Source organism: Protopterus annectens, chromosome 5.part1 (genome assembly GCF_019279795.1).
Source record: "Protopterus annectens isolate FY-2018-M chromosome 5.part1, PAN1.0, whole genome shotgun sequence".
Taxonomy (NCBI): domain Eukaryota; kingdom Metazoa; phylum Chordata; order Ceratodontiformes; family Protopteridae; genus Protopterus; species Protopterus annectens.
Genome location: NC_056736.1, coordinates 586319667 through 586391755, shown reverse-complemented (window position 1 = coordinate 586391755; position 72089 = coordinate 586319667). Strand labels below are relative to the sequence as shown.

The following is a 72089-nucleotide window of genomic DNA, read 5'->3' as shown; positions in this document are numbered from 1 at the left end:
TATAAAGGACAGTAATACATACCAGTGTAGTATATCCTCCAGTACAGCTGCATTGTCATCAGGATGGATATAAAGCACAGTAATACATACCAGTGTAGGATATCTTCCAGTACAGCTGCATTGTTACCAGGATGGATATAAAGAACAGTAATTCATATCAGTGTAGGATATCTTCCAGTATAGCTTCATTGTCACCGGGAGGGATGTGAAGGACAGTAATACATACCAGTGTAAGATATCTTCCAGTACAGCTGCATTGTCACCAGGAAGGATGTGAAGGACAGTAATACATACCAGTGTAGCATATCTCCCAGTATAGCTGCATTGTCACCATGTGGGATATAAAGGAAAGTAATACATACCAGTGTATGATATCTTTCAGTACAGTTTCATTGTCACCAGGAGGGATATAATGGACAGCAATACATAGCAGTGTAGGACATCTTCCAGTACAGCTGCATTGTCACTAGGATGGATATAAAGGACATTAATACATTCCAGTGTAGGACATCTTCCAGTACAGCTGCATTGTCATCATTAGGGATCTAAAGGACAGTAATACATACCAGTGTAGGATATCTCCCAGAACAGCTACATTGTCAGAAGGAGGGATATAAAGGACAGTAATACATTCCGGTGTAGTATATCTTCCAGTACAGCTGCATTGTCTCCAGGAGGGATACAAAGGACAGTAGTAGATATCAGTAAGGGATATCTTCCAGTATAGCTGCATTGTCACCAGGAGGGATATAAAGGACAGTAATGCATACCAGTGGTGGATATCTTCCAGTACAATTGCATTGTCACCAGGAGGGATACAAAGAACAGTAATACATACCCATGTAGGATATCTTCCAGTACAGCTGCACTGTCACCAGGAGGGATATAAAGGACAGTAATACATACCAGTGTAGGATATCTTCCAGCATACCTTCATTGTCATCAGGAGGGACATAAAGGACAGTAATACATACCAGTGTAGGATATCTTCCAGTACAGCTGCATTGTCACCAGGAGGAATATATAATGCAGTAATACATACCAGTGTAGGATATCTTCCAGTACAGCTGACTTGTCACTGGGAGGGGTATAAAGGACAGTAATACATACGAGTGTAGGATGTCTTCCAGTATAGCTGCATTGTCACCAGGAGGGATATAAAGGACAGTCATACATACTAGTGCAGGATAACTTCCATTACAGCTGCATTGTCACCAGGGGTCTATATTGCAACATCGAACCCTTAAAACAGCAAATTATGTTACATCGACATTTTCAGTGAAAGCTGAAAATGTCGAATCTGAAGAACAGCAATTTCTTTCCTAGGGAATGAAATCGCTGTTCCAACCCCTGCAAAAAAAAAAAAAAAACACATTACACACTTCCAAACACGTACACACATACCCGATCCTAATTATACCCCCCAAAAATCAGTAAACAACTAAATACACATATGCTCATAACCAAAACATACATTTAATGAAAAAAAAAAACAATAAATATTTTAAACCATATGAACTTACCTTAACCCGCACCCTAACCCTAAGGTTAGTGACTCTCGCACTTTCACATAAGCAGCTCCAAACACATACACACTTAACCGTAACTCTACCCCTTCCATAAACAAAAGTAAAGAACTAAAAACACCTACACACGGAACTCAACCATACATGTAACATAAAATATACAACAGTAAACACTTTCATACATATGCACTTACCTTGACCCGTACCCTAACTCTACGGTCAGTAACTGTTGCACAATCAAGCTTGGGTGGTATACCAGAAAAGGGACCACACTACACTTCATAACATGGGAAAACAACGAAGCGGTCAAGCGACTTGTTTGAAAGGGAAAAATTTTGCTGAACAGCTACTTCGCTGTTTTACCTGTTTGCTCTACATGCGTCGACGAAAACGCATTCGACATAATCCATTTTCATTGAACTCATAGGAACCTGTCACCAGGAGGAATATAAAGCACAGTAATATATACCAGTGTAGGATATCTTCCAGTACAGCTGCATTGTTACCAGGAGGGATATAAAGAACAGTAATTCACACCAGTGTAGGATATCTCCAAGTACAGCTGACCTGCCAACATGAGGGATATAAATAACAGCAATACATACCAGTGTAGGATATCTTCCAGTATAGCTTCATTGTGACCGGGAGGGATGTGAAGGACAGTAATACATACCAGTGTAGGATATCTTCCAGTACAGCTGCATTGTCACCAGGAGTAATGTGAAGGACAGTAATACATACCAGTGTAGCATATCTCCCAGTACAGCTGCATTGTCACCTGGAGGGTTATAAAGGAAAGTAATACATAGCAGTGTAGAATATCTCCCATTACAGCTGCATTGTCACCAGGAAGGATATAAAGGATACTAATACATACCAGTGTAGGATATCTCCCATTACAGCTGCATTGTCTTCAGGAGGGATACAAAGGACAGTAGTACATATCAGTAAAGGATATCTTCCAGTATAGCTGCATTGTCACCAGGAGGGATATAAAGGTATAAAGGACAGTAATACATACCAGTGTTGGATATCTTCCAGTACAGTTGCATTGTCACCAGGAGGGATATAAAGATCAGTAATACATACCCATGTAGGATATCTTCCAGTACCGCTGCTCTGTCACTAGGAGGGATATAAAGGGCAGTAATACATACCAGTGTAGGATATCTTCCAGCATAGATGCATTGTCACCAGGAAGGACATAAAAGACAGTAATACATACCAGTGTAGGATCTCTCCCTGTAGAGCTGCTTTGTCACCAGGAGGAATATATAAAACAGTAATACATACCAGTGTAGGATATCTTCCAGTACAGCTGCATTGTCACCGGGAGGAATATAAAAGACAGTTATACATACCAGTGTAGGATACCTTCCAGTACAGCTGAAATGTCACCAGGAGGGATATAAAGGACAGTAATACATACCAGTGTAGCATATTTCTCAGTATAGCTGCATTGTCACCGTGAGGGATATAAAGGACAGTGATACATACCAGTGTAGGATATCTTCCAGTACAGCTGTATTGTTTCCAGGAGGGATGTGAAGGACAGTAATACATACCAGTGTAGGATATCTTCCAGTAGAGTTGCATTGTCAACAGGAGGGATATAATGGACAGTAATACATACCAGTGTAGGATATCTCCCAGTACAGCTGCATTGTCACCAGGAGGGATATAAAGGACAGTAATACATACCAGTGTAGGATATCTTCCAGTACAGCTGCATTGTCACCAGGAGGGATATAAAGAACAGTAGTAATACATGTCCATGTAGGATATCTTCCAGTACAGCTGCACTGTCACCAGGAGGGATATAAAGGACAGTAATACATACCGTGTAGAATGTCTTCCAGTATAGCTGCATTGTCACCAGGAAGGATATAAAGCACAGTAATACATAGCAGTGTAGCATATCTTCCAGTACAGCTGCATTGTCGCCAGGAGGGATATAAAGGAAAGTATAACATACCAGTGTAGGATATCTTACAGTACAGCTGCATTGTCACCAGGAGGGATATAAAGGACAGTAATACATTCCAGTGTAGGATATCTTCCAGTACAGCTGCATTGTCACCAGGAGGGATATAAAGGTCAGTAATATATACCAGTGTAAGATATCTTCCAGTACAGCTGCACTGTCACCAGGAGGGATATAAAAAAACAGAAATACATACTGGTGTAGGATATCTCCCGGTACAGCTTCACTGTCAACAGGAGGGATATAAAGGACAGTAATACATATCAATGTAGGATATCTTCAATTATAGCTGCAATATCATCAGGTGGCATATAAAGGACAGTAATACATACCAGTGTAGGGTATCTTCCAGTAGAACTGGATTGTCACCAGGAGGGATGTAAAGACTGTAATGCATACCAGTGTAGGCTATCTTCCTGCACAGCTGCATTGTCACCAAGAGGGATATTAAGGACAATAATACATAACAGTGTAATATATCTTTCAGTACAGCTCCATTCTCACCAGGATGGATATAAAGGACAGTAATACATACCAGTGTAGGATCTCTTCCAGTACAGCTGCATTGTCACCAGGAGGGATATAAAGGACAGTAACACATACCAGTGTGGGATATCTTCCAGTATAGCTGCATTGTCACCAGGAGGGATATGAAGGACAGTAATGCATACCAGTGCAGGATATCTTCCAGTACAGCTGCATTGTCACAAGGAGGGATATAAAGCACAGTAACACATACCATTGTGGGATATCTTCCTGTATAGCTGCATTGTCACCAGGAGGGATGTGAAGGACAGTAATACTTACCAGTGTAGCATATCTCCCAGTATAGCTGCATTGTCACCATGAGGGATATAAAGGACGGTAATTCATACCAGTGTAGGATATCTTCTAGTACATCTGAATTGTCATCAAGAGGGATATAAAGGACAGTAATACATACCAGTGTAGCATATCTCCAGGTACAGCTGCATTGTCACGGGAGGGATATAAAGGACAGTAATACATACCAGTGTTGGATATCTTCCAGTATAGCTGCATTGTCACCAGGAGGGATGTGAAGGACTTTAATACATGCCAGTGTAGGATATATTCCAGTATGGCTGTATTGTCACCAGGGGGAATATAAAGGACTGTAATACATACCAGTGTAGGATATCTTCAAGTACAGCTGCATTGTCTGCAGGAGTGATATAGAAAGGCAGTAATACATACCAGAGTAGGATATCTTCCAGTATAGCTGCATTGTCACCAGGAGGGATATATAAGACAGTAATACATACCAGTGTAGGATATCTTTCAGTATGGCTGCATTGTCACCAGGAGGGATATATAAGACAGTAATACATACCAGTGTAGGATATCTTTCAGTAGAGCTGCATTGTCACCAGGAGGGTATAAAGCCTAGTAGTACAGACCAGTGTAGGATATCTTCCAGTGTAGCTGCATTGTCACCAGGAGGGATATAAAGCACAGTGATACATACCAGTGTAGGATACCTTCCAGTACAGCTTCATTGTTACCAGGAGGGATATTAAGGACAGCAATTCGTACCAGTTTAGGATATCTCCCAGTACAGCTGCATTGCTACCATGAGAGATATAAAGGACAGTAATACATACCTGTATAGGATATCTTCCAGTATAGCTGCATTGTAACCAGGAGGATATAAAAGACAGTAATACAGACCAGTGCAAGATATCTTCCAGTGTAGCTGCATTGTCACCAGAAGGGATATAAAGGACAGTAACACATACCAGTTTAGGATATCTTCCAGTAAAGCTGCATTGTCACCAAGAGAGATATAAAGGCCAGTAATATATGCCAGTGTTGGATATCTCCCAGTACAGGTGCATTGTTACCAGGAGATATATAAAGCACAGTAATACATACCAGTGTAGAATATCTTCCAGTACTGCTGCAGTGTCACCAGGAGGGATATAAAGGACAGTAATACATACCAGAGTAGGATATCTTCCAGTACAGCTGCATTGTCACCAGGAGGGATATAAAGGACAGTAATACATGCCAGTGTAGAATATCTTCCAGCACAGCTGCATTGTCACCAGGAGGGATATATAAGACAGTAATACATACCAGTGTAGGATATCCTCCAGTATAGCTGCATTGTCACCAGGAGGGATATAAAGGTATAAAGGACAGTAATACATACCAGTGTTGGATATCTTCCAGTACAGTTGCATTGTCACCAGGAGGGATATAAAGATCAGTAATACATACCCATGTAGGATATCTTCCAGTACCGCTGCTCTGTCACTAGGAGGGATATAAAGGGCAGTAATACATACCAGTGTAGGATATCTTCCAGCATAGATGCATTGTCACCAGGAAGGACATAAAAGACAGTAATACATACCAGTGTAGGATCTCTCCCTGTAGAGCTGCTTTGTCACCAGGAGGAATATATAAAACAGTAATACATACCAGTGTAGGATATCTTCCAGTACAGCTGCATTGTCACCGGGAGGAATATAAAAGACAGTTATACATACCAGTGTAGGATACCTTCCAGTACAGCTGAAATGTCACCAGGAGGGATATAAAGGACAGTAATACATACCAGTGTAGCATATTTCTCAGTATAGCTGCATTGTCACCGTGAGGGATATAAAGGACAGTGATACATACCAGTGTAGGATATCTTCCAGTACAGCTGTATTGTTTCCAGGAGGGATGTGAAGGACAGTAATACATACCAGTGTAGGATATCTTCCAGTAGAGTTGCATTGTCAACAGGAGGGATATAATGGACAGTAATACATACCAGTGTAGGATATCTCCCAGTACAGCTGCATTGTCACCAGGAGGGATATAAAGGACAGTAATACATACCAGTGTAGGATATCTTCCAGTACAGCTGCATTGTCACCAGGAGGGATATAAAGAACAGTAGTAATACATGTCCATGTAGGATATCTTCCAGTACAGCTGCACTGTCACCAGGAGGGATATAAAGGACAGTAATACATACCGGTGTAGAATGTCTTCCAGTATAGCTGCATTGTCACCAGGAAGGATATAAAGCACAGTAATACATAGCAGTGTAGCATATCTTCCAGTACAGCTGCATTGTCGCCAGGAGGGATATAAAGGAAAGTATAACATACCAGTGTAGGATATCTTACAGTACAGCTGCATTGTCACCAGGAGGGATATAAAGGACAGTAATACATTCCAGTGTAGGATATCTTCCAGTACAGCTGCATTGTCACCAGGAGGGATATAAAGGTCAGTAATATATACCAGTGTAAGATATCTTCCAGTACAGCTGCACTGTCACCAGGAGGGATATAAAAAAACAGAAATACATACTGGTGTAGGATATCTCCCGGTACAGCTTCACTGTCAACAGGAGGGATATAAAGGACAGTAATACATATCAATGTAGGATATCTTCAATTATAGCTGCAATATCATCAGGTGGCATATAAAGGACAGTAATACATACCAGTGTAGGGTATCTTCCAGTAGAACTGGATTGTCACCAGGAGGGATGTAAAGACTGTAATGCATACCAGTGTAGGCTATCTTCCTGCACAGCTGCATTGTCACCAAGAGGATATTAAGGACAATAATACATAACAGTGTAATATATCTTTCAGTACAGCTCCATTCTCACCAGGATGGATATAAAGGACAGTAATACATACCAGTGTAGGATCTCTTCCAGTACAGCTGCATTGTCACCAGGAGGGATATAAAGGACAGTAACACATACCAGTGTGGGATATCTTCCAGTATAGCTGCATTGTCACCAGGAGGGATATGAAGGACAGTAATGCATACCAGTGCAGGATATCTTCCAGTACAGCTGCATTGTCACAAGGAGGGATATAAAGCACAGTAACACATACCATTGTGGGATATCTTCCTGTATAGCTGCATTGTCACCAGGAGGGATGTGAAGGACAGTAATACTTACCAGTGTAGCATATCTCCCAGTATAGCTGCATTGTCACCATGAGGGATATAAAGGACGGTAATTCATACCAGTGTAGGATATCTTCTAGTACATCTGAATTGTCATCAAGAGGGATATAAAGGACAGTAATACATACCAGTGTAGCATATCTCCAGGTACAGCTGCATTGTCACGGGGAGGGATATAAAGGACAGTAATACATACCAGTGTTGGATATCTTCCAGTATAGCTGCATTGTCACCAGGAGGGATGTGAAGGACTTTAATACATGCCAGTGTAGGATATATTCCAGTATGGCTGTATTGTCACCAGGGGGAATATAAAGGACTGTAATACATACCAGTGTAGGATATCTTCAAGTACAGCTGCATTGTCTGCAGGAGTGATATAGAAAGGCAGTAATACATACCAGAGTAGGATATCTTCCAGTATAGCTGCATTGTCACCAGGAGGGATATATAAGACAGTAATACATACCAGTGTAGGATATCTTTCAGTATGGCTGCATTGTCACCAGGAGGGATATATAAGACAGTAATACATACCAGTGTAGGATATCTTTCAGTAGAGCTGCATTGTCACCAGGAGGGGTATAAAGCCTAGTAGTACAGACCAGTGTAGGATATCTTCCAGTGTAGCTGCATTGTCACCAGGAGGGATATAAAGCACAGTGATACATACCAGTGTAGGATACCTTCCAGTACAGCTTCATTGTTACCAGGAGGGATATTAAGGACAGCAATTCGTACCAGTTTAGGATATCTCCCAGTACAGCTGCATTGCTACCATGAGAGATATAAAGGACAGTAATACATACCTGTGTAGGATATCTTCCAGTATAGCTGCATTGTAACCAGGAGGATATAAAAGACAGTAATACAGACCAGTGCAAGATATCTTCCAGTGTAGCTGCATTGTCACCAGAAGGGATATAAAGGACAGTAACACATACCAGTTTAGGATATCTTCCAGTAAAGCTGCATTGTCACCAAGAGAGATATAAAGGCCAGTAATATATGCCAGTGTTGGATATCTCCCAGTACAGGTGCATTGTTACCAGGAGATATATAAAGCACAGTAATACATACCAGTGTAGAATATCTTCCAGTACTGCTGCAGTGTCACCAGGAGGGATATAAAGGACAGTAATACATACCAGAGTAGGATATCTTCCAGTACAGCTGCATTGTCACCAGGAGGGATATAAAGGACAGTAATACATGCCAGTGTAGAATATCTTCCAGCACAGCTGCATTGTCACCAGGAGGGATATATAAGACAGTAATACATACCAGTGTAGGATATCCTCCAGTATAGCTGCATTGTCACCAGGAGGGATATAAAGGACAGTAATACAAACTAGTGTAGGATATCTTCCAGTACAGCTGCATTGTCACCAGCAGGGATATAAAGCACAGTAATACATACCAGTGTAGGATATCTTCCAGTACAGCTGCATTGTCACCAGGAGGGATATAAAAGACAGTAATACAGACCAGTGCAGTTTATCTTCCAGTACAGCTGCATTGTTTCCATTAGGGATATAAAGGACAGTAATACTTACCAGTGTAGGATATCTTCCAGTATAGCTGCACTGTCACCAGGAGGGATATAAAGGACAGTAATACATACCAGTGTAGGATATCTTCCAGGATAGCTGCATTGTCACCACTATTGATAGGAAGGACAGTAATACATACCAGTGTGGGATATCTTCCAGTACAGCTGCATTGTCACCAGGAGGGATGTGAAAAACAGCAATACATTCCAGTGTAGGATATCCTCCAGTACAGCTGTATTGTCACCAGGAGGGATGTGAAGGACAGTAGGATGCATCTGTGTGTATATTAAATGTGCATTAATATTAGTTTCAGTAGAATGGTTATTTACTGACATGTACTTCACCTGTACAGAAGGTAAGGAGTACATGATGTCACCTGTATAGGGCGGTGCAAAGCTATTAAAATAATCAGTTTTCAGACTCCATCCTACTTAATTTTGTACTACAAGATCATTCCTGTAGATATGGATGCTGACTGACAAACTTAGGGCTAATTCTTTTCTCTTCAAAATCAGAATTTCGTTTGTTTATTTAAAAAAAAAGGTTACAGCATCTCTGTCTCTGTGCTCTAGTTGAGTGGACTGAGAACTCGTATGGATGGCGCAGTGGTGCAGTGGTACCATTGTCATCTCACAGTAAAAGGTTCTCTGGTTTGTTTCTCGGCTGGGGTGTCTTCTGTGTGTTGTCTGCTTCTCCTCCCTACGTTCATGTGGGTTTCCTCGAGGTGCTCCGGTTTCATCTCACATTACAAAGCCATGTGTCTAGAGTGTTTCTCTCCAGGCCTCCTCTGAAAATTGGCTTAGATCCAAGTCAGACTTTCCCGGCTATCAAATGTTAAATAAATAAAATAAAATATCCTGCGCCAACATACTTTGATATGCTTTAGAAAAGCAATTTCATAATGATAGCAATACCAAAGAATAAATCAGCAACATGGGTCCAGAAATAAAGTCACTTCTTAACCCCGGATTCCAAGACAAAATTAATCAGCATATGATCCCAAATACTGGCTTTCACATAATGACCAAGATAAAAGACACCACATCTGTGATACAAATGAGGCCAGAACCACTGCAGTTATTATTAGGAAAATATACACTTCAAGACAAATTATCAAACATCACGAACAGTGTCATTTTTCCCATTTTACATGAGTCAGGCTACCTTTTCATAGAATATTCATTTACTATAGAAAAACGTAGAACAGAAGCTAGAAAAAATAGAAATAACAGTCATTATTGAAAGACACCTGGTTCCACACATTAGACCACACCAGATACTACCTTGAGGGTAAGAATAATAGTAAGGCAGACATTTGTATCGAGTTGTGAGTAGCCAACAACACTATGGTATGTAAGAGACTCTTGACACCTGCTTCAGATGGCATGAATGACTGACTAGATTATGGGTGACTATGAAATGGGATTTTATTTTCATTTACTGTTTATTTTAATTACACCAAGACAGCAGGAACACTGATATATTTTATAGACATATATGTGTGATGAGACACGTAAGTCATTTGGAGTTCAGTTTGCATCAGAGATATTCTAGCATGGGGTACAGTATGTCGAACAAGGTTTTAAGGCATTAAAAATGTAAAGAACTGCAGTGATGGTATAATCATGTTTATTCAATGAAGCCTACTTAACATTCAGAAATATGCATGATGGCTGGACATAGCAATCAGCACCTCATAAATTAAAAATCATCAAGAAAATCAAAAACAAAGACAGTATCTGCAACTGTAGTCACTAAAAGGAAGCTACAGTCACCATTTTCTCCAAGCTGCTAACTGGAGAACAGCAAATCATCCCTACAAAAATAAATCAATCAATAAATAAATAATGCTGCATGCTATCACATAACACAATACTGCTCCTCAAAAAAGGACAGCAAAAAATAATTAAAAGAAAGTTAAAAAAAAATTACAGTGAACCTGGTGTGTGTGTGTGTGTGTGTGTGTGTGTGTGTGTGTGTGTGTGTGTGTGTGTGTGTGTGAGCAAAGTGCTATATGCATGGGTGCTACCCAGACCTTCAAAAAAATGACTGGCGCTAACTGCATTTGAATGATGCACCATGCATGCCACGTGCAATGTATCCACAGAATATCATTCAGATATTTCTCAGACCACTGATTACGTGGAAAAGGTATAAAGTTCATTCATGCAATGATATTATTTAAAAAAGTAAGACATTTCTTTTTTTTTAAATAATGCCATTGTAGATTGCACTGTAGCAATAACTCTTGTTCATCTGTAGATAATGCAGGATTTACCTATTTTCGACTTTATTTTAACGCTTGGGCTTCATGATTGGACTACAGCAGTAACGTATTAATCTTGCATTATAATATGCCTGAATGTGAGTTACTGGTTAAATGAAAAGAATAAAAGACTGTAAGAAAACACTGAGAAAAGTGACGAACTAAGAGAACATAGTCAAACAGAACTAAGAAAAGCGTGCTTTGATAAGTGCAAGCATTAATTTTATGGTTTCATAACTGATTGTCATCTATCCCAATTAAATTAAAAGCATTACATGAGACGTTATCCTCACCAATAAATGATAAAGAGCTAAGAAGCTTATTATGTATTATTAAATACAACTCAACATTCATAAAAGATTTTAGTACTATCACTGCACATTAAAAAAAACTTATGAAAAAATATGCCTTTTTGTGAGGTCACGAAAGCAAGTAAAATTCATAGAAGAATTAAAGGAAGGTATCTGCTTGAAGATGACTGTGTTGCACTTTGATTCACAGTGCAGAACAATAATGAATGTTTGTGCTACGTCAGTAGGCTTAAGGTCAGTTATGTGCCAGATACATGATGAAATCAAAAAGAGGTCATTAACTGATGTGGAGAAAACATGCAGCCAGATTTGAAAAGAAAACACTAGCCATAGTATGTACCTGTGAACACTCGTATAAGCATGTGTTTGCAATGTTTAGACTGACCACAGACCCTTAAGAAACAATATTTAGTAACCCGAAGTCTAATGCAGAAAATGGTCTTAGATGTTGCACCCTACCTGTTTTAAATGGAAAACAGGGAAAAGGGAAAATAAAACATGTAGTCTATATAGCCAGGCATCTTGTTAAATCATTATCAAAGGGACAAATATATAAAAAAGTAGCAGAGGACCATATTTGTATGACTTGAGAATATGCAGTCCCATGATCTCAGACGGTGAAGAAAATAAAGGTATAAAAAAGAAAAAAAGATGCCACATTTTAGCAAATTAGAGTTTTTGTTAAGCATACATGACTTGCAAAATAAAGATAGCAGTGTTGCTGAAATAGCAAATAAATAAATAAATTCATAAAAGATAAAAACTGCAAAGATGAGACAATTTATACAAATGGGATGCACTTCGTAAAGGGGAAAATATGAACTATATTCAGAGAGCAAAGGTAACCAACACTCCCCTGGCAACATATATATATATATATATATATATATATATATATATATATATATATATATATATATATATATATATATATACACACACACACACACACACACATATATATATATATATATACACACACACACATATATATATATATATATATATATATATATATATATATATATATATATATATATATATATATATATATATATATATATATATATATATATATATCTGGCTCATTCACATGGCAAAGTGGATTGTCCCTTGCGGTTATCTAACACTTCATCAGAGTGCTGTAGGCCACTCTTCTGAGAACAGGTCCTAACAGGTACTGGGTAGGATGGGACATGGATGAGTCTGGTCAAACTAGTGTAGTATCCTTTGAGAAGATTGTTAAGGAATGCGCATGCCTCCTTATAAGGGGCATAGGTGATCCTCTCCAAGGTGACCTGGAGCGGACTTCACAATCACAGGGTGGGACTAGACTGTGTCAATAAATTCCAGGATGATGGCTCAATGATCAGCTTTCATCTCATGAGGAAAAATGGACTGGAAAAAGCTCTCACCCCATGAGGAAGGAATGGCCCAGTAGATTTTGGGGAGGTGATGGTTGGCAGGCAGTGGGAAGCAACTGCCTTCAAACAAATCACATGACCTAACACTTTCTTCATCTTCAGTCAGTATCACCTTCATCTTACTAGTTTCTATCACAGAGTAGAATTTTTCTATTAGCTTTTCAATTTCCTACAACTCCCTTCACTTCCATACCACTTGCTTTCTCTTTTCTAACTGTATATACTGTAAATGTATTATTGACGTTAGTCAATGCATTATACATCATCTTTAATGCTTTGTTTAATTGCATCTCACTGTCTGCTGTTAAGTATTAACTTTGTGTAATAGTATGCTCATCTTATTACAGTGTCCTTATATGGTCTGTATTTCTGTATTGTTTAGTCTGACTGAGTCTGAAATCAGTCTATTTTGAGAAAGGCTCTACCCTATCAATAAATTCAGATAAATAAAATAAATAAACAAAAATGATAGAGCCATTTATGGCCAATATACTTAATGCCCAAAGAATTGGCAAAATAAAACAAATAGCTTAACTAGCACGCTGAGATGATATTAAAGTGCCATGTACCTTGGAACAGGGAACACACCTGACATACTAATGATTAAACATGAATACAGGAGCCAAATACCATCAAAGAGTGGATGCATAGTTTATTGGAGCAAATAAATAAATAAATAAAAATAAATGAATAAATAGAAATGAAGAGACATGTTGATTTTAACCAACAGGTGGGGAACACTTTCTGGAAAAATCAAACTGTCCTAGTGAAAAGTGGGATGCAGAACAAACATGAATCTCTTTTTAACTCAGAATGTTACTTTGTCTATGAAATCAGAAGTCCATCAAAAACTGCGAGCAACAGAAACACATTGCTGGATAAGACACTGCCCCTATCTGATGCACTATACTAGTGAGCTTTCAGACTGTGATTGTGGTCCCAGTATAAATGAAACTTTGCCCACTAATGATCAAGTTGCTATGGACCACACTGATGGGCATATAACATTGCCCATAATGTCCCAAAACGTATGCTCTGGGAACTACATCAGAACAAGCTAAACCAAAATAGAGTGTTTTTTCATGGGGCAAGCCTCCCCCGCACCCCAAGTAGCTTATACCCCTTGCTAATTATATCTACTAACTCTGAAATCTCAGAATCCCTGGGGAAATTAATTATTTTTTCTACCAGAGACTGTTGGTTTTGCACATCTGTTGACCATCTGTTTCAGTTGACTAAATAGTGTTGACACATATTATACACCCATATATAAATAGACCTCTATCTATCTGTCTGTTTTTTTTTTTTTATTTCTCCATGTCTTTTGGGTTTGATCGGACTGTGGGACAATTAAAAAATCAATACATATGTGGGACTTATAAATGGTTGTAGATTATATATATTATTGTAAAACATTTCACTGCATTGTTAAAATGGTTTGAGTTTTGAAAAAAATGCAGGATAATATATTTCATGCAAAATTATTTTTCAGATTTAGAGAATAACCTAAAATGTTGAAATGGATTATACTTAATCCAATACTGATCTGAGAATACAGATAGTATTTAAAATGTGATAGCTTCAGGAGTTCTCAAGTGACATTGTAAAGCTAACATACATGTTGGAATTTACAGACTATGACAGGAATGGACCCCATTCCTAAGTCAAAGTATGATTAAAGTTTATGAAATTAGTATTGTTTCAGTCTTTGATGTTAGCTAGAATTGGTCTTTGCAATACCAACAATGTGTCTGGTAATGACTCCTTCTACAATTAATACGGAGTTACATGCATTGATAACATTTCAAAATAAAAAAAAAATCTTTTTTTTTTTTTTATAAGATCTGTTGCTCCTACTACTGTTGGAACTGTCTGGGTATCCTTCTTCCACATTGTCCTCATTTCTGCCTGCAAGTCCTGGTATTTTATGACTTCATGCCTCTCTGTACGTAAGACACTATACACACTGGCAGCAGAAATTTCAATAACTTTTGTCTTCTTTTCTTCTTCCTAAATAGATAGATAGATACACACACATATATATATATATATATATATATATATATATATATATATATATATATATACATAGAGCTATATCTATCTGGGTCTGTCTCTGAGATTCTGAAATATTACCATCAGTGTTAGACCTTATTTACACTGACAGTAGCCATTTCTATTTCAGAGGCAATCCTACTGCAGTGCTTGTGTGCAATGAGGTGCAGAATCGCAATGGACAGTCCCTCTGGCTTACTGCAAATGTAAACGAGACATTCCAGGAGAGAGGTATATGATAATGGTCATGTGCACCTGCCTCATTTTGCAGGAAGTGATTTGTGCAGCTGGGTGTGGAAATCACCACCATTTGCAGCATTAATTAACATGGCATAGAATTTTTTTACCCATTACGTTCAATGGGAGTGACCACAATAGAGATTAAGTTCCAGGGAGTTTAGTGGATAGGTAGTTGTTGGAATATGTGCACATATATGAACGTGTATGGCTGTGTGTGTGAGTATATATACAGCAGATGTATGAGTGGACTCAGCAGAGAGAGAGAATGAATGTGTGTGTGTGTGTGTGTGTGTGTGTGTGTGTGTGTGTGTGTGTGTGTGTGTGTGTGTGTGTGTGTGTGTGTTAGCGGTCAGTAGTGTGTGTGTGTGTGTGTGTGTGTGTCTGAATGTTACGCGCCCTAATACTATTGGTCAGCGCTATCATCTCATGTGACACTCGCGGTACATAGTGGAGGCCAAGATGGTAGCTTAGCTAATAGAGAATAAGTGATATCCTGTTGAACAAAATGTTCTGTGATGATTCCTGATTGGCGCATCTTTGTCTTTCTGAACTGCGTATAGTCTTTTGCTGGCTGCAATGATGTTGGTCTTCAGGCAGGAGAATGTGGAGAACTGTATGTAATGGGAGAAGAGCTTGGGAGTGGGCAGTTTGCCATGGTGAAAAGATGCAGAGAGAAGAGCACATGAGATGATTATGCTGCAAACGCCGTCTCTCCTCCAGTCGTGGTGGTGTGAGCATAAAGGAGACTGAGTGGGAGGTTAGCATCCTGCAGGTGATCAAACACTCAAATATCGTTACCTTGCATGACATCTATGAGAATAAGACCAATGTGATTCTTATCCTGGAGCTTGTGTCTGGGGGTGAACTTTTTGACTTCTTGGCAGAAAAAGAGTCACTTACTGAAGAAGAGGCAACACAGTTCTTGAAGCAGATTCTGGAAGGTGTTCATTATCCACATTCCAAAAAGACAGTGCACTTTGACCTCAGACCCGAAAACATCATGCTTTTAGACAAAAATGTCCCTAATCCATGCATTAAGCTGATTGACTTTGGAATTGCACACAAAATAAATGAAGGGACAGAGTTCAAAAATATTTTTGGCACACCAGAGTTTGTGGCTCCAGAAATTGTCAATAATGAACCATTGGGTCTGGAGGCAAACATGTGGAGCATTGGTGTTATCACATACATTCTCTTGAGTGGAGCTTCACCTTTCCTGGGTGAAACAAAACAGGAAACCCTAACCAACATCTCAGCAGTTAACTACAATTTTGATGATGAATATTTCAGCAACACCAGTGAACTTGCTAAGGACTTCATTCGAAGATTGTTGGTTAAGGATCCCAAAAAAAGAATGACTATTGAGGACAGCCTGCAACATCCATAGATTAAAGTGATCAAGAGGAAAAACGTTCGACAAGAGGACAAAGACAAGAGATCTGATAGACAATGGCTGAAAACAACACGACTGAAGGAGAACTCTCACTCCAGCATGACACCTAATAACACTTAATGTCAACTTTGAGAGGTACACCAAAGTCGTGGCGGAGATCATCGGTGCTGAGGAAAGCTTGAAGGAGCTGGAAAAGAATAAAAAGTCTTCCCAGGATGATATTGAAGCATTGGTATCTATCTATGAAGAAAGGAATCCTGGTACGATGAATCTTCCCAGGATGATATTGAAGCATTGCTATCTATCTATGAAGAAAGGAATCCTGGTACGATGAAGAGAATGAGAGTATTCGCCAGGACCTGCGACAGCTCCATGACGACTTAATGAAGACTCAGTTTATGAAGAAGCAGACACAGGATGACATCAAGGCTGCCCATTCATTGAAACATTGTTTTGGGAAAATGGAGGACCGCTACGAAGTCCTGGCAAAGCAGGTTGCATCTGAGCTTAAATGGGTGGAAGAACTAGTGAAATCATTTGAGCAGGAGAGGATCGAGAGTGAAGGTTAAAATTTGGGGCTATGTTAGCTCCAGTTATTCTGAAATTGAAACAGAACCGAATACTTTTAAATGACACTTATTACTGAGATGCGCTCAGGTGCAGTCTAGAAGTCAAAATGGACTTCTTTTAATTTACTGTGGCTTTGGGATGTCATGAGAGGATGCGGTCTCATTTTTTTGCACAGAATCCATTTAGTTAGAATTCATGCATGATTTCAAACTAAGCAGCTCCTGCTTTTTGGGGTACTGTTTTTGTTGCTGTGCTTCATTTTTCTGTCATAAAATATGACAATGATTTCATTCATCATATGTAAAGTAGCAAAGGCCCTTGCTAATCGGGTTGGCCAGACTGATGAGCTTCATGCTGCTCTTGATGAACTGGGAACTAACGTCAGGTGGCACGATGCCAGGGCACTTCTATGGGCTAGGCTTGTAAAGGCTCAAGGGCCATTAGTCTAGTACACATCTATGAACCTATGACCCTATGTATGTGTGTGGGGGAGTAAATGAGGGGTGCCTGTGCCAACAAAATACATTGACTGCATTGGTGATTATTTATTGTATTTATTTATTTATTATTTGTTTACCGGGAAAGTCCAACTTGGAACAAGCCAATTTTCAGCGGAGACCTGGGGAGAAACACTCCAGATGCATGTCTTTGTAACGTGGGAGGAAACCGGAGCACCTGGAGGAAACCCACACGAATGCAGGGAGGACATGAAGTTAGATTAGTGCAAATGTAACACAGTGTGATTCAGAGACATGCAAATTAATGGATAATGAGATCTTTCCTCATTGTGGCTAAATTGTCTCTGATTCGCTGGTGTTCATGATCATATTAAAGTACCCATTCAGTTGCAGCCAGTCGAGAATGGTCTCTTTTTGAATCTAGCCCTACAGCAATAATTCCACATCTTTCTTTTACTGATTGATTGGTATGTGGGACAATTAAAAATGCATACATATGTACATATGTGTGATTTGTAAATGGTTGTAGATTATATATATTATTGTAAAACATTTCACTGTGTTGTTAAACTGGTTTGAGTTTTGAAAAAAAATGCAGGATAATATATTTCATGTAAAGTTATTTTTCACCTTTAGAGAATAACCTAAAATGTTGAAGTGGATTATACTTAATCCAATACTGATCTGAAAATACAGATAGCGTTTAAAATGTGATAGCGTCAGGAGTTTACAAGTACCATTTCAAAGCTAACATGCAAGTTGGAATTTACAAAATCTGTATATGTTCTTTATGGTCAATATTTGTTTTCTGCGAATAAAAAACAAAACAACAAAAACAGAATGATGTGGTAATGACATGCCAACGAACTCAAGTCCTCTAAATAATATTGATCGCAATTCATTTAAAAAACAGCTACTGTAGCCAGATTTAGTGATCTTGAAATGATCTGGTGTGAACAAGGTTAATATGATACAGATAGGGAGCTCAAATTCCCAAATAAACACACAGAATGATGGGTAATTCACAAATACTGCTATGAGTCTAATTTAATGAATGAATTGAATGGCCAAGCTATCAATGGTTAAAAGCATCTGACATTGTAAGCCACTGATAGATCAAACTGAAGACACCAGGAAGCAAATTCTAGAAGAGGTCTCTATAACTGAATGTAGAAATGAGTTTGAAATAAAGTGTTCTGTTTTAAACACTTCTTTTTTCTTTTGCTGTGGTGTCTTGCTCAATAAACTTGTATCTGTAGGGAAAAAAGTAGCAGACACTACACTTACTGTTTACAGAGAGTATATATATATATATATATATATATATATATATATATATATATATATATATATATATATGGACTATGAAACAGTGTACCTTTTTAATGCTGTTCACACGGTCTGTGAATACGAAATGCTCAATAAATGACAACATGTATTTTAATAATTTTAGATACTGCTAATTTCATTATTTTCAATGCTGGCTTTCTTCTGAGACTAAAAAAAATATTGTATTTATTGGCTTGACAGAGAACCCACGAAGGTGATTATATTTTATTATACCATGACCCCCCATTAATATTCCAAAACGTGCACGCTGATTGGCCAGCGTGCACGTTGTAAATCGACTTATACTAATGGAAAAAGGTCCGGTCACCCGGACTTTTTCCATTAGTATAAGTCTCTTTTAAAACATTGTCTCGCTATGTTAAAAGAGTTTAACATAGCGACACAGGTTTAAAAAAACAACGGAGATCTCCGTTGCTTTTTTTAAAGCTGTCTCGCTATGTTAAACTCCTTTAACATGGTGACACAGTGTGTAAAAAGCAACGGAGATCTTGCTTTCTCCATTGCTTTTTTTTTAAACCTGTCTCGCTATGTTAAATGGGTTTAACATAGTGAGACACCTTTAAAATAAGCAACGGAGATCTCCGTTGCTTATTTTAAAGCTGTCTCGCAATGTTAAACCCATTTAACATAGTGAAACAGTAAAAAAGCAACGGAGATCTTGCTTTCTCCGTTGCTTTTGGCCACAGCTCTGATGTACTGCGTAGGCATGCGCAGTACATCAGAACTACCGTGGATACCAGACAGCTGCGGAAGGGCAGCAAATAGGCATTATACAATGCCATTATTTAAGAAAAGTAATTATTTATTTTCTTAAATAATGTCATAGTATAATAGCAATAACCCACTTCTGGGTGTGGGTAATGCGGGATTTACCCACGGTTGTCTTTGTTTGGTCCCGAGGGTGAAGGGTAAATCCTGCATTACCCACACCCAGGCGTGGGTTACTGCTATATTATGAAATGTGTGTTCAGACATGTTCCTCTACTCCTGAAGGTGAGCGACACGTTTGTGCCTGCATTATACCGTAATATTAAAGCAGATCTGTTTATTGTGAAGTCACCTGTGAAGATATGTTGTGTAGCTAACAATACTTTTATCTGTGTCTTTTGTGGCTGTTGTTATCAGTAATAGTTCTAATTAGCAAGAGTGATTCCTCACTTTGAAATAACAGCTCTTAAAAGAAGAAATAAATAAATAAAAATAAAGAATAGTGAACTAACCACGGAAAGAATCTCTTAACGCCAGAGATATTTCCACCATGTAAAGCAGCCGTCATGAAATGGATCTAGCATGAATGCCTCCTAGACATTTCTTTTTACTAAACATATACGTGAATTGGAATGCTTTAGTGAGTGACACCACGTGGGATTTGTAATGTATGGCCTGGCCAGCAACAGCTTTCAATTCAATAATTCATTTTTGTGCGTCAAATTAGTATAGCCGAAAAATAATAATAAGAAAATTATAAGTACAATCAGCTGTTTAGGATAGGAAATATGTCATACATCAGGTGAAATAATATCAAACCTGTCAAATATAGGAAATCATAGCTAATTTAATATACATTTGAAAAGACAACATTTTCCAATGGTATGTTCTAAGTTTCGCTTGTCACAGCAGTGACACACATGCACAGGGAAGGTTAGCAGCTCAGTGTATTTAACATACTATTTTATTAAGACTCACTTTGGATAGATTTTGTACAACAACACAGACATGACGATGCAGGCAAAGTTAAACATTGAGATAATGAAAAGATTTACTTATATAATACTTATATAATATCCATATAATAAGCCAAGAAAAGATTTACTTATATAATACTTATATAATATCCATATAATAAGCCAAGAAAAGATGTACTTATATAATACTTATATAATATCCGTATAATAAGTCAAAAAAAGATTTACTTATATAATACTTATATAATATCCATATAATAAGCCAAGAAAAGATTTACTTATATAATACTTATATAATATCCATATAATAAGCCAAGAAAAGATTTACTTATATAATACTTATATAATATCCATATAATAAGCCAAGAAAAGATTTACTTATATAAAACTTATATAATATCCATATAATAAGCCAAGAAAAGATTTACTTATATAATACTTATATAATATCCATATAATAAGCCAAAAAAAGATTTACTTATATAATACTTATATAATATCCATATAATAAGCCAAGAAAAGATTTACTTATATAATACTTATATAATATCCATATAATAAGCCAAGAAAAGATTTACTTATATAATACTTATATAATATCCATATAATAAGCCAAGAAAATATTTACTTATATAATACTTATATAATATCCATATAATAAGCCAAGAAAATATTTACTTATCACATAAATAATATCCATATAATAAGCCAAGAAAAGATTTACTTATATAATACTTATATAATATCCATATAATAAGCCAAGAAAAGATTTACTTATATAATACTTATATAATATCCATATAATAAGCCAAGAAAATATTTACTTATCACGTAAATAATATCCATATAATAAGCCAAGAAAAGATTTACTTATATAATACTTATATAATATCCATATAATAAGCCAAGAAAAGATTTACTTATATAATACTTATATAATATCCATATAATAAGCCAAGAAAAGATTTACTTATATAATACTTATATAATATCCATATAATAAGCCAAGAAAAGATTTACTTATATAATACTTATATAATATCCATATAATAAGCCAAGAAAAGATTTACTTATCACGTAAATAATATCCATATAATAAGCCAAGAAAAGATTTACTTATATAATATCCATATAATAAGCCAAGAAAAGATTTACTTATATAATACTTATATAATATCCATATAATAAGCCAAGAAAAGATTTACTTATATAATACTTATATAATATCCATATAATAAGCCAAGAAAAGATTTACTTATATAATACTTATATAATATCCATATAATAAGCCAAGAAAAGATTTACTTATATAATACTTATATAATATCCATATAATAAGCCAAGAAAAGATTTACTTATATAATACTTATATAATATCCATATAATAAGCCAAGAAAAGATTTACTTATATATTACTTATATAATATCCATATAATAAGCCAAGAAAAGATTTACTTATATAATACTTATATAATATCCATATAATAAGCCAAGAAAAGATTTACTTATATAATACTTATATAATATCCATATAATAAGCCAAGAAAAGATTTACTTATATAATACTTATATAATATCCATATAATAAGCCAAGAAAAAATTTACTTATCACGTAAATAATATCCATATAATAAGCCAAGAAAAGATTTACTTATCACGTAAATAATATCCATATAATAAGCCAAGAAAAGATTTACTTATCATGTAAATAATATCCATATAATAAGCCAAGAAGCAACTTGGTGCTAAGGATGAAATGGAAAATGATAACTCTGCTGGCAGGAATTGGGAATAGAATTTGCAGAGGTAGGCGGTGGCTGTTTGGAGGGTTATGTTCATGACAGTTTTATGTGCAATGATAGGATTTATTGTTTTGGGAGGAAAAAGGTGGAGTAGAGTGGAATGGGGCTCTAGAGGAAGAGAAAAATGAGGGGCTGTGCAGCAGGAAGATGAGTATGTGCCAAAGATGACACTGGGAAGAGGAAGATATCTGTCGATGCACAAGGATTTTATTAAGTAAGAAATATCTCGGGGACAAGGAAGTGATTGTTGGAGAACTTATTATGGAGTGCTGACCTCAAGGGTATGACTGTTAAGTAACAGTGAGAGTGGGACTTAAAAATATCTGGCAGGAATAAAGCAGGAAAGTGCAAATGTTACTGTAAAGCAGAAACCAGGGTTGGATTTTTCATAACGGTAACAATGAACGTATTGTTGAAAAGTGCCATAGTCAAGCTCCAATAAGCCTTGATCTAGCTGACTTCTAAAAGAAAATGTTCTTTACAGATTCTGTTTCAGACAGGAAGTGCTAGTGCAAGAAAGTGGAAACAAGACATCTCTATCTACCCATTCAAACAGGTGGGGATATAATTTAGCACACTTCTATACAACTGTGAATTTTCTCTCTGTGTTGTCTTACTTTGAGTTTCTAATGGAGGAAAAAAGTAATATTCCAGTCAATGGCCAGAATTAACATGCTATATATGATTTGCTTTAAGACGAGAACTTTATATAGTACATGGAGGTGAGTATCTGACACCCATTTTATTATTTATTTATTTATTTAACATTTGTTTACCGGGGAAGTCTGACTAGGCTAGTTGCCTATTTTCAGCAGAGGCCCAGGGAGAAAAGCTCCACATAAAAGTACACAGTATAACAGCATGTAATTATACAGGTCAGAAAATTATAAGGATCATAAAGAAAGCATACTATACAATGGAATACTTTTCAATAATGTTTCTCTGATAACATACAATCACTTTGTCAGAGGTTTTATATACATCAGAACAGTAAGTCAGAAAATTAGACAGATCATAGAGAAAAGCATACTATATAATGGAATACAATGCAATGATGTTTCTCCAATAGCATACACATAATTTTGTCAGAAGTTATATAAACATCAGAGTAGTAAGTGGGAAAAGAGTTTGAGGGTGGACTGAGGCAGGGAGATGACTAATAAGTTCAACCTGGTGAGGCGCAAGAGCATAACCAGTTGTCACATAGATGGATCTTTAGCAAGTTTTTGAACTGTGCTGGGCCTATTCATCGCCATTAAGTGATGAAGCAGTCATTTGAAACAGACATATTTTATTTTACAACATGCCACTTATGAGATAATGCAGTGCAGAACATGCCACTTATGAGATAATGTAGTGTAGCACATGCCACTTATGAGATAATGCAGTGTAGCACAGGCCACTTGTGAGATAATGCAGTGTAGCACAGGCCACTTGTGAGATAATGCAGTGTAGCACATGCCACTTATGAGATAATGCAGTGTAGCACAGGCCACTTATGAGATAATGCAGTGTAGCACATGCCACTTATGAGATAATGCAGTGCAGCATTCCCTTCCCTTGATGATGATGATGATAAGTTTCTTGGCATGAATCCCAGGATGAAGGAATCAGGAGCCTTATAAAGAGTGATGCTAAGGTGTCCTTTTGCAGACTGGTTTTAAGAGGAAGATCTGTATGACAGATGGTATGATGGAGATTATTTATATTTATTAGGGAGGTTGAAGAACAGTCCTGTCTTACTTTTCCTGTCACTGCATTTGCCAGTTTAAATACACTGAATACACTGACAGGAATAGCACTGATAAAATGCCTTAACAGACTGTGAAAATAAGAAAATGAGGCAGGATTAACTAGAATGGAGAAATGGGAGATGGGTTCAGTGAGGTAAACTTTGGAAGTTAACAATATTAATAATGTTGTTGTCTTTCGGCTTTTCCTGGTTAGGGGTCGCCACAGCGGCATTCCACTCCACATTTAATCATTATGTCTGGTTACAGTTTGACAACTCATTCAGAGATTCAATACATAATAAAAATATATAGTAATTAGTAGATGACATGGGGGGGGATACTGAGAGAGAGAGAGAGAGAGAGAAAACGAGAGAGAGAGAGAGAGAGAGAGAGAGTGTGTGTGTGGGACAGAGAGAGAGAGAGAGAATGTGAGAGGTATGAGGGACAGAGAGAGAGAGAGTGTGTGTGAGATACCCTAATAAAAGGATACAAGGCCTAAACAATTATGTCCTACATAAACTGACTCAAAGCCCTGTCACTATACTCAGTATCCTACAGACTGCTAAGAGGTGACTTGTGTCTGGCATACAAGGCATCCGCTGACTTGGTAGTGATGGATTTACTGCATATCAGCAATTCAAATGACATCAAAAATACCTGATTTAGGGATCTAAACCTTTTTTGCAACATCAACAAATGGTTTGGAAGGACAGGTATATCTCGCAGAGGATATCACTAGGCTGGGACAAACTCCCCATCCATGTAAAACAAAAATCATCCCTGTCCATATTCAAGCATAACGTGTATCTATGGATGTGTACTAGAAAATTTACCCAAGGACTGCCCCTCTGTGCTACTGATGGACAGAGGCAGCTCCTAAATGCTTTGCTCCATGCATCATGCATGGTCCCCTCAAATTATCTATGGCATGATCCCAGTTATTCTCACTAAGGGTAATTTATAGTTATCAACTATAGAATAGGTAAGGCAATCTAATACCAAACGGGATAGGTTAATTCATTCATTAAAAGAAAAATTGGCTATGCTTAAAATGGAACACTTGGGAAACTGGCCTAGCACTTATGAATCTATGAACCTATAATATATTGCATGCTGTTTCATAAAATGGATATGAAATATATTATAGTTGGAAAAAAAGTGCAGTATATGAATATATAGCTTTAAATATGCTAATATTTGACTACAGGAAATCAAATGCCACGTGACATTTTTTTACAAGCATTCTGCATAACCAGTTCATGGAAGCTATTAACCATCCACAGTGCCTGTGTTGTCTATGGAAAATTCTGACAAACTTCTAGATATTACAGCCTGATGGAGAATTAGTGACTGAAACAATATTTAATTTTTAATACTAAAGAGCATATATATTGTTTTGCCAGTGAAGACATGTATCTCATAAAAGCTAAGTATTATTTGCAAAGACTTAATGATGTTTTATAACTTTAAGTTGTCCAACGTGTCCTACTTTACTTAGCCCGTTAGGCCAGTCATTGAATATAATGCCCACTTTGGCATGCATCAGTTCAGGCACATGCAACAACTGGAATGCCCACAGAGATACCTTACTAAACAGGTTCATAGGTAAGTATTAGGCTGGCTATCCTTGTGGGACATTTTAGTACTAACCAATTTCCCTTGAAGGTGAGAATCAAACCCTGTACCTTGCATTGGTGAGGTAAACACCTTAACCATTATACTACCACTCCAAAAGGATACAATGCTTTTATAATACACCAGTTTGCATCACCATGATGTCCAGCCATGTCACTGTTGAAAATGAAGTGGACAGGACCTAAAACTAAGCTCCATGGAACTCCAAGTGCCACTACTGATGAGAGATGGCTGGTGTCATTCCATTTGAAAGGCTGCTACCTGTTTCACAGACATTTAGTAAACTGTACAAAAACAATGAATGGCAGACTACAGCTATCAGGGGTTTGTTGGAACATGCCAGAAGGAGAACATTAGATGCCTTTAATACATCCCTTAAGGTGGCCCATGTACTGTCCAGGTACCATATCTCCCTTTAGATGACAGCATATACATTCAATATCATCAAGAAAAGTGGTACACATTACATGGCCTGGTCAAACACCATGCTGAGAATTACACATGAGACTACTGTTAAGTGCTGAAGAAGTCCAGATCAGATACATTCCTCAAGGGGTTTTTGGCAATGGCGATCGGAGGCCAATGAGAAAATAATTTACCTTATCAAGAAAGTAAAGTGAATGTTTTTATTTTTTTTTCAGACTGAGGGTATAAGATTCCTGTCTCGTCGATGGATTTATTAATGAGCACTGAGTCTGGGTGTCATGGCACATGTAGAAATATTTATAAAACTGGGTGTTAGTTTCATCCAAGCATTTATTTCCAAAGCAATGTATAAGGTTTGGTTGTTTGAAAGGAAAAAAGAAGCCTAGATATTCTCATAACAATGGACCATAAAAAGCAGCATGACTCCCATCTTAGTTGAAATGTTTAAATGAGTCCTGAAAATGTATGCCAAAATGGGCAGCAGCTTTTCCATTGTTAGTTGTAAGAGCAAGAAAACTTTGGCAGCAGTTTTTCCATTGTTAGTTGTAAGAACAGGGAAACTACAGACCCATAATCTCACTAGTCTTGTATGTAAAGCCATGGAAAGAATTATCATGGAGATGATCAACAGAGATATAGTAAACCTCCAGACACCAGACCCAACCCAGTTTGGTTTTGTCAAGGGCAGATCATCCCTACTCATCCTGGTGGACTTCATTGAAAAGACCACCAAAGTAATGGATGATGGCAAAATCATTCACACTGCCTACCATGACTTGGCCAAGGCATTTGACACAATACCCCATTTGGGCATTGTTGACAAACCCAAGAGATTAGGTACAAACCCGTATGTCATGCAGTGGATGGACAACTGGCTCACAGACAGGACCCAGAAAGTTAGAAAGAGGCCAGTCACAAGTGGAGTCCCTCAGGGATCAGTCCTTTGACTGCTCCTTTTTGACATTTATTTCTCAGAAGTCAAGGCCAATATCAGTGGTCTCTGGCTGACTAAATTTGCAGATGATTTGCAAATTAGGAGCTGTCATTGAATCTCACACTGACACAAATGTTCTCCAGGAGGGGCTGACAGAGACAAACAACTGCTGTCAGAGCCATGGACTAAAGCTTAATGCCAAGAAATGCATAATAGTATCCTTTAGGAAGTCATCCATCCCTGGTAACTATCATATTGACGACACATCCCTTACAGTTGACCCATAGTCAGGGACTTAGGGACACACATAGTAATCTAGATTTTGGTCATCATGTGTCTACAGTGGTGAAGAAATCATTATATATTGCAAAACTCATAAACAAAGGTATGGCATCTAAGTCCAAGGAAGTCATTGTTCCACTGTTTGACATTCATCAGACCTATCATTGAGAATGATGCCCCTTTGGTATGTACCTAACCAGGCATATCCAACAAATGGAAGTTCCGTACGAGGTTCCTCACAAAAAGAATACAGGGCATAAGTAATATGACCTATGCAGACCACCTCAAGACCCTATCCCTGTATTCTGTCTCTTACAGGCTTTTGAGGTGAGATCTATGCCTGGCATACAGGGCATTATCAGACCCCACTCTGATGGACCTCCTGCATAACCACAAAACAAATAGCACCACAATTACCCGTTCTAAAGGCTTAAACCTTGCCTGTGATATAAATAGGAACTGCTGCAGAGATAGGTATGTATCCCAGAGACTAACCCGCCTATGAAACAGGATCCCCATCCATGTGAAGCAGAGTTCCTCCCTAACCGAATTCAAGTGCAACTTGAACAATTGAATGGGAAACCTGAAAGTCATCCCTGGCTTGGCACTTATGTCTCTAATGGACCCAGGTAACCAGTAAATGGTTCATCTCCCAGGCCCATGCTTACACTTATGAAGGGTATCAAAACTTGTCAGAGATTTAGGATGTGTGGCTAGGCTTAAAAAGGCCCTTGTTGTTGTTACTCTAGTAAACACCTATGAACCTTTGAACCTAAGAGAAGCAAATGGGCAAATTCTGAGATGTTGACTGATGCTGTCAAGAACTTCTGTAGTGACTAGCATTTATTTTGAGTTTAAGGCAGTAAATCCTTTCTCTAGTAATATTTCTCGATTTCTGCCTTTAATGAATATTGATTGATAATGTACAGGACAGCACTGATTACTTTATGCCATCAAACAGCTAATCTGAGAAGGGATCCAATGGAGCAAAAAGATATTTAAGCATTGGACCCTTGTCTTTTGGCTTTTCCCGGTTAAAGGTTGCCACAGCGGAACTCTGGTCCGCTAATGATTAGCAGTTGATTTTTACAGTGCCGAGTTGCCAACCTGACGCCCAACCTGCAAAGAAGGCACACCCATTCACACACACACCTGCCTGCATATCTTTAAATGTCACTCGACCACAGGGAAAACATGCAGAATCCACACAGAAGGCGCTCCAGCCGAGAATTGAACAGGAGAACCTCTTGTGTTGAGGCGACAATGCTAACCGCTGCACCACAGCGGCTACCAGACCCTCCTGTTCTGTAAAGGGGTCACATGTCATTTAAGATTCCTAAACAGCATTAAACTAATGTAGTCCATGGAGCATAGTGATTCTGCTCAGATATCACAAAAAAATGATGAATCAGTTAAGTGCTTCTATAGCACGAGACCTGATTTTAACAATTGTTAAGCACTCCCTGCTTCAGCCTTTAAGATCAGGTATTGTGCTAGATAATAAAACCTGCCTGTACTGGCCAGAAAATAACAGTAGCAGAACTGACAACAGATGTACCAGAAATCTATCCCTGACATTCCTTAACATAAGACAACGTTATGCTGTCTTTCTGACAGCACTCACTAAGTGCTTTACCGCTTTTTATTTTTTTTTGGATTAGTAGTACATGCAATAGTTATAGTTCCATGCACTGCAAAGAATTATGATCAGGTCTCCAATCATAACCCTTTATTATGTGTTTTTGAAATGGATACCAAGATTCACCATTTGAGCTTCACTCTCAAGGTGAATTTCTCAGCATCCATGTCTCAAAGGTTTAATAAACTAGTTATGATGGGAAACTCAATCATAATTCTCCCTATTTAATATAATCAGGTTGCAAGCTGCAGGTATGGCCTATTTTCTAGGATTAAACACACTCAGATTTCTGGAGTAGTAGAGCCTTCAGTCTTCATGGATTTCACTGTGGACATAGGCAGCAAATATGGGTAAATGATCACTGGGCAGTTGTTAGAATCCAGTCTAGTTTCCTCTCTTCACTTGAAAGTTCATTGATTATAGTAGCTAAAGTTAGTGCTTGAGGAAGTCCATAAAATTGTATATGTGTGGCTAAAGTCATATAACAAATACTTCCAGTATGGTAACCTCTGTTTTTATGTTTTATGTAATAACGAGTAGCTTCCCCAGTCACAGACGCGTAAGTATCATGTGCAACACATAGACAGGCCACTGATATAATCATTGTGCCATTGACTTTAATATGAATCGATGTGCATTCACAATACGAGACTTAATTATCTGTCATGAAATATATAAGTTTGCACAAAATAATATGGCAACACTGCCTGCACTTTTATATTTCATACCAGGTGTTAGATCAATGCAGCTATGTAGTGAAATCACAGACCATGGCATGGCATGTGTTAATAATATCTCTGGGAGAAATATAGCATCATATTATTTGCGACTCAGTTTTGCAGTGGTTTCCCAACTTTTGAGGGAATCACCCACATTCAAGACATGCATCATCAGTTTTTCATTCTCAGGAAGTTTTTTGTAAAAAGTAAAAAAATATATATATTTTACAGGAGGGGCCTGCATCACAGCCTTACACATACCACTTAAATGGTTGTACTACAGTGGAGAAAAGTAAAACAAAACATGAAAGTGCATAGCTCACTGCACAAATAACAGTAGTTATGATGAGCCACCAAAGTACACAAGAATTGCAATAAAGCCACTCAGTGCCCTTTGTAACATAAGTGAGTTATCTCTGAAACTCATTACACGAATATGTATCAATTCCAGATCTATAGCATTTTGTCCATGCAGTTTCAGTAAAATCAACAATATGGCATTATTTATGAGAGCTCCTGGTTTCAATGTACATCTCCAGAGAGTAAAGTAAGAGAAACACAGAAAGCAGATTCATGGTAACAAAGTGTTTTATAGTGCTAGACAGTCCATGTTTCTTGTAAAGGTAAAGCTCCATCTTAACTTTATAATATAGGACGTGTATCCTGGCTAAGCTATTTACTACGTTGTAGAATTTGTTTGCATAGAAAACCATGGAATGCTAATATATTGCATACAAGTTTCCTTACTAGGCATTTGCTTTTTCCAGTATGAGTGTTTGGTTTTGTTGCAAGATATTTGCCAGTATCTTAAATACTTTTTTTCATTGCAATAATGACTATTTCACTTATGCCCATTGGCATGACAACATGTGACAAAATGCCCAACGTCTTCACCAGAATGACAATATTGACAGATTGAGTCATCTTGAGCTATTATGTAATAACAACACTTATTATATCTAGTATATGCCTGACAAACATTTGAAACTGCAAAATATTTTTTTGTTTATCATCTCTTTGAAACAAAACTTAAATGCATGTTTGTTTCACTCAGTAAAAATAGTACTTCTGAAGCCTTTCAGAAATGCATTGGCCTCACCTTAAGCTGCTATTGGGTTGTTTTCTTTTAAATTTGTTATGTTTTGCTTTATTTTAATATTCTGCATAGTTGTAGGTCTGAGTCTTTAGACAGCTCTACATTTGTGTCAACTTTGTAAAGACACATCTGGTTCAGTCATACAGACAGGTCTTCCTCTGAACAGTTTGTGATGTAATAAAACAAATGTAAAATGTTTTTGAACAATTCAGGTCTTCTGACATATGAATCTAACAAATGCACAGTCTTGTTTTTGTCAGCTTCATTCTCTTCTCTTGGGTTTCATCAATGGACTTAAAACACAACAACCACACTATGCACAGAGATAGGTAATCTGTACTTAGCTTTCAGACAGCCTCATCTCAGTAATGGTTTTAAGGCTACACCACAGCAAGGATTTCACTAGCTGGGCTTCTCCCACACCACATCTTACTAAATGAGCTATTTGTCTTAAGATCTTTATCAGTTCCTTATATTCATCCCATACAGCTATAATTATTTTCCCGTTCAAGCCATTTGCCCTACATAGATAATAACAGCAAGGTTTTCCTCACTTGTGTAGGTTTGTGATCTTCAGGATTTATTCATTATCTATCCTAGATGTGGCACAATAAAGAAACCTTATCGCCTGCTCCTTTCCTCCCCTAAATCTACCTTGCTTAAAATGGAGTCCTCATATAGTTGATTTTTTTCTCTGTTACGGTCATTTATGACCATCATATGTGCCTCCAAATTAGCATTTACCAGCAATCTTCCTAATATGAACTTTGGTATGTATACATAATGTACTCTACTAAAACCCGTGTCACATGGTACAGTCTGTGGGATGTGCCACTGCTCCACCAGCCAATCCCAACCAGCACCCACTTTAGTCCTAGTGATCTTGTTCTCTGTGATTGTATGTGGCAGTAGTGATAACCTTTATTATCTTGACTTTAGAGAGGTGGTCTTCTGACTCTTAGACCAGCTCAGACCAAAGATGAGAAATATCTTTCATCCTGGAAATGTAACTGTAGAAGATGTAACCAAACATTCTTCAGAATGCCTCTAGGAGATTTACTGCTTCAGAATCACCATACCCAACCAGCATCACAATGTCTTATTTCTTGCTGCTTAAGTGCTAATTTGCTTGCTTGCATATTGGTTTCTTTTTGCAGATCTAAAATGAAACATAACTGGTCAGATGTGATGATATGAATTTAGTTCTCACAGCAAACTCTGCCCCCTTTAATAATGAATAGTAGCTGGAACAACATGTTTAACATCATTCAGAAGATTGGGAATGGAAGACTTTCAAGGAGGTCAAACATTTGTTTCAACAGAAAGAGTCATTTGAGAAGTCAGTGTTTACTGCACGTTTGCCTCACTCTGCAATGCAACTGAAAAAAAACTGTTAGCTTCAAGAAAACAGTATATTTCTCTTGTATAAAGTACAAAATGGATTATTGAACATTCATTCTACGCTAAAGCTAACAAGATTAAAGAGACAGAAAACAAGACAAAATGCATGAAAGGCAATAGTCATCTCGGCAAGATTCCTTTTTTGAATTATGGTGCAGCACTGAGAATAAAAATGTAGAAGATAAACTGATTTCAGCAAGGGCTGTCTACAACATGCTGTTTAGCAGTATATCGGATGCAAAATCTGTGATAACAGAGCTGATCTTTTCCCACTGCAGACCACCCTCTGTGTCCAATAACAAAAAATACCAGACAAGGGGACAAAGAGTGATTTGGTCACTGGCTTACCTAAATTTATCATAACTCAACATACAAGCCAGACCCTTCTGTCTTTGTAATAAGAGGTGCAGCTGTTAGCCAGATGTTAAAGTCTACAAAAGCTTTCTAGACAGTTATGCTTCTTAACGTGGTTTGATAAACTGCAAAAGGTGACCGTAATATAGAGTAACCAGTTTTCTTACAGTCCGAAAGGATTCTCATGGGGGAAATAGAAAATATACCATTAAATGTTTTGGCATGAGCAGGGATCGGACAGGCATTCTTACAAACAGATCATAATACATGTGAGCCATTTAAAAGTTTTTCTTTTTAAATAAAATTGTAAGCCTTAATGTGAATGCAAGAAAGCTGAATCTAGATGACTGGATGAAATGCATATACTTGTACTAGAAATAATCTTATTATAATTTGAATTTATCCCCACAAAGTGGAAGACCAACATGGTCACAAAATTTTGTTGACTGGGTCAATCATTTTATTTGATGTAGTCAACCAAATGTGTTTTGTGTTTTTCGTGTTCTGGATGTTCGATGTGTTTAACAATCTTCCAATGTTCATCTTTTAGACATTTTGTTCATATGTATGTAGACAGATATATGTATACACATACACACACACACTATATATATATATATATATATATATATATATATATATATATATATATATGTGTGTGTGTGTGTGTGTGTCTGTATTTACATCTATCTCTCTATCTCTCTCTCTCGCTATATATATATATATATATATATATATATATATATGTATATATATATATATAAAATATATATATATATATATATATATATATATATATATAAATATATATATATATATATATATATATATATATATATATAAATATATATATATATATCTGGATTTACTTTAGAAGCTTGAAATACTGAAATATCGAATTTCAGTATTTTGAGCCCATAAAGTGGAAACCTTAAAAGAACAAAAACTCAGAAGCGCAAAATTCAAAATCTCGCATACCGGAGATTTTGAATTAGCACTTCTGCTTTACACAAACACAAACCTTCCTCCCCACATACAAACACAAGCTCTGTCCTACATAAAAGCAGGGGGTCAAGCCCCGCTGCACCCCCATGTGAGGAGCTGCACCCCCACCCCCTACTTAAATATTCGAATTCCAAGGTCGCACTACATACAAAAACACACAAAACACCACCACACAAGCTACATTCTCCCTGCACACACACATCGCAGTAACAAAACACACTAACACACACCACAGCCCCTACCCAAAACCCTTAACACATAAACACTTACCTGAATCCTTAACCAAAGCGAAACACCAGAAGCACTAATTCAAACTTTTTGATTTTGAATTTCGCGCTTCTGAGTTTTTGTTCTTTTCAGGTTTGCACTTTATGGGTGAGAAATACTGAAATTCGATATTTCAGGATTTCGAGCTTCTAAAGTGAATCCATATATATATATATATATACATATATATATATATATATATACACACACACACACTTACATGTATGTGCGTGTGTGTGTGTGTGTGTGTCTGTATATACATCTATATATTTATATATATATATATATATATATATATATATATATATATATATATATATATGTTTCTATATATATTATATATATAATATATATTTTATATATATATATATATATATATATATATATAATATATATATAGAGAGAGAGAGATCTTTATCAATCTATATGACTTTATAATGAAAAATTGCTGGTGAGTTGGAACAAAACACAAAATATCGAACAAACTCATCGGTGATTACCATTAATTGTAAATAAAATCAATGGCAAATGTAATCACAAATATAAAATAATACATTACATTTCTGATTACCAAAAGTAAAACTAATAATTTTTTACATGGGGGGCTTTACCCACCACTCCCCCAGCACCCATGGAAATTAAATATACTAACCCCGGGGTCACACAAACTGGAACTGAGGGCAAAACCTCTTGAATTGTGTAATGATCGATATAATGAATTTCGAGTGTTACATAATTCAACAGGCTGAATCAGTGACAAAAATCACCAGAGGTTTAGCACAAGATAAAATGCATATAACGAGCGATGAAGTCAAACCAAGAAGCAAATAAACCAAAGAATCCAAAAGAAGCTCAATTCAATGGAAACCTCAATAAAGATTTATTGCCAAAATTGTCCAAATGCACAAAGAACGAACAGATAATCCAACAACATGAAAATTAAAATAAAGCCACCATAAGCGCTTTCGTCCCTCAAATCATACACTAAATGGAACTTCATCAGATGGCAAAAAGACAACCTCATATCCCTTATATAATTTTGTCATATGGCGTCACTTCCCCCCAACAAATAAAATCATTAATTACGCTCATCATTTCTAAAAGCCTATCAATTATTGTAAAATCATATTAAAATATGCATCCTACAAATAACTCGATATACCCCAACATATATAGTCCCCTTACAAAATACTTTAGCTTAAAAAGCACTCATACAAGACCAGCAAGACCAAAAGAAAAAGAAAGAAATAAATAAATGGAAACTAAGAATGTCATCTATTAAGGGCTTTTAACTTTAGTAGACTGGTGATGGATACCCTGTCATTAAGAACTGGCCAACATGTTGCATTCAGTTGAAGCTGCCACATCAATTCTGCTTTTTCTAATAAATACTGCCAAGCCCCCCCCTTCAGAACAAGATATTATATCCAAAATAACAAATTTAAATGAATGTCCAGGATGTTGTGCAATGTGCTTAGCCGGGGCATTACATTCAAATTTATCCCTGATGTTGCTTACATGCTTACCTATTCTAACTTTAAGTCTCCGTTCGGTTTTTCCAATGTAGAAACAGGGGCATGTGTTGCACATAGCACAATATACAACCCTCTCAGTATCACATGAACCCGTAAAATGTAACTTTAATTTTATATTATTTATTTTAACTTCATTGGTTTCAAAAATAAAAGGGCAACGTTTACATCTCCCACATTTGTATGTGGGACTAAACCCTGTTCTGTTCACTTTACACTCCAAGATGTTTTTTAATATTTCGTCCCTTCTTATAAACACAAATGGTATAGCCTAAATAGAACCCATAATACTGCTATCGCTCATTAGCAGATCCCAATTTTTTGTCAAAATGTTAAGGACATTTTTAGAATCGTGGGCAAAGGTAGTAAGAAAACAGACTTTAGGTGAAACCCGATTCAAATTCGGAGCCTCCTCTATGGGTATAGCATTATCAAACTCAGCAATAACGCCCAAATTGGATGTTCAAATTGGGTGATCTAATGGCAGAACACTAAAATGTGATTCCAAAATTGGTAGAAAATAACCACTCCTTCTCATTTTGACCACTTCGTCCATGATATTATCAATGAGTTCCCTAGGGTACTCCCTCTTCAAGAACATACATTATAAGTTGTTACATTCTTTTATAAAGCTACCCCATAAACTCACCATTCTGGCTGCTCTCACGAATTGACCCTTCACCACCCCTTGTTTTTGAGAAAAGGGGTGACAATTCGTGAAGTGGAGAAAACTATTAGAGTAAGTCTCCTTTTGATGTATTTTGGCCACAAAACTATTAAGCCCACTATCTTTTTTCAACAAAATATCCAAATAGGCTATCATAGTTTCATCAATGGTGTGTGTAAATTACAAAAAAGTAGTAGTAGTATTAATGTAGTCCAGAAGTGGGTTGATCAAAGCCTTGGGACCCTAACATAGAATAAAGATGTCATCAAGGAAGCGGTTGTAAATGCGGCATTATGAGAAAAAAGAAGTCTGTATCAAAAATCTCTTTTCCCATTCTAACATAACAATGTTAGCATATAACCCGCCACATGCAGCACCCATAGTCACACCTTGCGCCTGTAGATAGTATTTCTTATCATTTATTATAACAATATGAAATTATTGCACAACACCAAATTTAATAAATGTTCCAACAAGATACATCTATCATGTGGTAAGCTCACTGAAAAAAGATATTCAAGGAAACATTCTGTTCCTATGTTGTGTGGGATCACGCTGTAGAGACCCTTCACATCAACTGTAATCAGGACATATGAATTGTCAAACCTAATTTCATTTATCTTTCTCAAAAACTCCCAAGAATCTTTACATAACAGGGGTTCCCTTTTGAGTAGCTCTTTTAACTCAATGTCCAAAAATCTGGCGATAGGGTGTGTAATAGAACCCCTCGCATCTACAATGGGACGCATAGGGGGCTAACAGATATTCTTATGCATCTTCAGAATACCGAAGATGACTGGTGTAACAGGAGAATCAATGGACAATAAAATGTAGTTCGTCCATAGTAATAAGCCCCTCAATAAAAAGCTATTCCAACTCTCCCTTTATTTCCCTATAAGCTCCATTCATCTTATTTAAGGAGCTTTCTATGTAAGTAGGGGTATCCATAACTCATGCATATGAGAAAATTATATAAGGGATATGAGGTTGTCTTTTTTGCCATCTGATGAAGTTTCCATTTAATGTATGATTTGAGGGATGAAAGTGCTTGTGGTGGCTTTATTTTAATTTTCACGTTGTTGGATTATCTGTTCGTTCTTTGTGCATTTGGACAATTTTGGCAATAAATCTTTATTGAGGTGTCCGTTGGATTGAGCGTCTTTTGGATTCTTTGATATATCGATTGATAACTCATATAACACACACATACACACACACACACACACATTTACACTGAAATTTCTTTTTTTTATAGAAGGAAAGGTAAATCATAATACTAAACTAGAAAGTTCAGATGCATGCATATTCCATGCAAGTGTTAGAAGAATGAGGGAAAAAACGATTGAAAGCAGATTGCAGTTATAAGGCATACATACTTCTGCTGTTTCTGTCGCAGAGAACTTATCTCTTCATTTTAAATGGGATGTATTAACTGAAGGTTACATTGTATATTTAAATCTAACACACAACATTTTCCTGGTGATGGCAAATTAACAGTTGTGTGGCCTCAATTAAATGTGCTAAATATACTATTAACTTTTGTGCCTTTCTATCTTCCTTAAGACTGCACAGAGGGCTCTGATTTTTTTTTTGGCATTCCCACATCAATGCCATGATGCATTTATGATTATTCCAGATGATTTGAAAGATTCATCCTTGAATTTGCGTAACCTTTTAACCTCCAGCATTTGATTTGGGTTCCCACTGTCAAAAATTATAGCTTAAAGCAAACATTACAATATTATTGACATCTGATTGTATTTGTGGGTTTATAGGTTAGTACTAAGCTAACTACCCTTGTGAGCCATTTTAAACTTTGCCAATTATCCCTTGTGAGATTTAAACCCTGCACGTTGTGTTTGTAAGGCAAACACCTTAACCATTAGGCCACCCTCCCTGTATTGGTGCACTCCTCCTCATTGATAAAAGTGATCACAGAAAAAGAGACTTTCTTATTACTCCCACTTTCACGTTCTAGATTAATGTCTTTGTCACAAGTAAGAAAGAATTCAAAACTTTTAGAAAGCCATAGTGAACAACATACAGAGCATGAATTTCAGTTTATATTCTCAAAAGCACACAGTGACACTTTAACATTTGGTTTTGAAAGTATGTTTTAAGAACAATACAGAGCAAACTAAATCACCTGAATGCAGTCCCAAACTAATTAATGCATATAGTAATGATTCAGTATGTGCTTCAGGAGAACAGAAAGTAATTTTGGAAAAAAATAAATAAATAAAAAAACATAAATGAATGTAATCAGGTACAGACCCTGGGATTCAGAAACAAATCAATGTATATGGCCATGCACAGGGCGGGGGCAGTTCAGTGACACAGAGTGACCTGAACAGGCTTTGAAATATTGTGGCCTGCATACTATACAAATGACCATATAATAAGATGGAAATAGGTTCACAGATGTCTACAAGGCTAAGGACCGCAATGGCCTTTTTAATCCTACCCATGCATCCTAAATCTCTAACAAGTTCTGGTACCCTAGATAAGTATAAGCAGGGGCCTGGGAAATGAACCGGTTACAGGCTGCCGGTGTCCATTAGAGACATAGGTGCCAAACCAGGGATGAATTTCCTGTATCCATTTCAACTGTCCTGGTATAAGAAGTGAGAAACATTTTTGAAATAGTGATCATTGTGAAAGCAAATGAGGTTAAAAAATATGACAGAAAAATTAAAAAACATATAATAATTGTGTGACAAGATAGATTGCCAGAGTAGATGTTCACAGGGAAATGTTGACATTCAGAGACAGAGTTGACAAAACATGCTAGGGGTAGTATCTGGTTTAACAGATATGTATCTGTACCTATCTATCTATCTATCTATCTATCTATCTATCTATCTATCTATCTATCTATCAAGCTGATCTTGCAGACAGAAGTGATGGAGGTGAATAATGTTACCCCTGCACTGCTCAGTCATCAAACCAAGTCTAAGATTTTACCCCTCAATGACACCAAATAATCAGCCATTAATATGAGGACAGAGGCACCATGCAGGAGCTCGCAGAGATATGCCCATCTCATATACAGGCTCCTGGAGTGCATGTAGAACCATCCCTGAAGACACCAAACTGTTTAGCATTGAGAATACTTACTATAGGGACCTTCCAGTAACCAAAGGGGGGTGCACACATCTGACTCAAGGATATTATACCAGTCTCTCAATGCATCTGGAAAAGCAAATGTGGTTTCCATGCACTACAGAGGATGATGTAATGCCCTGTGGGCATTTTATGAAATAGCCTATTTCCCTGAGATAGTGGGAGCCAATGACTGCACCTCCATTGCCATCAGTCCCCACCAGCCTGGAGGACTGGCTCCATCGAGTGACAGGTGGTCTGCAATGCACAAGGTATAATATACAATGTGTCAGTACACCACACAGGTAGTAGCCACAACACTCATCTCTGGCATATTGTGTAACTTATATTCATGATTCATGCAGGGTGATTTCCTTCAGGGACCTCTGAGTAATGATATGTCCTGGAGACATGGCTAATGACACAGATAATAAACACACAGACCATGGCAGGGAATGCATACAACAATGTCCTGTCACAGGCCCAAAACAGCATCAAATGTATGTTCGGATTAACAAATGACCTCTGCTGCTATACAGATGTCAGTGCAGTACAGAAACATGTATCAAATTGTTTGCTGTGTGTGTTTGCAATATTACACCACATGTTTGTACCAAAACAAAAACACCTGATAGACATTTAGGAAGAAGTAGCCCAGATATCAGAAGTGGAGGAGATACCTGCTGAGAACCTAAGGAGGAACAAGCCACAGTGGATGATCATATGAGGTGGAGCTTGGCAGTACACTGTGGCATTGGATAAGGGGCAGCATCTGGATGACAGCTGTGGGCCAAATTAGAAATAAACATTATCAGTGATGCATGTAATACTACAACTAAGTGATGCCATACCATACATGGACTGGCCATACTTTGCTACCCTGGGAACAGATCACTGTTGTGGTAGTGGCAGTGTCTTCTGTGTATTGCACCTGTTCACAGGTGTGCAGCACTGATGAGTAGCTATGAGAGTGTATGGATGTAGCTCCAGAAAAAATGCTGCACTGTGCCTGGGTGTGACAGACAGGTCTTGGACACCCTCTGGAATTATTTCTGCCAATTACATGTGTTCCAGCCCATGTGGGCATTTCATCATGGATTATTTCAATCACAGTGCACTGGATGAGCAGAGGACTGAGTCCTCTGTGAGCATGAATGGTGGTTTGGCATGAATGCTGCATCTGTGTCTACATCCATAGTGTCCTGCAGTGCCTTCAACACTGGCTGAAGGTGTGGACATAGTGGTGATATGGGACATAGATCATGTCTTCATCCTCCCATCCTGGATTTCCACATCAGATGTGGAAGAGGACTGGCCATGTGATCATGAGAATGAAGATGGCCAGGAACACCAACTCCAACTTTCAAAAATGTTGCATAAATGGGGCAGGCCCTCTTGGAGGTTATCTCACAGACCATTTATCACCCCAGGTAGTCCTGCTATGGCTGCAGGGGTATCTGCCTAATATCACCCCAGGTAGTCCTGCTATGGCTGCAGGGGTATCTGCCTAATATCACCCCAGGTAGTCCTGCTATGGCTGCAGGGGTATCTGCCTAATATCACCCCAGGTAGTCCTGCTATGGCTGCAGGGGTATCTGCCTAATATCACCCCAGGTAGTCCTGCTATGGCTGCAGGGGTATCTGCCTATATATGTATGATGGTCCTGCACACATACAGTGTGTGGTGGCCATGAAGACACTCAGTTCAGAAAGTGGACAGCATGTGTGATATTGCTGACCAGCAGTACACCAACTTTTATTTCCCTCCCTATGCCCATGGCAGCTGCCAGCAAGCAAGGATGTCATTGCTGTATGTACAAAGGATGCATCCTGAGCAGATGCATTAATGACCCCATTCTTCTTTGGCATCCTGGGTCTGAGAGGTCAGGTGAACAGACACAGGAGCAGTGTCCAAGGAAGGGGATGGAGGAACACCAGTTCATATTATGTGTGTCTAAAATTATCACCATGACCCAGATTGTGCTGGGCAGTGGCCAGTGTCATCACAGTGCTCAGACAGTTCTCTGACATCAGATATCTCAGTATCTACAGTGGCAGATACTGACACTGAAGCACTTCTGAAAACACGTAAAGAAGCTGAAGTGTATTAAGGCATCCTTCTCAAATACCAACATTCCACTGATGACACAGCTATAAAACAGAGTGGCATACAAAATCTATAAGCAACATATCTTGTGCAAACAGACATTGGTGTTGAAGTCCAGACATGTCTGTAAGTATAAAATAACCTTGCTCATTAGCTGTATTAGGGAATGTTATACATCTTAGGTAAAGCACTTCTTGGGCATCACCAACTGACACCTGAGGTACTTGGTGATGCGCTCTACCAAGGATGGTAGTGTCCTCCAGTGGGACTGATGGACCTCTCATGCACCTCCAGATAGAGATTCCTGGAACTTCTCCATGTCAGCTAATGGTGCCAGTGGATCCTAAACCCATGGCCCTTCACTCCTGTGTCAGATGGGGTGCCTTGTTGTCCACTTAACCATTCATGTCTGTAACCCTTCGTTGCATTTTGACATGTGTTCAATTATGGCAAGCAACTGTGGTCATCTCTTCCAAAAAGTCCTTCCTAATGCGCTCTTGAAAAGACATGGTCTTTCTTACTGCTTAGGATTATTTTTGCAGAAGCTCTGCTAGAAAATGTCATTGTCTGTCTAGAACAACTTCTCCTTTCTCTTCTTTTCTTTCTCAGACGTGCCTACTTGTGGATGTTATGATATGAATATGTAAGCTGCCATGTGCTATATCCTCTGCACACAACTCTGTACAATAAAATCAAAGTCCATTGTTACCAGGGACTGTGTTACATATTGCCATGAAGAGACATGTTTCATCTGTGCAGGTACCTGACATTCAGAAGCAGTCTGACACAGAAGTATGTGTGTTCTTGATGCACATGAAGTCACAATAACCTGTAAAGAAGACCCTCCCACACTAGAGTGTGCCACTTGTTCTATGTGCCACTGGCATACAACAGCACATATACTGCCTCTGCCTCAAGTGTGGATGGATAAAGGTGTGTTCCACTGCACTCTGTCTGTCTGCATAAATGATGTAATGCTACAAAGCCCTGGAGTGCACTTGAGTGCAATCTAATATCACCTACCCATGCCATACATTGACAATGACAGACAAGCATGCCTCCTCAATGACCCTAGACCACTGGTATAAGACCCCTGCCCTCAGAATATATATACAACACAACAGTAAGCTTCAGCATAATGGTGCCCATCTGCTATCATGTCAATGACATCCACTAGTATGACCCATATTGTTCTTCTTGCACATGCATGTGGGAAGATCCCCTTACTTCTCTTAACTCAGATATGCAGCAAAATGTTGTAGAGATATTAAACATCTGTCTTTAAATGCAACTTATGATTTATGACCTACCTGTCCAAAGCAAATCCCTGAAACAGGAAATGTAAAGGTGTTTGCCTCAAAACCCCATGGAGCAACATCAGGCCTGCATGGTTAGGCATGGCATTCAATTCAGTCCCCCATACAAGAAACACCCACCCTCTCCCACAGCCACTGCTTAGCATAGGAGGTAATTAGGAAATGACAGTAGACAAAGCCATGGCAAGAGTCACATCGCAGATACCTCTGTACTACATTGTTCATTGTAATCAAACTCTCAGGAGTGGCACAGGTTAAAATGGTTTCCACCTCTCCAACCAAAAACAACATGGGGTACTGCATGAAAGGCCATCATCACACAAACATCTACCAAGCAACAGTGTTACACTGATTATTCCCTTCAGAACCTTATCCCCCATCAAGTACACTGTTTGATATTGAGATTAGTTATGCCCTAAATAATCACAGGCCTATGTGCTCTTCTTCTTACAAAACATATCTCAGACCTCCTGCTGTGAAACTTAAATTACTGTGGCAGCACAATTCAAGAGTATTAATAACTCTGCTGTATACATCTCCTAAATTAGCAGTTATTTTTGGCAGCTCAACTCCTCATACCCCACTGAAACAACGTACAAACACTGTAGGTCTGTAACCATAGTTCTCAACTGTCATGATCTTTGACTCATATTTTTGGTCCATTTCTCATAAAACTGTAGTTTTATGGCAAATCCCTGGCAAATCATTGAGGACTGAAGTTAGAAAATACTGGCAGACATTTGAATGTTAGCCTTCATATCCCTCAGAAAGTTAATGCTAATACAAAACCTGTTATTCTATCAACTGGCTAAGCTTGTAAGATCAATATTTAAAAAGTATCCCTATTTTTGGTCCTTTGCCCCCCATTATGTGTGGTTTTGTTCAGATTTTTTGGTCTAAGATGTTGAGAGGTATGTGTGTAGCTGATGTACAAATGCAGTTTCCTGCCATTGTTTAGGCAGTATCCCCAGTTCATTTACCTCAGGTGTAATGTTACTGAAAGGCTTCAGGTTCAGCCTGGATCCGAAAACTTCACTCTGTAACAGGTAATGGTAGCAACTTCTATACCGCAAGGAGCACAGCTTGACTGTAGCAGTTGTTATTGTGCATATTTTGGAGAATTTTAGCTAGGTAATTATGTTAATGAGCCCCCTTTGACTGAATGCCTCTGAATAGGGTCTATGTTAAAACAAGAAACGGAATAAATTGCGAACGCTCCGATGAGCGAAAACACATATGATCGACATCGCTATTGTGAGATCATGGTACAGTGAAGATCGGAAAATTTGCCCTTTCCTCACTGTAATGCGATCTCGGAATTGGAATATATTTTTTAGATTTCGAGCATATGAGTTTTTGCTCATCGGAGCGTTTACAATTTATTCCATTCATTGTTTTAACATAGACGCTCTGAATAATACTTTTATCATAATGTGCACATGACCAAGGATGTACTATAAGGCTCAGCACAGATTTTACACTCTCATGAGGCTCTACAAAGTGCTTTCATCATGTGTAGCATATCATTGACCCCAGCAGTTATGTCTATAAATGTACCTTTTCATAATGGGTCACAGAGGAGCTTAACTGCAAAACTGGCAGCAATTTATTTCATGGTACTGTTTGTACCATGAGACCATCCTGCCGTGTGTACATAATCTGCATTATGATTTCACTGTGATGTGTCATATTAAGTGCACAATGTGGCACATCATGTGTCTGCAGTAGCAACGTGCAGCAATATTAAGTGCACAATGTGGCACATCATGTGTCTGCAGTAGCAACGTGCAGCAATATTAAGTGCACAATGTGGCACATCATGTGTCTGCAGTAGCAACGTGCAGCAATATTAAGTGCACAATGTGGCACATCATGTGTCTGCAGTAGCAACGTGCAGCAATATTAAGTGCACAATGTGGCACATAATGTGTCTGCAGTAGCAACGTGCAGCAATAATAAGTGCACAATGTGGCACATCATGTGTCTGCAGTAGCAACGTGCAGCAATATTAAGTGCACGATGTGGCACATCATGTGTCTGCAGTAGCAACGTGCAGCAATAATAAGTGCACAATGCGGCAAATCATGTGTCTGCAGTAGCAATGTGCAGCAATATTAAGTGCACAATGTGGCACATCATGTGTCTGCAGTAGCAACGTGCAGCAATATTAAGTGCACAATGTGGCACATCATGTGTCTGCAGTAGCAACGTGCAGCAATAATAAGTGCACAATGTGGCACATCATGTGTCTGCAGTAGCAACGTGCAGCAATATTAAGTGCACAATGTGTCACATCATGTGTCTGCAGTAGCAACATGCAGCAATATTAAGTGCACGATGTGGCACATCATGTGTCTGCAGTAGCAACATGCAGCAATATTAAGTGCACGATGTGGCACATCATGTGTCTGCAGTAGCAACGTGCAGCAATATTAAGTGCACAATGTGGCACATCATGTGTCTGCAGTAGCAACGTGCAGCAATATTAAGTGCACGATGTGTCACATCATGTGTCTGCAGTAGCAACGTGCAGCAATATTAAGTGCACGATGTGGCACATCATGTGTCTGCAGTAGCAACGTGCAGCAATATTAAGTGCACAATGTGGCACATCATGTGTCTGCAGTAGCAACGTGCAGCAATATTAAGTGCACAATGTGGCACATCATGTGTCTGCAGTAGCAACGTGCAGCAATATTAAGTGCACAATGTGGCACATCATGTGTCTGCAGTAGCAACGTGCAGCAATATTAAGTGCACAATGTGGCACATCATGTGTCTGCAGTAGCAACGTGCAGCAATATGAATGTACATCGTATTCCTCTGGACAGTGACTCATTAAATGGTCAAGGCTTCAGAATGCCTTGAGGGTGAACAAGGATTTACAAATATTTCTGTACTTTATGTATAGACACCACCTGGAATGCTGCTTGGTGACTCCTTTGAGGATCCCCAGTATAAGATGGATTCATGGCAAAGCCTTGTCAGGGTGGTTATTGGTGCTACTGGTATTAATCACTCTGGTGGACAGTGCATGCACCACCTAGACCATCAGCACTAGAGGTAAGAAGAGGACAGAGACACTGTTCCTGAGATGCACAGTAAGGATTCATAACAGGTACATTTTATTGTAAGTAAAAGGGCCCCCACAGTACATATTTTCATGTGTCTTGTCATTTTCTGTACTGTATTTTACCACGTGACCAGATAAAGGAGAACAGGCTCCTATTTTAGAGATATATGGAGCGTAACTCCTCACCTAGGGGTAAGTGAGAAAACTGTAGTACTAGAGTCGGGTATTGGATGTCATGGGATATATTATCCTAGCATATAATTATGCTGTGGTAATTGTAACACCAGTGGGGAGCACCACTGCATACCTATAGCAAGGAAACTGAGCCAAATACAAGATATTTTAGTGGATTTCATGGGTTTATTGTGGCAAATTCAACTACCACAACCACGTCAAACAAAACCAAGTTTATTGCACAAACAGAGCTTTCAGGTCTACACCCTTCATCAGTGATATAAAAACTAATTAAACTCACACTTTAAATAGGAGCATCATTAATCACAAAACAACAGCCAGCCTATCAAATAAATTCTCCCACCCCTTCTCTTAAAAAAGGAAAATTTTTTACATTTTTCATATCACATGTATATACACACACACACACACACACACACACACACACACATATATATATATATATATATATATATATATATATATATATATATATATATATCTACACACACACATATATATATATGGTTCCCCTTCACAAGATCGAATGGATGGAAGCTCGAAATTCATAATCTCGAGACCAGAATCTCGAACTTCCATTCACTCGAAATTGTGAATGGGAGCCTTAGGTTTAAAAAAATAAAAAGTTAACTTACCTTATTGCAGGGGGCCAGGTCCCCTGTACCCTAGCAGTTTAAATGTGAATGTTCCATGACCACACTATAGTGGAGGAATGGAAAACATTCCGTTTTGCGCTTAGGCATATAGTGCGGAATGGGAGATTTCCCTTTCCTTCACTGTAGTGCTATCTCGGAGTAGGTATATTTAAGTAGGGGTGGAAAGGTGTTATATTTTTTTTTTTGTCCCTTTCATATGTTTGAGTTTCTCTAAATTCGAGATTCTTGTTTCAAGTTTATGACTTTCAAGTTTAGAGACATTCGATTATGTGAAGGGGAACCATATACACATATATATATATAGATTCCTGTCCCAGAGATTTCCCATACTCTGGAACAGACTACCTATCTATGTCAAACAAAGCTCCTCATTAGCACTCTTCAAGAAAATTCTTGATGATTGGATGGGAAATGGGAAATTCACTCCGGGGATCACTTCTATGGCTCTGCTCGACAGGGGCACAGGAAAATAATTTTCTTGGGTGGCGAAAGCCAGGGTACATTTTTTGGCTAGGCTTGTATGGGCCCTAGGGCCGATAGCCTAGTACCTACCTATGAACCTATGAACCTATATATATGCACACATACATACACACACATACACATACATATACACATACATACAACAATATACAAGATAATTCTCACAAAAATTACATAAAAAGCCATTCTTTTTAATAAATATTTAAGATTCCACACATAGTAATAATTAGTTACAGGTTATCTCTCTGTCTTTTTATTAAAATAGGCTTTAAACTAACTGCAGTTTTTATAACTGGTTCAAAATCTGCCCTTAATCTAACGATCCACTTGTATTCTCGTAATTCCAGAGCGTTATTCATATCCCCACCTCTAATTCCTAAAGAAACAGAGTCTATCACTCTAAATTTAAAATAATGGCTAGAATTATTTTCTTTAATATGTTTGTTTAGAGCATTAGTAGTAATATTCCTTCTAATGTCGGATTTATGCTCCACTATTCGCTCCTTAACTTTCCTTGTGGTTTTACCCACATAGAATGAAGGACAAGCTACACAAGTAGCTAAATAGACTATTTGAGTAGCGGAACTGTTAAAAATATACTCCTCATTTGTTAGTGGGTGTATGAATTTATTCTCCCCGTCTAATATATCACCAGAGCAACTACAATTAAAACATTTTACTGTACCGGTTTCATTAAACTGACTTCTTGATGTTATTTGTTTAAAATCTTTATAACATAATTTCATCTTCAAACTTTCTGAGTTCCTATATGCAAAATATGGCCTCTCACCTATTAACTTCTTTAACTCTGGCATCGCCATTAAAGTTGTCTAGTTTTTTGTATAATTTGTTTTATTTCATTTGTGTTCAAATTATATGTTGTGACATATCTAATTATGTTATTTTTTCTTTTACTAGTTCTTCTTGTTGTACCTCCTCTTTTCCCCAAAATTGGACTATACATTTTAGATCATCCTTCAATGACTTAATTATATATATCCTCAACCATCTCAGGCCTATAACTACTTTTAATGAACTCTTCCATCATTAACCTCACCTGTTCTTGAAATTTCACATCCTCAGTATTAAGCATACTTGCCCTTATCAACTGGGCTTTTATGATACCTTTAAATGTATGCGGTACATGCATGCTTTTCCTGTTCACATACCTATTAACTTGAATCGCCTTCTGATATATAGAAGTCTCCACTCTCCCATTCTTCTTATATAGCTCTACATCTAAAAATGCTATTTTACCCTTTGAAGCTGACATTTTAAATGTTAAAAAGTTAGTTTTTAGATTTAAATACTTTATGTATTCAATCAATTCATCTACTGTGCCATCCCAAATTAGGAAGCAATCATCTACAAACCTTTTTACTTAATTCATTATGTTCACTATAGACATATGGCTTTTTGGGAAAAGAGGCGGTACAAGAAGAAGAACTAGTAAAAGAAAAAATAACATAATTAGATATGTCACAACATATAATTTGAACACAAATTAAATAAAACAAATTATACAAAAAACTAGACAATTTTAATGATGATGCCAGAGTTAAACAAGTTATTAGGTGAGAGGCCATATTTTGCATATAGGAACTCAGAAAGTTTGAAGATGAAATTATGTTATAAAGATTTTAAACAAATAACATCAAGAAGTCAGTTTAATGAAACCGGTACAGTAAAATGTTTTAATTGTAGTTGCTCTGGTGATATATTAGACGGGGAGAATAAATTCATACACCCACTAACAAATGAGGAGTATATTTTTAACAGTTCCGCTACTCAAATAGTCTATTTAGCTACTTGTGTAGCTTGTCCTTCATTCTATGTGGGTAAAACCACAAGGAAAGTTAAGGAGCGAATAGTGGAGCATAAATCCGACATTAGAAGGAATATTACTACTAATGCTCTAAACAAACATATTAAAGAAAATAATTCTAGCCATTATTTTAAATTTAGAGTGATAGACTCTGTTTCTTTAGGAATTAGAGGTGGGGATATGAATAACGCTCTGGAATTAAGAGAATACAAGTGGATCGTTAGATTAAGGGCAGATTTTGAACCAGGTATAAAAACTGCAGTTAGTTTAAAGCATATTTTAGTAAAAAGACAGAGAGATAACCTGTGACTAATTATTACTATGTGTGGAATTTTATATATTTTTTTAAAAAGAATGGCTTTTTATGTAATTTTTGTGAGAATTATCTTATATATTGTATGTATGTGCATATGTATGTGTATGTGTCTATGTGTGCATATATATATATATATATATATATATATATATATATATATATATATATATATATATGTGTGTGTGCGTGTGTGTGTGTGTGTGTGTATATATATATATATATATATATGTGTGTGTGTGTGTGTGTGTGTGTGTGTGTGTGTGTGTGTGTGTATACATGTGACATGAAAAATTTAAAAAAATTGTATTTTTTTAAGAGAAGGGGTGGGAGAATTTATTTGATAGGCTGGCTGTTGTTTTGTGATTAATGATGCTCCTATTTAAATTGTGAGTTTAATTAGTTTTTTATATCACTGATGAAGGGTGTAGACCCGAAAGCTCTGTTTGTGCAATAAACTTGGTTTTGTTTGATGTGGTTGTGGTCATTGAATTAACTTTTGGAGTGTACCTGGAATTACAGTATTAGCCTTTTTGGAGAGAGATTTATTGTGACAAACACATACCTGAAATGGTATGCCATAATGTCAAGCCTGCTGTAACACAGTTCCATGCATTGAGGGCTGTTGGCATACTAACACTTTCTATGCACTGTCATGGCGATGGCAGTCTTACAGTAAGCAGCATATACATTTCCTAGTATCTGCTGTGCCGTGCCCCACAGAACATCCACAACTGTGCCATATTTGACTGAAATACCAATGGCATTCTGCCTTTATGTGTACTCTGTCCTGCATTGAAGCTTACCTTACATCATGGTGATTGCATATCATATGCTTACAGATGCCCGTGTTGTGTCCACTTAAAGATTGATACCCTGCATATTCTCTATCAGTGGTCATGTCAAGCAAAGACCTTCCTTGTCCATATCCCTCACATTTTATGGATTAAATGAAGTAGTTTCTGTTGTTCCTGTTTTAAAGTTACAATCTTTTTATGTATGATATCTCTTTAAATGAAATGAAGGCAGGGGCCTGGACATTTTAAAAGGAAGTGAGGTCATTAAGTTTGTGTTCTGAGGAAGTCTTTGATGAGTGTAAAGATGAAAGTGCTAAACAGTTTTGGTATATTAAATTTGTTTCTTTGGTTTACCTGCCATGTCTTTTTTTTAAGTCTTTCTAGTGGCATTGTTTGCCAAGATTATTGGTTTATGTACCCATATAAGACATGCCAACACACCTTCCATGGCTTGTGTTTCCAACTAGTACATAAATTACATTATTGTTAGAAATACTCCCTGGGGCATTGGTAATACCAGACTGAACCCTTTTACCCCCATCTTCTAGTAAGAATGTATCTTGTACTATGTCTAGTCATATTTATGTCCCCTTCTAGCGCTGCATACCAAGCATATGTTTAGTCGTTCTGTAGCTACTTGCAAGGCTCGTAGACACAGGTATAGCTCTGTTTTTTCTGTCTCTCTGTCTTTCTTGGAGTCCCTACTTTACATTTTTATTTAATGTCAACTGTTTTATTTTTTTCCATTTCTGGTACTACTTTTTGCAGTTCCAGCCAAAGATGTGACCGTGATGCAGCAGTGGTCCTTGCTCTGTGGTCTTGCCCTACCTTTTTCTACTGGGTATCCCTCTGTCTCCAGGCCTGACTGTCAACAGAGTGACATAAGATTTGCAGTGGGAGGTGACCTTAAGAGTTCCTTGGTTGTCTCTGGTAGCAGGTCATGGGAGTGGGGTGTTGTTGCACCATCTTTTGATGCCACTGTTAAGTCACAGTATGTTACCCAGCAGGATTTGGAGGAAGTGCTGAGGAAGTTTCTGGAACAGCAGCTTGATATCTAGTATGGCCACCTTCAAAATGTCCTTATGTGGCTAACAGAATCACACCCCTGACTGGTACTGTCCAGCATGCCATATGAGGCAGGGCCCAGGGGAAAATGACGAAAGGAACTGATTACTCCCTTGTTGATATTTGTCTGCATTCTCTGTTTGTTTGTCTGGCCCTGCTTCCATCCCTATACTTTCTTTCCTTCCCCCGTCTTCCTCTTACATCCTCCTTTATCTGCTGTTCTTGAAAAAAAATAAAAAAGGCACCTGTCACAAAGAAATGTACACCCTTCCTCCCCTTCCCCCAGTGCCACTCTTTCCCTCCACGTGTCATCCGGTATGTTACTCTGCTTGTTCTTTTTCCTTTCTGACTGTCGTATACTCCCATTTCCTCCCAATTTTTATCAATAAAACTGACAGGCACTTTGCTAAGAGCCATGTAATATGTCTGTCAGTAATTCTCATAGCATCATTAAGTTACAGTTGTAAATGCACATATTCGTTTGCATGTATACCATATGCATATTACTTGCTGTTCACAACTTCTGTAAATGCGGCCACAATAAACTCTTGTTTTCAACATCAATGTCACTTACTTGAGTGGATTTCTGTATTAGTTGATTGTCGAGGCTCTAAATGCCTACCATTCAATTACATTTACCTTAGAGCCACATCTCACTACATGACATTAGGCATGTTTCTGAAGCCCAGGTCATGTAACCTAGAATAAAGGTTCACAAATATAAAAAAAAAAAAACAAATATAAAATAGTATATAAAGAAATATGACTAAATATGTTATTTAAACATTTGAGGCAAACAAGAAGAAATGATGATCGATACAGATAAATACAGCATAAGCAACTGACTCCACTCAGAAATATATGATGGTCTTGTAAAACTATTTAGATTTAGACAGGTTTTGACATATACTTAAACTCAGTTCATAATGTATTTTGATGTATTCTTCACTATACTAGTCATTTGTATAGATACTGTAATTTAACATTTTAGTAATCCTAATATAAATAAAACCAAAAGGCTCAAACAGGATCAGGAATAATGATATTATCAATATAAATGCTCACCCGGACTCTGCCAAAGCTTGGTGTGAAGGAAAGATTAGTTTGTTTTTGCTTCCTTGGATTTTATATATTGGGATTTATTTTCATTACACTGTGTTTTACTTGTATTCTGCTTTCAATTGCATATTTAAACTAGGAAAGAGACCACAGCTGTGTCTCTTGTGAGCTACATAGACTTTGTCCCACTCACCCACCCTGATGCTGTTGTGTTCTTAAACACAACTCTCCTTCTAGTTGCCTGCCCCTTATGTTAATTTGACAACATATCTCCTTCCCTCTTCTCTTTCACGGGCTGTTGTGAGTAAGCACAAAATTTTCATTTTGTGAAATCACTCCCCTTCAACTATTACATTTATTGGCCATTCTACTGTATTCCACAGAACCAGAATACGAAGTGCCCACCGCCTTTCAGTCTATCTTGCTCTTTTAAAATTAGTGGCTCTCCACTTAGATAGCTAAAGCTTAAGTTACCCCTTTACTTCATATTTATTTATTTATTTATTTATTTGACATTTGTTGACGGGGAATGTCCATCTGAGCTAGAGCCCTTTTTCAGTGAAAGCCTGGAGAGAAAAGCTCCACAAAAGCACACAAAAGGGTTGCGGTAATACCAGTAATGAGAACAATATAGAGTAGAGTGTAGTACACAAATTGGTTACAAAATATTGCATTTTCCATGAATGCACGCATAAACAAAAGATATGATTAATTTGAGAACACTACAGAAAATATAGAGTGGCGTACTCTGGTTATAGAAAGTAGCATCTGATGCAAAAGTGCAGAGTAAGTAAAAAAAAAAGAAATGCTTTATGCATATCTAACTACATAGTGCACACTGCAGCTCTTAGGATATTGAACCATTTTTCCATCTTACATTTAAAATCTGCAACATTTACTCCAAGACCACCAATTATTGGACAGCTCACATTCTGCATCTCAGTAGTCATCTTGGGATTATTGCTTCTGTTTGGCTCCTGGTGAGAGAAGGAGCACAGTGACATTATTTTCTGGAGACTGTCGATCACTAGAAAGCCTAATAACTGGTTCATAGGTGCCAGCTAAGAATTTGTGTTTATATTTTGTTCCTGGTGAGAGAAGGAGCAGAGTGCATTGATTCCTGACTGTTTCTGGTTGGGCAGTGAGTTTCTGTGCTTGGTGTTTCTGATTGGTCTGGTTAATATTAAAGGCATCTACCAGGAAAAGGCTACAACAAGCCTACAGACCCTTGCATCATCTGGGACAATACTGTGGATTACCAAACAGCTTGTGGCCTGTTTCTCATCTCGGGGTTGGTGCTATTGGAAAAGTCTCAGAAAGTCATGGAAAGTCTCAGGGACTGCTTTGAAACCACAGACTGGGATGTCTTCTGGGAGGCAGCTACGGTGAACAATCTGGTGAACATAGATGGATATACTGAGACAACTATGGCTTATATATCCAAATGCATGGAGGATGTAATGAACATCAAAAATATTAAAGTCCAAATTTAATAAGTCTAATATCTGAAGTCATTTATGACAATTATAATTGGATGAAATTAAATTTCATAATTGTACAAAATATTGATAACATATAAAACTAACCCTAATGCAAGATATTGGAATTTCATAGCAAAAGGATGACACACTAATCTATCAATTGAGAGCAAAACAAATCTTTTATGTTCTGTTAACTTAACATTTAATTTACAAGTATGGAATATATTTACATGGAAATATATTCACAGGGCATTTATTACACCTGATAAACTAAATTCAATTCACTTGATAAATCCATTTGTTGGAGATGTTCTTTAATCTGTAAAGCTGATTGGCCGCATATATTTTTTGATTGTATTAATATAACCAAATCTTTTAGTCCTCTTAAATGTTAATGATACTATTGGAATGAATAAAAAAGATCTATACCTACTTTGGTCCATACTAGCTGTGGCAAGGAAATGTATAACTAGAAAGTGGAAGTCTTCACAATAACCTACTCTGGAAGAATTCTTGAGATTGATGGAAGAAACAGTGACATTAGAAATCAAGGTGAAGGAATCGAGAATTTCACCTAAAACATGGACAAACCAATCCTTTAGAAAATGTTTAACTCTTATTGAGACATTAAAAATGAACCCTAAATAATTAATGTGTAACATTATACTTTATTAACTGAATATTATAAATTTTTGTTACTAATTTCATATATTTTATTAATTCCCCCCCCCTTGGTTCAGGTCAATTGTACATAGTGTATATAAAGGTTTATAATACTTGTTTATTGATGACTGTATTGTTAAAGATTATATTATTTGGAAAATAAAAAATTATTTAAAAAAAAATAAAATAAAGCTCCAAAGATTAAAAAAAAAATATTAAAGTAAGAGCCAACCAAAAACCATGGCTAAACAGCAAGGTATACGAGTTGCTGAGGGCAAGAAGCACAGTTTTCAGGGCAAAGGATAAGAAGGGTCTAAGTGTGGCAAGGGCTAATCTAAAAAAGGGTATCAAGAAGGCCAAGAGGGAGCATGGAAAGAGGATACAAGGATGCTTTAAGGATGCAAAAGACACAAGGAACCTGTGGCATGGCATTCAACAGCTAACTGACTACAAGACCAAGTCAGCTCAGTGCGATGATAGCACCAACAGCTAACTGACTACAAGACCAAGGCAGCTCAGTGCGATGATAGCACCAACAGCTAACTGACTACAAGACCAAGGCAGCTCAGTGCGATGATAGCACCAACAGCTAACTGACTACAAGACCAAGGCAGCTCAGTGCGATGATAGCACCAACAGCTAACTGACTACAAGACCAAGTCAGCTCAGTGCGATGATAGCACCAACAGCTAACTGGCTACAAGACCAAGGCAGCTCAGTGCGATGATAGCACCAACAGCTAACTGACTACAAGACCAAGGCAGCTCAGTGCGATGATAGCACCAACAGCTAACTGACTACAAGACCAAGTCAGCTCAGTGCGATGATAGCACCAACAGCTAACTGACTACAAGACCAAGTCAGCTCAGTGCGATGATAGCACCAACAGCTAACTGACTACAAGACCAAGGCAGCTCAGTGCGATGATAGCACCAACAGCTAACTGACTACAAGACCAAGGCAGCTCAGTGCGATGATAGCACCAACAGCTAACTGACTACAAGACCAAGGCAGCTCAGTGCGATGATGGCACCAACAGCTAACTGACTACAAGACCAAGGCAGCTCAGTGCGATGATGGCACCAACAGCTAACTGACTACAAGATCAAGTCAGCTCAGTGCGATGATTGCACCAACAGCTAACTAACTACAAGACCAAGGCAGCTCAGTGCGATGATGGCACCAACAGCTAACTGACTACAAGACCAAGTCAGCTCAGTGCGATGATTGCACCAACAGCTAACTGACTACAAGACCAAGTCAGCTCAGTGCGATGATAGCACCAATAGCTAACTGACTACAAGACCAAGTCAGCTCAGTGCGATGATAGCACCAACAGCTAACTGACTACAAGACCAAGGCAGCTCAGTGCGATGATAGCACCAACATCTAACTGACTACAAGACCAAGGCAGCTCAGTGCGATGATAGCACCAACAGCTAACTGACTACAAGACCAAGGCAGCTCAGTGCGATGATGGCATCAACAGCTAACTCACTACAAGACCAAGGCAGCTCAGTGCGATGATGGCGCCAACAGCTAACTGACTACAAGACCAAGTCAGCTCAGTGCGATGATTGCACCAACAGCTAACTAACTACAAGACCAAGGCAGCTCAGTGCGATGATGGCACCAACAGCTAACTGACTACAAGACCAAGTCAGCTCAGTGCGATGATTGCACCAACAGCTAACTGACTACAAGACCAAGGCAGCTCAGTGCGATGATGGCACTAAATTTCTGGACAGTCTAAACATGTTTTCTGCAGATTTGAAGAGAAAAACAACCTGGAGGCTGTAAAGCTTCTCAATGACCAAAAGGAGGCGGTAATTAACTTCAGTGCTGTGGATGTAAGGAACCAACTGAGGAAAGTGAATCCCAGGAAGGCTGCTGGCCCTGATAACATTCTGGGAAAAGTATTGAAAGGTTGTGCAGACTGAGCATAGTTCTGATGGACATCTTCAATACTTCACTTGTCCAGGAAAAAGTACCAGCATGCTTCAAAGTTACCAACATAATCCCTCTACCCAAAAAAGGCAACCCCACCTGCCTAAATGATTACAGGCTGGTGGCCCATATGCTAAATGTAATGAAATGCTTTGAAAGACTGGTTAAAAGGCATTTGATTACAGCACTACCCCAATCCTTTGACTCACTGAAGTTTCCCTAACGAGCACGATCAACTGCTGATGCCATTTTGGTGACACTTCACTTCACATTGGAGCATCTTGATGAGAAGAACAACTATGCCAGGCTGTTGTTCATAGATTTCGGCATTCAATGCGGTGAGTCCAATGCAACTTATAGAACAGCTAATCAACCTTGACATAGATAAAGGACTTTGCAACTGGATCCTCAATTTCCTGACTGGAAGACCACAAAGGACTGCTCTGTGAAAGCTAGCAACAACCGCATCATCAGATTTGCAGATGACACCACAGTGGTGAGACTCATAAGTGGTGATGACGACAGTGGGTACAGGAATGAGGTCAACTCCCTGACTGAATGGTGCAATAACAACAATTTGGACCTAAATATCAATAAAACAAAAGAAATTATTACTGACTTCAGAAAAAGCACTGCAAAGCACCTGCCCCTCAAGATCAACAATGAAGAAGTGGAGAGAGTGCAAACTACAAAGTTCCTGGAGGTACATATATCAGAGGATCTTTCTTGGAGTATAAACTCAGGCCAGCTAATTAAAAAAGCCCAGCAGTGACTACACTCCCTAAGAAGGCTGAGAAAAGCAAAGCTCTCTATGAGTTCTCTAAGTACCTTGTATAGAGGAGCAATCGAAAGCATTATCACCAGCAACTGCACTGTATGGTCCGGTAACAGCACAATGGCCGAAAGGAAGAAGCTGCAAAGAATAATAAGAACAGCAGAAAAGATTGTAGGCACTAGTCTTCCTACCTTACAGGAGCTCTAAGATCGTGGGCACTAGTCTTCCTACCTTACAGGAGCTCTAAGATTGTGGGCACTAGTCTTCCTACCTTACAGGAGCTCTAAGATCACGGGCACTAGTCTTCCTACCTTACAGGAGCTCTAAGATCGTGGGCACTAGTCTTCCTACCTTACAGGAGCTCTAAGATCATGGGCACTAGTCTTCCTACCTTACAGGAGCTCTAAGATCATGGGCACTAGTCTTCCTACCTTACAGGAGCTCTAAGATCGTGGGCACTAGTCTTCCTACCTTACAGGAGCTCTAAGATCATGGGCACTAGTCTTCCTACCTTACAGGAGCTCTAAGATCGTGGGCACTAGTCTTCCTACCTTACAAGAGCTCTTTGAACTGAGATGTAAAAAGAGGTCCCACAAAATACTGAATGACACTTCTCATCCAGCGTATGGTTGGTTCACTAAACTTTCATCTGAGAGAAGGTTACGGAGTAATACTCCCTGAAGTGTTGTTACCAGTACAGGATCTTTGTGGTCTTCCAGTCAGGAAATCAAGGATCCAGCTCCACAGTCCTTTATTTATGCCAGAGTTTATTAGCTTTTCTATAAGTTGCATTGGAATCACTGTATTAAATGGCGAGCTGTTTATAATTGAAGTCCACCATGATGGCTTGTTTTTACAGGAATATCTGGTTTTGATCCGGTAAGGTATAGCAGAGTTTATGCAGTTGCTTAAGTGTTTGTGCAGGGCATTTACATATGCTTCTCTATAGTGATCATTGATGCCTGCAATTGCCAAAGGTATGAAACATTTTATACCATCGCTTAGTAGGCTGTAGTTAGCTTTGGTGAAGTTGTTTATTATTTTTGTTCCTGTGAGGGTGGCTGTTCCAGTAATTACTTCAAACAAGACTGATTTGTGGTCTGACCTAACCAGGGAGGGCATCATGCATGGGGAAGTACAGTGACCCCCCCCATGTTGGTGAATACTATGTCCAGAACATTAGAGCCCCTAGTGTGGGTGCAGACTATCTGTTCCAGAGCAGTTGTGTTAACAAAGTCCAGGAACTTCTGAGTGAGATCTTTGCTTGTGTATGTCCCCCAGTCTATGGAAGGACAGTTGAAATCTCCCATGAATAATGGTTTGGGTTGTATGGCGAAGGATTCCAGTAAATCGAGGTAGGCGGGGTGCTTATCCTGATTCATGGTGGGGGATCTATAGCTAGCACTGATGTGGTATGGTACACTCCCAATAGTTAATTGGACATGGATTAGTTCAAGAGATTCATGCTGTTTGACCAGTCTTGAAGCGTATTTGGTTTTAATGAACATGGATACAACTCCACGTTAGGTTCCTTCATGTTCATTTCGAGGTCTAAACATGTGGAAGGAATTGTAGCCTTGCACAGCCAGGGTGCTCTCAGTGGCCTTGAAACATGTCTCGGTAACTGCACAGACAATAGCATCCTCCAAGGTGAAGAGTGCTTCCAAGGAGTCCAGTTTTGTGTTTAAACTCCTAGTATTAAGCAGCACAACCCTGAGTTTATGTCAATTAGATTTAATTATGTTGGAAAATGTGTTATTTTACATTGCCTAAAACAAGGCACTGTGGGCAAAGCAAGAGCCTTTGCCAGTATCTGAAAGCCTGGGGGGGGGGGGGGGACAGGTGCAGACCATCTCTAGGAAAGCAGCGAGGTCTGTCCATCATATCCTCCCAGGCTGACAGATACTGGAACCTCCTGGACTAACACCAGAAGCTGAGCCAATTGTTGAAGTCAATCATTTTTTGTTTATATTCTCACATCATCCTGGGTCAGGGTAGGATACTGCTTAAGGATAGGGACATACCTGTCTGGGACAAATAATCAGAGTGTTCCATCATGTCTCTCTTGATATAGTCCAGAGAGGTACATCTCAAGTCATTCACTCCAACATGGCCTGTGACAGAGTCACAACGGTACTTGTTGAGTGACTTGAGTGAATGTGTGATTTGTTGGAACCTGGCACCTGATAGGTAGTTGACTGTGACCTTCTCCTTGTCCAGTCTGGTGAGGGGGACATCTGTGGGTCTCACTATGGAGTCATTTATGACCAAGACATTTGATGTGTTTTGGTCATTTGGTCAGGGCTTATTTGTTGAGACACAGGTGTGTGTGCTGATATGTGTAGTGGTTTCTTTATGCTTAGTGGTGAGTGTGAGTGGTGTGCTTTACAGCGGTCTTGTTTTTTTGGTAGGCTTTTAGTGAGTACCTCTGCTTATGTGGGTTTATGTGTCATGACCTTATTTTGTGTGGGAGGTGATGTTTGCATGAGAGGTGAAGCATGTGTGCCGACAACTTGTTTGATGTCTAGTTTGTTTTTATGTGAAAGAACTAACTCCAGTTCTACAGTGTATTTGCATCTCTCAAATAGGGTTTTCATTTTCTTTAGGAGTAAATGGTTGTCTGTATACATGAAACAATTGCTACATTGCCTCAAGATGCTCATATCAATCAAGCTGGCAGGAGAAATGATGGGAAACTGCTTGTCCATTGTGGCAGGATTTTTATGACTGTGGTATTTGGGAAGGAAGTGGGGTAGCTGGACTTAGTCACAAACAGAAAAATGAAGCAGCAATTTGATGTAAATACAGTTAATAAAGTGCAGTGCTGAGCACAAACCCATGGAAATGCAAGGCTTATATACAGACTAATTTAAACAGCTTTAACACACTTACCAATGGGAAGGCCCCAAACTTAGCCTTTCTCCAACTGTCCCCACCTCAAATGGGTCCTGAGCTACACACTTTAGCCACAAGGGTGCAGGGAGGCCCTCTTAATATAAGGTGGCTGGTCTAAGGACATAGTGATACCAAACAGTGTAGATTCAGCAAGTCTGAATCTAGCCTATGCTATGTAAGGTAAGGAAACACAATTTCTAGATGGGAAGGAGTAAGGGAGAGTCACTTAAAGGTCAAAGTGAGAGTATTTAGTAGTATACTAACAGATGACTTGTAGTGGTACCACCCTCTGGACAAACTAATGGTTCTTCTAGCAGCTGTGAACAGTGAGAGACTATGGAGAGCACTTCCTACAGAGGATTTTAAACTGGAGAGCTTTGCTTATATGCAAGCACATGGAACAGCAATGCTTTTATATGAGCAGGATGAAAGACTTTTATAAGGTTAAACCCTCAGGCCAATCAAACAAAAACACAATATGCTATTGGCCAGTAAGTTGAATTTAGCTCTCTGCTCCCACCAGAGTGCAAAAGAACCCTCCCAATGTAAAACAAACTGGTTTTGACCTCAAGTACAGTAATAAATGCTTTACAATAGAAGTAAGAATTAATGCAACATCAGGAATCCTTGGAAATGGGTTCAATAACCTTGAGAAAGGGTCACAATGAACAAAAACCTTGCAAGACATAGCAATATTTTGGCAGACTCACTTAGAACAGCTTTTGCAGTATCAGAGAAGGTTAGGAAATATCAGCATATTGTTAAAATAACCTAAGAGCAGTACAGTAACAAACAGATGGGATTTCTATAACAAGTGCAGGCTGAAAACAAGTGATAAATTCAACAAAATAAATGCAGCGCAGAAGTGTTGTGTCACTAAAACCATACCTCTCAACTGTATAGATTTTCACAGAATGTCCTGATTTTTGACACATATTTTTCATAAAATTGTGGTTTTCTGGCAAATCAATGGCAAATAATTAAAGACTGAAGTTAGAAAATAATGACATACATTTGAGTTTCAGACTTCATATCCTTCAGAAAAATTCATGCTAATCAAAAACTGTTATTCTGTCACATTTCTAAGTTTATAAGGGCAATATTTAAAAACTGCCCCTACTTTTGGGCTTTTGTCCCACTTTGATTTATGGCTTTATCCAGATTTTTTACTGTCAGAGGTTGAGAGGTATGACTGAAACAGTTAGACCAAGTGCAAAAATATACTTATATCAGCTTTGTAGTTCCCAACAATTTTAGAAGCAATCCAAATCTTGGAGTCACAGGTATCTAAGCCAGGCACAAGGAAGCTCTGCGTAAATGAGCACAATCACACAAAAATGTAATTCTTTTACGAGTAGGATGAAAGACTTTTATAAGGTTAAACCCTCAGACCAATCAGTGAAAACACAATAAGCTATCAACCAATAGTTTCTACCTTGGATGGGTTGAATTTAGCTCTCTGCTCCCACCAGAGTGCAAAAGAACCATCCCAATGTAAAACAAACTGGCTTTGAGCTTATGTGCAGCAACAAATGCTTTACAACAGAAGTACGAATTCCTGCAAATATCAGGAATCATTGGAAATAAATTCACTAACCCTGAGAAATGTTTATAACACACAAAAACTTTGCAAAACTTAGAAATATTTTGGCAGACTTACTCATAACAACTTTTGCAGTATCAGAGGAGGTTAGGAAATATCAGGATATTGTTAAAACAACCTAAGAGCAGTACAGTAACAAACATATACTTTCTTTAAAAAAACAGTGATAAACTCAACAAAATAAATAAATGCAGCACAGAAGTGTTAAATATCACCGAAACAGAGCAAGTGCAAGAAATATACTTATATCAGCTTTGTAGGTCTAGATAATATTAGAAGCAATTCAAGTCTTGCAGTCACAGGTGTCCAAGCCAGGCACAAGGAAGCTCTGATATCAGAAATATCCACTTTTTATGGCTTGGTTATGAAAGACCTTGAATAAAAGGTGTCATAGAAATTGTTTATGTGAACATGTAGAAATGTTTTGACTTATTAGGTTAGCAAGTAATCAGTGGCTTGGCAGATTGCATGTTTACCTTTGATGCTGGAATATCAGAAAGCTGTGGCTTTTGTTTCCACCCCAGGCACTTGGATTTATTCTACACTATTGGGCGCATGTGGGAGTATAATGTAAGTACTACACTCCACAATGTGTCATTCTCCCAATGAGATGTTAAATCACTGCCTGGTCTGCCTGAGTTATTGGTAGCTTAGGTGGATGCAAAAGATCCCACAGCACTCAATTGAAAAGAGCAGGGAAGCCTTCCTTGTAACCTGGCCAAATTATCTCTTGTCAGTATGATTACTACAACTGATTCGCACATGGAATGAGGCCACAGACCTACTGGGACTAAGCTGATCAACAAAAGATAAATAAATTATTTAAGCTTAGCAAATATAGTTTAAATAAATATAATATAGCCTAGATGCATTATTGGCTTATTGATAGAGCTGCTTGTTTAAAATAAAATAACAATAATAAAGTAATGTGCAGTGCATAATATCAGGGATACATCAGGGATCCAAATAGGGTCCTGTGTTATTCATGTTAAACTCTTTCAAGTGTCCTTCCATTTAAAATATGAGAGCATAGTAAACCGTTCACAAGTAAATAAATCTCTATAAAATAATTTGAATAGCTTCTACAAATGGCTCAGTGACAACCAAATGTTGTTCAACATTTGTAAGAGGAAAATTATTAATTTTGGTCATTATAATGAAAAAGTTAGATATTTATTGCACCTTAATTTCCTGGATACTATAGTATCTTACACCAACTTAGAAATATATACAAAGCAAGTTAAAAGTTGATAAGAATATTATTGCTGTTCTAAAAGCTAATAGGCTGATTGGTTAATGTTTACTAGCCATATACAATTGCAGACAATATTTTGGTCACCCGCATTCAAAAATGCATAAAAAATGGAGAAAAATAATGAAGCGTCACTAAAACGTACAAGGGCTCTATAAATCCATGGCTGAAGGCTGCAGATTTTAAACTTATACTCTGCAAGATAAAAGGTGTAGAAAACATTGGAATGACCCAATTCTTTGTTTGTTGTGCGACATTAGTGACACAGAGAGTTAAAGCCTTGACTGTGGCTCAGACAACCTGAGTTTGATTGGCAGCTTGGACACTTTCACTGCAAAGCATTAAAGGATAGGTGTGAGCATGCTGGGTATTTCAGTGTTTGCTGCAGTGGAGGCTGGAGCTTGTTACAGGATAAAGCTAAGCTGGTGGTCAGGAGGACAGAGAAGACATGACTACCTTGAAAGGGTCAGGCAGGGTCATGTACTGAAGTTACTCCCCAATGCTAGCAAATCTAGTGATGAAAGACATTGGCATGCTAAGGGCAGGAATTTTGGAAAAAAAACCCAGTGAGTTGCAATTTGATAGCTCCTTACTTGATCCTGTTCCACTATTTGTGCCCTGGCATCTTGTACCCCTGACAAACCTGCATACTTGGGCCTGAGGCTGTCTATGTATGTGGGAGACCATCCCTAAGGGGAGCTCTTCCTGGCAAAGGATTACACTGTGGGGGGGGGGGGGGTGCCAGAGTTTGAGGAGGAGGAGGGACAATTGGAGTGCACAATAGAAGAAACTTGTTTCAGCAGCTGCACCCAAATAATAAAACTAACAAAAATCTGTTTTATCACTCCCACAGAATCTGGAGTGAATGTCTTAATATACAGATTTATTTGGACTGTATCACTGAAGGCTATATATACACTGCAGGTTAAACATATCAAGAGTAAAAGAGGTACCAGATTATATTCAAATTGGCTTGGCCAACATTCTCACTCTATTACTGTATTCTGAATTCTGATTCTGTTGCAACTTTTAAACTGCTCATGCAAAAATAATGGTCAAAAACAGTCTTACATTTATGAGTCTTATTTATATCAATATATGCATAAAAGTATGCAAGTATTATGGCTCCAAATTGCATTTTAAGAAGCACTGTTGTTTATTTATTGACAAAAATTGTATATTGTGTCTGACAATGTGGCAGATATAGTGTGATTGCCGTGTATGTGTGTGATTGTGTGTGTAACTGTAACTGTTTAAAATGGATACACTGTTTGACAACGATAGCATCATACTGTGACTGCCATTTCTTATTTTTGATCTGACTGAACATTTTACGTGTCCACAGGCTGAACCAGAAAATGGTCCAGTCAACAAATACAACTTAAGTAACTAACTGAGCAGTTAACTAATAAACTACTTAAATAAATAATAAAAGAGTATTTATTTGGTTATAGGTAACAACCATGGGTGCCCTTCTGTAGCCACAACTCAACTGTAGGAAAACATTAAAAAGGTGAAACACAAGTTGCAGAGTAAGTACCATGCCTACCACAAGTACACATTTCACAGAATGTATTCTAATTACACCAAACAAAAAATTCAGCCCCATATAACACATATGTTATACTTAAGGCATTAGTAAGCTGTGTTATTCTCTACAGTTGTATTACATTATATTATAGATATACTATAATGTAGAGTGACTATAAAGAACTGTTTAATGTCAAGCCACTTGGACAGACCATAGGCCTAGTGGGACCAATGCAATCAACACAGAGCTATGTAGATAAACTGCATAACCAAAACTGCTCTAAAGCTTTTACAAAGAGAGGGAAAGGAGGCCGACATACAAAAGTGTAGGAAGAGAATTCCCTTTATTTATTTTTGATTTATTTGCTTACTTACTGGACTGGCCTATTGGATCCCTTTCCATCATGACCCTGGCCCAAAGCATATGCAGTGTAGTTGTAATCACAGCTGACATATAAAATAATACAGCTTAAATGTCAAAAAGTCTCTTATAGATTGGTTTAACAAAGAGGAAACCTTGCCATCTCAGTGTAGAAAGACTACATAGAGATAAGAAGAGACTTTTTATAGTTTTAGAAAGAGCCTGGAAAAGTAAACTTTATGGAAGAAAAGAAGAGAGCTTTAATTTGAATATTAGAGCAGCAAAACGAAGAGTTACTCAATATAAGAAGATCGAAGAGAAAGTGATGTCCAATAGGAGGTGAGCTGGGAATAAACCTACAGATTTTTATACAGCAAGATTTTAGTTTCATGGTGAGGGAAACAGAATCAACACCAAATATTCAAAAAGCATATTCTAATGATGAATTTATGTCTTATTGTTATGTTGGTCATAGGAATAGGGACATTTATCCATGTAGGACTGGAAAGAGAAGTCCAGTCTAAGGCCTGTTTATTTATTTAATAATTTTTCATTTTATTTGTTGACAGAGGTAGAGCTCTAATCCACCTGGAGCACAGCCAGGTTCATCCTGGAGTTACAAAGTTGTGCATTCAGTGAATAACAGTAGTCAGTACCCAGTAGCCTATATCTTAATGGGAAGAAATAACACATTGTTTTGTACTCTTGGTAACAACAGCAACAAGCAACAGGTGAAATCTTATTTGATAGAATAAAACATTACTTCTAGAGCTGGACTGAAGTTATATACAGTACTTACAGAAGGTAAATATATACAGAAGTAGAGAGTGAGGAAGACAGGAGTGAACTGGACAAAAAATCTGAACTCGGAGGGGTATCGGAGGAAATAGTCTGATAGTGTGATAGGGGATGCAAATGAGGGGGCATGAAAATGGGGGTGTGAGACAGAATAGAGAGGAGACGGGATGTAGATATGAGATAAAATGGGGAGAGAACAAAGGGGAGCAGATTATGGAGACTAGTAGATGAAGGTGAGTGGAATGACATTTGAATTATTAAGGTAAACTTTAGTTAAGAAAGTTTAAATACTTGGGATCAACAGTTCAGAGTAATGGTGAGTGTGGAAGAGAGGTGAAGAAGAGAGTACAGGCAGGATGGAGTGGGTGTCTGTAGCATGTCAGGTTTTTCCATCAAGAACTGTACCTTTAAATTCTTGCAATTTCATACTCACTACTTCAATAATACTGCCCATCTACAGTTTCATACTCATTACTTCAGTAGTACTACCCATCTACAGTTTCATACTCATTACTTCAGTAATACCGCCTGTGACTGCCATGCCCTGGCCCAGCAATCAAGGAGCCTCAATCCTCACCACTAACACCAGGGAGGGCATCTCATATAAGACAAAAGGATAACAAATACACACAATAAAGTATAATTTCCCTTAAGTGCACACAGAGATCACAGTCAGTCTGGAGCTGGTTGCTCCCTTGCTCCCCAGGTCCCCAATAAGATTCCCCACTGGCACAGCTATAGGGTCCAGATCTCAGCCTAGCTGGCAAGCTAACCTCCAGTACCCTCTCTGTCCAACCAGTGCTTCATGTCCCTGCCCAAGTAGCTGACACACAGACACACTTTAAGATAAGTATTTATACAACTTCACAGACACTCCTGGGAAAGGCTGACACAGCTTCTCCAGCTGTGCCCCTTTACCCAGACTATATGATAGTAATTATTACCACCACTAGCTAATAATTATCAGCTACCCAAAGGCCCTTAAACGGGTGTCCAATTATTACTATACAATATTATTATCCAATTGGTAGTATAGCCCAGGGCTAAAGCTATAGGAGTGGCTTAGACAGTAAGCTCTATAAATATGCAATGTACTCTAGAGATTAACTTATCGCTACATAAACAAGCCACAGGTAAAACGTTTTAAAATATTTAATAATAAATAATTAAAACACAGGACAATACTACTACACCATAGTGCTATTCAAGAGTTCAGATATCACACAGAAACTTAAAATAATTCTGTAGTACAGTTCTGACATAATAGAAAAAGCCCAAGTCTAATCTTTATAGTCCTAGCTATTTCTAGAAGAAAAAAATACTTCTAACATACTACTTATATAAAGAGAGCATAAGGCAATGCTGAGTTAGATGTCCAGACCAAAATGCTTAATAATCTCTGGTTCTCACTGTTTAAATTGCTATTGCAGTTCTCATAAACATTACATCATCTTTTTCACTTTCTGGAGTTCCCAGGCTGACACATTAACTACATTTACATACTTTACATCCCCCTTTATTATCTTGCAGCTGGTCAGGAACACAGCAATAAAAATATATTTGCATGTTTAAGTCTAGCAATTTAAATTTTGGTTAAAACAATAGAAATAAGTTCTTCATCTAGACTATTTGGCACCACTGTTCCCTTGAAAGGGTCACCACATGCTTTTACTGGGTCAGTAGAGAACACTGTTGCCACGTTTTTGCAACAACATTTCTTTACATTTAAAACAACAAGCATGTAGTTTACATTTATATTTACAAATGATAGAATTATGTATCAAATTCTATTTGACTAGGCTGGCAGCCTTCACCCCTTGTCTACCAGTCTTCACACCGCCCATCTACAGGTTCATAATCATCACTTCAGTAATACTGCCATCTACAGTTTCATACTCATCACTTCAGTAATACTGCCCATCTACAGTTTTATATTTATTACTTCAGTAATACTGCCATCTACAGTTTTATATTTATTACTTCAGTAATACTGCCCATCTACAGTTTCATAATCACCACTTCAGTAATACTGCCATCTACAGTTTTATATTTATTACTTCAGTAATACTGCCATCTACAATTTTATATTTATTACTTCAGTAATACTGCCCATCTACAGTTTCATAATCATCACTTCAGTAATACTGCCATCTACAGTTTTATATTTATTACTTCAGTAATACTGCCCATCTACAGTTTCATAATCATCACTTCAGTAATACTGCCATCTACAGTTTTATATTTATTACTTCAGTAATACTGCCCATCTACAGTTTCATAATCATCACTTCAGTAATACTGCCATCTACAGTTTTATATTTATTACTTCAGTAATACTGCCCATCTACAGTTTCATAATCATCACTTCAGTAATACTGCCATCTACAGTTTTATATGTATTACTTCAGTAATACTGCCATCTACAGTTTTATACCCATTACTTCAGTAATACTGCCCATCTGCCTTAATTTCTGTTGCCCCTTTCTTTTTTTTGTTTTCAATCTTTCCCAGCATCAGTGTCATCTCTGAGAATGTTGTTTTTACATCATTTGCACAAAGTATTTGAGTTTTAATTCTACTATGAGGCCTTACAGGGAACGATATTGACTGATTCAATGTTCTTGCAGACCACATGACTCTGAAAAGTTTTCTCCAACACAGTGTTCCAGTACATAGCCTTATTTATAGTCCAGCTTTCACAGTCATATGTTACTGACTAGGAAAACTAAACCTTTGACTATGTGGACCTTTGTTGACAATGTGATGCCTTTGCTGTTTAAAATCATACCTAGATTTGTCAAAGCATTCTTTCCAAAAAGATTTTAATTTCATGGCTGCAATCATGATCTGCTGAGATCATTGAGGCCACAAAAATAAAATCTGCCACTATCTCCACTTCTTTCGATCTATTTGCAAAGAATCAAAAAGGATAGATTAGGTTTTTATTTTTATTCTGGCAATAAGCCAGATTGTCTGCTTTATATTTTCACATTTGTCAACATGTTTTGAATTTGTCTTCACTTTCAGCCATTAGAGTGGCATCGTTTGCATATCTGCGATTGCTAATATTTCTTCCAGCAGTTTTGATTCCAACGTCTGAGTTGTCTAACCCAGCATTTTGCGTAACATTCTCAGTGTATAACTTGAATAAGTGAGGTGAAGATATACAGCTTTGTACCCCTTTCCTTATCTTGAATCAGTCAGTTATCCTACATTTGGTTCTTTTACTGTTTTGATTCAGTCAGTTATTCTATATTTAGTTATTTTACAATCTTGTTCTGCAAACAGATTCCTTAGGAGGCAAATAAGGTGACCAAGAATCCCCATTTCTGTAGGAAATAGCCATAGTTTGTTAAGGTACACAGAGTCTGTAAAGCAGAAGTAAATATTTTTTTTCTGGAGCTCCCTTGCTTTCTGCACTATCCAGCCACAATGGCAATTTGGTTTCTGGCGCCTCTGTCCATTCTGAAAACAGCTCACACATCTGTCAGTTCTCAGTCTATATATTGCTGGAGTCTAGCTCTCACAGACTCTTGAGCATAACCTATTAGCATATGAAACACATTAGTCTGTTCAAGAATGTGACTACTCTTTAGTATCTGGGATTGCAACTGGGACTGGAATATAAATTGAGTTTTTCCAATTGATCTATATTAGGTTATTGAAAAAACATACTGTCGAATCCATATGCAATCAATTGAAAAACTTTCTTAAAGCTACAGAAAACCTGGCAACAACACAAACAATGCACTCCTCACACCCCCTTCTAATTATTTATAGCAACTCCAAAATTGCACTAGAGTGGAAAAAAGGGCAAATTCCCCAATCCCCACTGTACCGTGATCTCTGGCAGAATGGTTCGATGAACCAAACTGTTGACCATATGATCCTGACCATGTGGGTTTCAAGAATTCTCTCATTCAATAAACTGACATAGACCCTTTCCAACCTAATGGCCACTGTTATGTTCTCTAAATTTGCTGGTAAATTCAATGCAGCGCTGTAACAACATTCTTTTGCAGGATTTTAGGCAATTCAGCTGGGCATCCATCACCTCCTGGAGCTTTATTATTAACAAGGCTTTCTACAACCCATTTAACTTCACTGTCCAGGATAGCTGGCTCCAGACCTGAGAGCATACCGTTATATGTATCAGTGATGCTAGGGTCATTTTATATAAGGTCTTCTGTATAGTCCTGCCACCTATTGTTAATATCTTCTGCTTCTGTTAGGCCCATCCTATCTTTTCCTTTTATTATCCCCATTTTAACCTGGATGTTTTCCTTAATATCACCAGCTGATCCTGTCCTGTTGCTGTTTTTCCGTTTCATTACATTACACTGCTTATTTGAATACGCCCCCTTATCCCTTCTTGCCAAACGGAATGCAACGTTTCTTATCTTCATTTTGCCTTGTAACTCTCCTTCTCTCCTTCTTTCTTTGACTACACTTAAAGCCCCAACAGGTAGACATTTTACCTTCGTAATTGTCTTTCTACTTTTAATGCCAAGTCCCAGACAATATCACAAACTTCTATCCATACTTTCTTCAGCTGCTATATCCTTTAAATCTATTCTTCACCTATATGACATATATTAGAATGCTGATGAGGTCATATGTTACTGTCCTGGATCATTTTTTCTTGTTTAATTTAATTCTAAATGCTGTAATAAGAAGTTGATGTCTAAACTGCATTCAGCTCTGGGTCTTGCCTTTGCTAACTGTAGAGAGCTCTTCCATCTTTGACTACAATGTATGTGGTCGTTCTGATTACAGTACTGACCATCTGATCATCTGGTGATAGCCACGAGCAAAGCTGTAATGCTTAAGTTCACAAACTAAAGGCAACCCAAAGTTGTGCGAGTCCTGTTATAAATACACAAACTGAAGGCAATCCAAAGTTGTGTGAGTGCTGTAATGCTTAAGTACACAAACTGAAGGCAATCCAAAATTGTCGGAGTGCTGTAATACTTAAGTACACAACTGGAGGTACTCCAAAGTTGTGGGAGTGCTGTAATACTTAAGTACACAAATTGAAGGTAATCCAAAGTTGTGTGAGTGCTGTAATGCTTAAGTACACAAACTGAAGGCAATCCAAAGTTGTGCGAGTCCTGTTATAGTTAAATACACAAACTGAAAGCAATCCAAAATTATGTGAGTGCAATACTTAAGTACACAAACTGAACGTAATACAAAAAGTTGTGCGAGTCCTGTTATAGTTAAATACACAAACTAAAGGCAATCCAAAATTGTGTGAGTGCTGTACTACTTAAGTACACAGCTGAAGGTACTCCAAAGTTGTGTGAGTGCTGTAATACTTAAGTACACAAATTGAAGGTAATCCAAAGTTGTGCGAGTCCTGTTATAGTTAAATACAAAAACTGAAGGTACTCAAAAGTTGTGTGAGCGCTGTAATACTTAAGTACACAAACTGAAGGTAATCCAAAGTTGTGTGAGTGCTGTAATACTTAAGTACACAAACTGAAGGTAATTCAAAGTTGTGTGAGTGCTGTAAAGGTTAAGTACACAAAATGAAGGTAAGCCAAAATTGTGCGAGTGCTGTAATGGTTATGTACACAAACTGGTGGCAATCCAAAGTTGTGCGAGTCCTGTTATAGTTAAATACACAAACTGAAGATACTCCAAAGTTGTGTGAGTGCTGTAATACTTAAGTACACAAACTGAAGGTAATTCAAAGCTGTGTGAGTGCTGTAATGGTTAAGTACATAAACTGAAGGTAATCCAAAATTGTGCGAGTGCTGTAACGGTTATGTACACAAACTGGTGGCAATCCAAAGTTGTGTGAGTCCTGTAATAGTTAAATACACAAACTGAAGGCAATCCAAAATTGTGAAAGTGCAGTAATGGTTAAGTACACTAAGTGGTGGCAATATAAAGTTGCATTAGTGGGAATCATTCCTCCAACCCTTTCAGTATACACTGACCCACAGACCCAGTCTTGCTAAAAGAAATGCTGATGGGTTGTCTGTTGCCTATAACCCATTTGTTGATTCTAAAATGTATGCTTTTATGCTGGGAGGGGATAGTTATAAAATACTGTGTGGAAAATGTATAATGTGCCTTAGTGTGTAATATGGAGCATGGAGATATTTTCACCACAGTTAATTAGCTCACAAAGTTTTCAGTTAGAATTAAAGGTGTGTATAAGGAGGCCGCCTAAAGGTAGCAGTCCAAGAAGTTACTTCCTCACTTAGAGGATCATTGGGAAAGATGACATTGTAACGATGAATGGGAGAGCCCGGTAACATCTAACTTGCAGAACGTGTCTTCAAAATGTACCATTTGTGGAAGCACTTTCTTACAAACCAAGGGGCAGGGTCTGAGACAGGCCTGCAGCCTTGGATTTTTGTTTTAAAAACAGGAGTAGTCATTGCTCTCAAGCTTCCACCCTCAAAATGTGGAACGCTACCTTTCATAATGTGGAACAAATGGAAATAAGTTGGAACACTTACTAACTGCTTGCAAGCAACTTCAACACGGAAGATAACAAGATAGCAAAATGAGTTACTTTATA

At 37.9% G+C, this 72089-nt stretch overlaps 1 pseudogene; it reads left to right on the top strand.

The window, feature by feature from the left end:
• Window positions 1-15889: 15889 nt before the first annotated feature.
• LOC122803233 lies at window positions 15890-51183 on the top strand (annotated as a pseudogene).
• The last annotated feature ends 20906 nt before the right edge of the window (window positions 51184-72089 follow it).